This window comes from Manihot esculenta, chromosome 17, assembly GCF_001659605.2.
Source record: "Manihot esculenta cultivar AM560-2 chromosome 17, M.esculenta_v8, whole genome shotgun sequence".
Classification (NCBI taxonomy): Eukaryota; Viridiplantae; Streptophyta; class Magnoliopsida; order Malpighiales; family Euphorbiaceae; genus Manihot; species Manihot esculenta.
The window spans coordinates 13,219,181-13,291,269 of NC_035177.2; the positions used below are offsets into that span (position 1 = coordinate 13,219,181).

At 37.5% G+C, this 72,089-nt stretch overlaps 1 protein-coding gene across 1 annotated transcript; it reads right to left on the minus strand.

Moving 5' to 3' along the window:
* Nucleotides 1-10,779: 10,779 nt before the first annotated feature.
* On the minus strand, nucleotides 10,780-41,182 carry LOC110604641 (novel plant SNARE 11). Its single transcript, XM_043952564.1, has 10 exons — nucleotides 40,662-41,182; nucleotides 40,212-40,304; nucleotides 38,742-38,835; nucleotides 38,585-38,622; nucleotides 29,339-29,430; nucleotides 25,746-25,825; nucleotides 25,453-25,509; nucleotides 25,200-25,292; nucleotides 25,036-25,110; nucleotides 10,780-11,099 (listed from the first exon to the last, which is right to left on the minus strand). The coding sequence occupies exons 1-10, from the start codon at nucleotides 40,736-40,738 to the stop codon at nucleotides 11,010-11,012; spliced, it is 789 nt and encodes a 262-aa protein (XP_043808499.1). The 5' UTR covers nucleotides 40,739-41,182; the 3' UTR covers nucleotides 10,780-11,009.
* Nucleotides 41,183-72,089: the final 30,907 nt, after the last annotated feature.

Sequence of the window (72,089 nt, forward strand, 5' to 3'; positions counted from 1 at the left end):
TCATTTGACACTTGATTAGCGACCAAGCTTTGGTCACCGTTTGGTCGCTAAATTAGCGACTAAATACAAGTTGGTTGCTATTTATTTAGTGACTGGCCAAACACCAATCATTTATTTTGATCGCTAAATGGTTGTTATTTTCAAATAACGATCAATTTCTCTCAATTAGTGATCAAAATTTTGGTCGATATTTCAATGTTTTTTTTTTTTTTGCAGTGCAAGTGATATACAATAGGAGGATGTTGGTGATGAAGTTGCCAACATTTGCTTCATGGTCTTAAAGGAAACCTATGATGAGGTAATTACACTTGATGATATTACTATAAGTGATGATGTTGTTGAATTTTCATATGATAAACTTGTTAATACTTTAAAAATGATAAATGATGAACTAGAAAAGAGTTGTAAGAAAAACAAAGTTTTGAAAAATGAATTAGTTAACTTAAAAAAGGATCTCACCTAAAGAATCTCCACCCTCAAATGATGACTTATAAAAATCCTTAAATGAGTTCTCACTAGAAAATAAAAATTTAAAAGATGAAATCATTGAATTGAAAAATTTTCTTTCAAAATTTTTAAAAGATAAAGACAAACCTAATGAAATATTAGACTCTCAAAGGTTTCCTAGCATTAAATATGGTCTTGGCTATGATAAATCAGCTCAAGTAAATCCTTCCAAAACTATTTTTTGTTAAAGCTACTAACTTGAATGAACCTAAGGTGTTTAGCTCTAATGGACATGAATCTAAAGCTCCTAGTGGTAATGCACCTAGAAAGAATGTGCAAGTACACCAATCCACTAGACACAATATTCTCATACTCATGACCAATTTACGTATAAAAGAAATGATCATTATAGAGCACATATTTCTAGTTCACATAATTATCACATTAACCATACCTCTTGCTCATATGCTCATAATGGATAAAGGAGAAATGACTATATGAGAACACAAGCACACTCATTCACCTATGGACTTAGAATAAGAAGGTTCAATGGTCATTCTCACTATTGTAGCAAGTTTGGTCACACCAACTATAGGTGTATTATTAGAAAAGTCTATTTTGGATATGGAAGTATTTAGAAATTGAAAAATGAAATGACTAACCCCAAGGACCCAAGTACATTTGGGTGCCAAAAGTTGTTTGGAATCTCTTTTTGTAGGTGTGCTTGAAATCCTCAAATCTTGAAATCAAATGGTATTTGGATAGTGGATATTCAAGGCACATGACCAAAAATTCTAGTCACTTCATCTCTCTTGAAAAGAAGGATGGTAGTGGATAATTAACCTTTAGAGATAATAGTAAAGGTAGAATTATGGGAATAGGCAAGATTGATAAGGAAAATTCTCCTATTCTTGATAAAGTTCTTTTAGTTGATGGTTTAAAGCATAATTTATTAATTGCAAGTCAATTATATGATAAAGGTTCTAGAGTAATCTTTTAACCAAAATCATGCATTGTCTTTATAATGTCAGATAACAAAATTTTGTTTATTAGTCAAAGAGTTGATAATATTTATGTTATTGATTTACAAGTTGTCTAACAAAGATATAAAGTGTTTTGTTTCTATTATTGATAATTATTGGATTTCACATAGAAGGCTTTCTAATGCTAGCATGGATCTTCTTAAGAATTTGAGTAAGGATGAGCTAGTTGATAGCCTTTCAAAGATCAAATTTGAAAAGAATAAAGTGTGTGATACTTGTCAAATGGGTAAGCAAGTTAAATGCTCTTTTAAATCTATTAACAATGTAACCACTTCTACACTTCTATAACTTTGCATGTGGATTTGTTTGGTCCAACTAGAATAGCTAGTCTTGGTGGCATGCATTTTGATTTTGTCATAGTAGATTACTACTTTAGGTATACTTGAGTTGTGTTCCTTACTCGTAAGGATGATTGTTTTGATACTTTTAAAAGTTTTACAAAGAAAGTTCAAAATGAAAAAAAAATTCTCAAATCTCTTCAATAAGGAGTGATCATGGTAAAGAATTTGAAAATGAGAAGTTTAAAGTTTTTTTTGTAATAAGTTGAGAATCATTCATAATTTTTCATCTCATATGACTCCCTAAAATAATAATATTGTTAAAAGAAAAAATAGGACTCATTTATATATGAAGAGGGCTATGTAAAGATGATATAATCTACTTACCTATTTTTGGACAGAAGCTATTGATATGACTTATTATGTTTCAAATCGAGCTTTAATTAGACCTCTTTTAAATAAAATACCTTATGAGCTTTGGAATGGAAGAAAGCCTAGAGTTAGTTATTTTAGAGTTTTTAGTTGTAAATATTTTATCTTAAACAATAAGGATAATTTGAGTAAATTTGACTATAAAACCAATGAAGTTATCTTCTTAGGATATTATACATCTAGTAAATCATATAGAATATTCAATAAGAAAACCTTGATAGTTGATGAGTCAATGCATATTTTTTATGAATATAATCTTTTTGCTCCTACAAAGGAGATGGTTTGTGATGATGATCTTGTAGGTAACCTTGATGAGTTGATCATTGAATATCCTCAACTCTATAGAGATCTTAACTACCATAGCTAGTATTGGTTTTCCTTAAGAGAGAGATTATACATGCACATATTCTTGTTTAGTTAAGACTTTTCCTAGCTCTCGGAGTGATTTGCCCTTACTTGAAGCACTTTATTCAGCTTTTTGCACTTTATTCTTGCTTGAAAAAGTCATCAACCTTTTGACATTGAGGTACATATTTGTGATACCCACCCCCAGTTACTCAGTTGGTCACCTGTCCAAGTGGCTACTAGCTCTGTTCATAGTCTTTTGACCATTGGAACAGTTTTTAGTTTGTGTTTTAGATCGACTTAAGGTCGTCGGAACCCGTAACAAGCCTACTATACATCCTATGTACCTGATAGAATCCCATACATGATCAAACATTATAACAAAAACTTAAACATTTACATGAAACCAAGCTCAACCTGTATATGCATCATACTGATAACATAAAACTCATACTAGAGCCCTCATCAAATGCTCTAGTATGGTTAACATCACATGCCTCAAGCTTGATTTAAACATAACTCATAATTAAAACTTTTACATAAAGATCATGTTAACAGGGATTACAAATATAAAAACTAGGGCGAAGCACAATTCTAATCCATTAAACAATACATGTCCACCACTATTCTATTACATTAAACTATACCAGCTACTACGCCGGCTTCCCGAGCTATCTTCAAACCCTACAAACCTGAGGTTAGGGAAAAGGGATAAGCTACAAGAGCCTAGTGAGCATAACATAAAAACAGTTTAATAAACAAATGCTCGTATGAAATGCGTCACAACACAAACAATTCACATCAAGATGGACTTGTCACCAGTAAACCTCTACATAATCCAATGTGCCCGGCCCTCGACGGAGCTCCTCAGGACTTTTGCTTAAACATAACATAGCATATCCATCATGCCAGAGGTGTAGAATGGGCAGCCCTGGTCTTTCTCTTACATCGTGCCAGGGGCATAGAATGGGCAGCCCTGGTCCTTTTGTATCTTTCCGTATCATATCATATCATATCATATCATAACATCTCGAGGGCTAGTGGGTCATCCAATATCCATCCACATCAACAGTAAATTATACAATGCATCATATTCGTGAATTCTAATGTAACATCCTAATACATAAACATGGCATTCGTGATGCATGAACATGCTTAAAATTTTAGTTACTTTGAAAAAATAGTTCAGTTCTACTCACCTCTGGCTGACGCTTGCCTAACACTGTAGCAGCTGACTCACTGCTGGCCTCTACGGTCTCCCAGGTCTGATCCTACACAGATGGACTCTAATGAGGGACCAAACATAGCTATTATAATACTCTAAACAACTCTCCAAAAACCCCCTAAAACATACCAAAACATGCATAGGAATCAAGTAAAGGAAGGCTGGGCAGGGGACTTTCGACGGCAAGTTCGGCGGCCGAAGGTCCCTCACAGATCCGAAAGTTAGGGACTTTCAAGGGCAGGTTTGGCGGCCGAAACCCCTTCACAGATCTGAAAGTCATGCTTTCGGGGGTAGGTTAGGCAGCCAAAAGGCTGCCTCCACAAGCAGGTTCGGCAGCCGAACCTGAGTTCTCCAACAAGGCAGAATCCGATTCTGCCATATGCATACAGCCACCAAAACTCTCAAATCCTCACACCCAACTCCTCAAAACATGCATACGCCCTCAAACATGCATAAGGGACTTAGAAACTAGTCTATTTCCCAACAAGCAACAATAAAAACACATAAGAGCAAACATTCATCATCAAAGCTAACATAACCCTAGAACTTTAGATCTAACCATTTCATACATTTTTAACCCTTTGCCTCTTCTTAAAACTTATTTAAAACATAAGAAAAGCAAGGATCTAGGCTTACCTTTTGGAGATCTAAAGGTGACAGCAACCCCAACGTGGAGATGAGGTGAAACGGTCTCCGGAGGTCTTCAAGGTTTCAAAACTTGGATTCAAGCTCAAATCTTCAAAAACACGGCAAAACTCATGAATTTCTTTAAGGGATTTGAAGGAAAAAACAACAAAATCACCAAAGGAAGGGCAAGGACTCACCTTTGTCCGAAAATGGGGAGAAAACTCCCCCATCTTCGGGCTTAGGGCATCTTATAGGTGGCTGGACAAAACCACCTTCGGGGGCTGAAAGAAGAGGTCCCGTGGTAGCACCATGTTCAGCGGCCGAACCTGGTTTTTCCCCTCAAAAATATTTTCTTCAAAACTCTTTTCTTTCTTTCTTAAAACCTTAAAATTTTCAAATTCATTTTATAAAAACTTTATTTTACCCTTCCTAAGGAGATTCCAGCTTCGAGATTCCGGGTTCCAATGGAGATTCCGTCGGAAGATTGAAATTTTGACGTCGGAGTCTAGCCGGGTATTACACTCAATGCCTTTCAATGCAATCCTGCAGGCATCTCTTCAGGGAACACATCTTTGAATTCATGCAAAAGTGAAACAAACACATTAGGCAAATTTGGATCAATGTCAACATTAGAAAACAATTTTCTTTATGCCTAATTAACACTAATGATTTACGACCAACATAAGCTCTTTTTAACTCTCTTTCTTTTGCAAAGAAACTCGCCTTAATTTCACTCCCCAGAGTACTCTCTTTTGTGCTCAATTCTTTTTTTGCACAATTAATCACTTTTGGGCCTTTTTGTTTATTCTTTTCGATCACGACCTCTTTACTCTCTTTTCTTTTCTCCTCACATCTCGAAGCCCCATATTGAGATTTTATCATCTTGAGTTGGTCTTTATAGACTTCAGTAGGAGTTAAGGGTGCAAAAGTGTAGTTTTTCCCATTTAAGAGGAAAGAATACCGATTACGATATCCATTATGTGACACTTTTTGATCAAAATGCCATGGTCTCCTAAGGAAAAGATGACCAACTTCAATTGGAACTATGTCGCATTTTACCTCATCAACATATCGACCTATGGAGAAAGACACAATAACTTGCTTTGTGATTTTAACTTTCCTACTTTCTTTATCCATTATAGTCCATATGGCTTGGGATACTTTTCATACTTTAAGCCTAGTTTTTCCACCAAGCAATCTAGCAACATTAGTACAACTCCCATTATCAATAATCATTACACATACCTTCCCACCTATGAGGCATAGCATGTGGAAGATATTTTCTCATTGCTCTAAACCTTCTTCTTTTACTTGCATGTTCAATGCACGCCTAGCAACAAGTGACTCACCTTGCACAGCATACTCAATGTTTTCTTCCTCAAAATAATCTTTTATAGAAAACATATTGTCACTATCAGATTCTGACTCAAAGATCATTTTACCATTGTCTAGTAAAAGTATAGTCTTGCTATGGGGACATTGAGATGCAATGTCTCCCATTCCCAAGCACTTGAAACACTTAATGTTGTGATGCTTGCTAGAAGAAGATGGTGTTTTAATTGTAGCTTTGGAAGTAGTGCTTTGCGACCTACTATTGAAATTATGTCTTTGCTTTTAGAAACTTTCTCCTTGCCATTTTTCTCTTTCTTGGACCATTTTGAAGTCCAAGTGTTATTTTGAAATGTTTTGGCACCACCCTTCCCTTTCAGCTGCTTCTTCATCGCCACACTCATCATATCATCAAGTTTTACATAATGGTGTAATTCAATGATGTTGGTGATCTTTTTATTAAGCCCATTTAAAAATCTAACCATGGTTGCTTCTCAGTCCACTTCCACATTAGCCCTCATCATTGCAATTTCCATCTCCTTATGGTAATCTTCAACAAATATGGAACCTTATGTCAACCTTTATAACTTTTGGTATAACTCGCGATAGTAATAGGATGGAAAAAACCACTTTCGCATGACGTGCTTCATCTCTTCCCAAGTTACTATTGGCCCTTCTTGATTTCTACGCCTAACTAAAAGTAATTGATCCCACTAAACCAATGCATAGTCAGTAAATTTAACAACAGCTAATTTTACCTTTTTCTCTTCAGAATAGTTGTGGCATTTAAAAATTAGCTCCACCTCCCTTTCCCATTTAAGATAAGCTTCAGCATCATTTCGTCCCTTGAATTGAGGAATCTTCATCTTGATGGAATTGATGTTGCTATATTTCCTTTCAATTCTCTCCTGCTTCCTTTTGCCTCCTTCTCATGGACTGTGCGTCCTCTTTATGTTCAGAAGTTGAATTACCTACTTCAAAAGAGGGTCTTTTTTGTCTATTTCCTCTATTACCAGTGTTCCTAGTGTTGTTGACACTAGCTTGTCACAACTCTTCAATTTGCCTCGCTTGCCTTCCATGTTGTTGTGATACTCATTTAGCACCACATAGAGGTGTTCAAATTGATTGGCGACCACTTTGTTGTAGAAATTTTCAATTTGCTCAACGTCTTTATCTTTTCTTGCCATCCTATAATTTAATTTTAAACAAACAAGAAAATAAAAAGAAATTAGACCTCATATGCTCCCTCACGTGTTTCCCTTGAAAAGTTATTTCACTCTCGTGTTTCGCTCACAAGTTGGTTTTTACTCTCTTAGAAATTCATCACTCAAGCCTTTTATCTCTCTATGTTCAACTTAAGAGCGTTGCACCTTGGAACCAACACAATACGAGATTAATAATAGAGAAATTAAACAACGATATCCTAAACAATAAAGGAACGAAAAAGCAAAATCTAGAGGTAAAAACACATACAATAAAAATATTAGCACAAGATGGCAATAAATATGCTAATCATGCAATTTAATGAATAACATGCAGCAACTATGTCGTCTATGTATATAGGATGCCAGGAAACAAAATGAAATAAAGATGACAACGATTAAAAGAAAACGCTAATACGAAAATAAAACCAATTTTGCACTCCCCTAATAGAAGCCGAAACTGAATTTAAAGTAATATTCAATGTTCAAAAGCTCTAAACTAGCAAAAACCATACAAAAATAAAAACTTTAGGCGTATAATAATTCTAGAACCTCAAACCAAAAGTTTCAATCAATGTATATATCAAACAGATTGTAAAATTGCTCTTTTTCTTGCTTTCAACCTCCAAAACCAAATTTCAAGAAGTAATTATTTTTTGTGAATTTTTCAGATTTGAATTCTTTTTTTTACTAAAACTTGTAATAACATAAAATTGAGAAGCAAACATAGCAAAACGAAACGATAACAAGCTACCAAAATAAGAAAAAGAATTAACAACAACTATAACTATGTAATTAAAATTGAACAAGATAACTATAAGGATAGATAAATTTGAATTTATCCATGACCTATGCTCTGATACCGATTGATGTGGAACTTTATATTAATAATGCAATCTAAAACCCCAATACACAATAATATCAAGTCACACGCCAAGATTAATTTCTAAGCATTCTATTACACCCTTGAATAATGAATAAACAATAACGTAGATAATCAAACAAGGAAACAAAAATAGAATCGCCATGAAATTACTAACCTTGATAAGATGCCAATTCTTAATCCAACACAAAGTTAAACTAAATTCTTTCTAAAATTTTATTAACTAAAGAAAATAATATTGTTCATAAAATAAGATTTGAAATTCATGACTACCACTTAGAGGGATTTTTATAACCTTCTAAAACCGTAATCCTAGTGGTAAAAGGATTATTTTTAATGTAGGAAGGATTCTTAGTTAAACAATCAAACCTTTCTCAACAAAGATTTCAATAAAAATTATTTTCATAGTTGGACTGAGAGAACTTTTTTTTCCTTATGGGTTGTACGAAATTAGCCACCTAAGTTGGGCCTATTTAACTTGAAATAAGTCTACTAAAATATTAAAATAATAAAATAACAAAATAGACTTAAGTACAATTAGGACCCAACACGCTATATGGCCATAAGTGTGTTGCAACTAGCCCATGTGGCTTCTTTTTCTAGCTCCATTACTCCTTTGCTTTAATCATATTCATGAACACTTTATCTCGTGGATTTTCATATGTTGCGAACTTGGACTTTTCATCGCATGCATTCATTCCTTCACGAACAACTTGTTGTGGTAAGTGTTGAAACGATACTTTGATTTTCTTTGTTGTGGTAAGTGTTGAAGCGATACTTTAATTTTCTTTGTGCGTGCTCTTGTTATTGGTCTAAGAGATAATGTAATATTTACGCCCATTCCATTGTTCACGTACTTATCTCCCATGTTCGCATCATAATCTGTAAAAGGGTGAACATAAGTTATTTTTTCTATCTTATAAGTAATTATAATTTATTTATATTAGGTGATTAAATGTTATATAATAGAGTAAAAATATTAAATCTCATTTAATTTACTGATATTTAACTTGAAATTAATAGTCTTACATTGATATTAGAACCGGTGAGTGAACCTAACATAATCTATAGTACTATATTTTTAGTTTGTTATGATAAAAATAATACACTACTAAAAGGAGACAAATAATAAATCTATAATTATATTATGATAATTCAATTAGAGACACTGATTTTCCATTTATATCCAAAGAATACAACTCTATTAATTTTTAAATCTAGTTAATAATTAAATTAATCAATACATGCTATAGATAATATTCAAGTTAAAAATAATATGAATCTCTTTTATCGTTACCATTATTGTCAATTACTACAAAACGTAATTTAAAAACTAAGCACACACTAAATGGATAGAAATGCTTCGAGAACTTTAGTTACTAAGTGACTAAATGCTTCATTAAGTTTAGAAAGACTTATTACTTTAAGATTGATTAATTTATTAGTATGGGAACTTTTTAAAAGTTATACATGAAAATTAATTTATAAATATTGTTATTGAGCGTAGATAATACATAAGTTATATTCAACAATAATTTTAAGGGCTATTTACATGAAAAATTAAAAATTAAAAATTAAAAATTTTTGCTATTTTATACTTTCATCCAAAACTTCAAAAAATTAATAAAATTATCTAAAATTAAAAACTTTATTATAAGTATATCTAAATTTAAGTATATCAATTAATACAAATTGATGTGATTCAACTCAAAATTCCTAATTTATCATTTTTTATTGCTAAATTTATAGGATCTTATTATTATATTTCATTCTATCTTTCTATTTTTTAATTATGATTCTCTTTAATTCTTTTGGATTTTAATCATATCTACTCTTAATATAATATCTCTGTTTATACCTTTAAGTGCTAATTTATACTATTAAATTATAAGAGAATATTAATAACACAACAGTAAATATTAAAACTATAACTTCTATTTTTTATTATATTAACATGATTTTTTATAATAAATAAGTGAAATTTATTATGATGGACAAACATAATATATTTAAAAAATAAAAAATAAATAAATATACGATATGTTGCAATTTTTATTAGAACTAGTGATAAATAGAAAAAAATTAAGGTTATCATTTTTTGTATCAAGCCAAACAGAGAAAAACAAATAAATTTAAAAATTTTAAGTCGAATTATATCAATTTTTAAAATTTTGAATTAAATTATAAAATACCTAAAAATTTTAAATTTTTTTATCAATAGCATTTATATACCTAGCATGTAAATATAATTACAAGTTAGAACCATTATGTTGAATACTATGTCAAGCAAGTTAAAACCATGTTTAATTAAAAATTTGCATCAACTAGTCTATGACAAGCAAGTTAAAACCATTATAATCACCCGTTTTATATTTTATACTTGTCATATAATATACCATGTCATGCAAAATCATTATAAGGACTATGTTTTATACTTGTCATACTATGTCAACAAGACACGCGCTCATCAATTTATGTTTATATAGTTACAATAAAGTTAGCGATTTTAAATAATTTTATCAACTTTTAAAATTTTTCATGCAATTAGGCCTAATTTGAATTTTAAAATTAATGTTTAATATTTAAGAGTTGACTAACTATTACACTTATTACTAAAGCAACTAATATACCGAAGCTGCAATTCATTTAAAAATAATATAAAAACGGAACAAACTGCTGTCAATTTTATAACAGATAACAAAATATAATTTGAGACAAACCTCTGGAGTTCTATTATTTATTTTTCATAATCAATTGAAGTCACACCTGGACATGTTTCAAGGCCTTCCCAAATTTATTTCTTGTGTTTCCCAAGTGTATAATCTTTCAGAAGAATTGTTTGGAAAAGAAAAGCATCCCCGCTGATTTTAGCAAACAAAAATTCTGCATTTTTCGGAAGTTTATAATTCCACTTAAGATTAAACTCGTCAGTTCAAATGAATCAATGAAAATATTATGAAGCTCGAAAAAAAAAAAAAAAAAACATAAAAGGGCATACATAGTATGAACCAAAACACTCAAAATAAATATATTTTTTTGTTAGGTTTCCCTCAATTGGAGATCATTTCTTTTACAGAAAAAACACACCAGTTACTCCACCAAGGTTTTCGTGCAATGCTGGATCCATCCTCCGTTTCCGTCATATTGTATGAATTATCCCAAGTAGCTCATGAGGTGATCCTTTGGCAACTTTGCTTCTTAATTAGGAAACCAAAGTAATCTGCGACTCTGAGCAGGAGGGGCTAATCCTGGAATGTCTTGAATGTCCTTGTTGTTTGGATTTACAAGCTGAAAAATCAAGTAAAAAAGAATCATGATCAAGTAAAATTACTAGAATATCAACAAACAATTTTGCTGCGCAGCATTGAATGGCTTCCACATGAAACCACCTGAACATCAACAAAATAATAATAAAAAATATATACATGTCCATGGAAAGCATATTTTACAGCCAAACAGCTGAGCAAGGTAATTCAATCCAAGAAATAACGCAGCCAGCAGAGTCTTTTGAAAGGATGGCCTCTGAAAACTCCAATAGTAAGAGTTCAACATGAAAATCATTTTGCGAGCAAATTATCTGGACGTCCAATATATTTCACCAAGCTATTCTCGAATGAACAAGAAATGTAAAAGGACTCCACATGTAAAACTCGAGATCATAAGAAGATAATTGGTAGGTGAAAAGATGGAGATTGTATATAGAATGACTTCGGTCAGGAATTGACAAACTACCAGTTTAAAAGAAAAAGGCAATCGATTGCAGTTGCAGATGATCATCAGCAGCTCAAACTAAGACCATGCTCCTCCATTTCATTCACATTACTTTTCTAATTTTGGTACGCTGGACTTTCTATCACGGTGGGACTTTCTATCATGGTGCATCAACTACTCTATGACAAGCAAGTTAAAACCATTATAATCACCCATTTCATAGTATTGTTTGTGGATGCCACTTTCATGTTTTCAGAGATGCACTCATTCTCTCATTCCTTGTCCAATCAATCAGAGGTTTTCTTCTCTCACTTTGTGGGTAGAGAGAGATTTTTCTCTCTATTAGTGTCCTTCTAGGGTTCCAAAACCCTCTTTTTCCGCTGCTTTACATGGCCTCTACTGCCCCAATAGGGAGGAGAGGCTCCTAACCTAGTCTAGCTATGGGTTCCCCTCCCCACCGCCGGGTTGGGTTGTGAATATCCTTTTATCTTGTTGTTTTGGCAGCCAGCGCTTTACCTGTGAGGGTGTTTCTCTTGGAGTTGCCCGTGTCTTTTCAGTTTTCTAGTTTAGTTAGCTTTTGTGTTTTTAGGGTTCTTGTGGTTGTTTCTTCCTTTTCTTCCGAGCCTTGAAGTGCATGGATGATCTTTTGGACAGGCACCGGTGATCGTCATTTTTCTAGGTGCTTGTTTTGTAGATCTGTAATGTCAAAGGTTCTTTTGACAGTGGAATATGTGTGGAATCTCACTGGAGAGAGCCGAAGATTGCCACCCATAAGGCGCGAGAGAGTCATCGATGAGCCCCTCCACCTACGACTTTTGCCGCTTCTCCTCTCTGGCTGGATGATGCATGCATAAGGGGCAATACTTTTCAACAACTTGAAGCGCAAAACTATTGTGATATTCGTCGAGCATTCAACTAGGAAGTAATAAATCATCAGGACTCAAGGAGAATTCAAATTATTCATGTTGAATACCACATTTGGAAGACGAAAAATAAATTGGCTTATTTTTTAAAAATTTATAGATCCAATTTCAGTCATAATTAATTCAATTTTGGGAGCTCATATATGAAATATTTTAGTGTGTTTTGGTGTCTTTTATAATCCTGTATAGATTAAGAGTTAAATTAGTAGAATTAGATATAATTTTTCTTATTCAAATAGAATTATCTTATATTTTTCTATTTTAATGAGAATTTGTCTTATTTTCCTATTTCAATTAGAATTTGTTTTGTTTTCCTATTTCAACTAGGATTAAGAGATATTTGGCTATAAATAGCTTTTATTTTGTATGTAGAAAGTTAAGCAAGGATTTGATATTTATCTCCATAACGAGAATTTATGTTTTCCATTGCAAAATGGTTAATACTTTGTGCCTCCATGTATAACAACTTATCAAAGTTCAATGTTATGGCATTTTATATGAATTTTCTCCATGCTTAGTTAACTCATGAAGAATTTCTTGTAGCGGTCTCTAGCTGGGAATCGCTTGATTATCTTCGTTTTTAATTACATTGGTTGATTAGGAGTGTGGTAGAGCAATCTTATGGAAGATATTTTTAGCTCATTCTTTGTCAAGTTTTGTGATGGAATTTTGAATCACGAGTTGATCCTAGGTTTCGCATTAATTGGTATCAAAGCCTAGATCATAGATAAATTCCAACTTATCTATCCTTAATTCCTTATATTTATCCTTTTTTTTTTAATTACATAGTTATAGTTACTGTTAATTTGTTTTCTTATTTTGATAGCTTGTTATCGATTCATTTTGCTATGTTTGCTTCTCAATTTTGTCCTATCACAAGTTTTAGTAAATAAAATAAAATAAAATAAAAAAATCATATCTAGAAAATTCGCCAAAAAAAAATTACTTCTTGAAATTTCATTTTTGAGGTTGAAAGAAAAAAAAAAAAGCAACTTTGTAACATGTTTGACATATACCTTGATTGAAACTTTTGGTTTGAGGTTCTAGAATTATTACATGCCTGAAGTTTTTATTTTTGTGTGTTTTTGCTAGTTTAGAGCTTTCAAACATTGAATATTAGTTTTGTTGAATCCCACATCGATTGTGGAAAGGGGTAATATGCCCCCTTATATGGATCATAGATAAACCTCCCCCTTGAGCTAACTTTTGGGGTGAGTTAGGCCTGGCCCAAATTAACATGGTATCAGAGCCTTCCCACCGATGTTGGGCCTCCCATAAATATGTCACGCACCAGTAAAAAATTATGGGCGTGAAGGGGTGTGTTGAATATAGCTTTTGGGGTGAGTTAGGCCTGGCCCAAATTAACATGGTATCAGAGCCTTCCCACCGATGTTGGGCCTCCCATAAATATATCATGCACCAGTAAAAAATTCTGGGCGTGAAGGGGTGTGTTGAATCCCATATCGGTTGTGGAAAGGGATAATGTGCCCCTTATATGGGTCATAGATAAACCTCACCTTGAGCTAGCTTTTGGGGTGAGTTAGGCCTGACCCAAATTAACAAGTTTAAGTTCAATTCGGCTTCTATTAGGGAAGTGTGTTTTTGTATTAGCATTTTCTCTTAATATGTCATCTTTGTTTTATTTTGTTTCCTTTGTTGGCATTCTATGCACAAAGGGTAACATAATTGCTGCATATTACTCATTAAATTGCATCATTAACATATTCATTGCTATCTTGTACTAATATTTTATTGTGTGTTTTTGCCTCTAGATTTTGCTTTTATACTTTTTTTATTGTTCAAAATATCATTGTTTAATTTCTATTATTGCAATCTTATTAATCTTGTGTTATGTGTTGGTTCTAAGGTGCAACACTCTTAAGTTGAACATAGAGAGGTAACAGACTTGAGTGATGAGTTTTTAAGAGAGTAAAAGCCAACTTGTGAGCGAAACATGAGTAAAACAATTTTTCAAGAGAAACACGCAAGGGAGCGCGTGAGGTCCAATTTCTTTTTATTTTCTTGTTTGTTTAAAATCAAATTCCATGATGATAAAAAAAATATAAAGACGTTGAGCAAGCTGAAAATTTCTATAACAAGGCAGTCGCCGATCAATTCCAATGCCTCTATATAGTGCTAAATGAGTACCACGACAACATTAAAAGACAAACGATGAAGATTAAAGAGTTGCGGCAAACTACCGTCAACAACACCAGGAACACAGGTAATAGAGGAAATAGACAAAACAAACCCCTTCTTGAAGAAGTAGGTGATTTAACTTTCGAACATGAAGAGGACGCACAGTCCATGAGGAGGCAAAGGAGGGAGGAGAGAACTAAAAGGAAAGATAGCAACATCAATTGCATCAAGATGAACGAAATGATGTTGAACCTTATCTTAAATAGAAAAGGTGAAGCTAATTTTTGAGTGCTACAACTACTCTGAAGAGAAAAAGGTAAAATTAGCTACTGTTGAATTTACTGACTATGCATTAGTTTGGTGGCATCAATTACTTTTAGCCAGGTGTAGAAATCAAGAAGGGTCAATAGCAACTTGGAAAGAGATGAAGTATATCATGCGAAAGTGGTTTATTCTATCCTATTACTATCGCAAGCTACACCAAAAGTTGCAAAGGTTGACACAAGGTTCCATGTTTGTTGAATAATCCATAGGAAATAGAAATTGCAATAATGAGGGCTAGAGTGGAAGAGGACTAAAAAGCAATCATGGTTAGATTTTTGAATGGGCTTAACAAAGAGATCGCCAACATCATCAAACTATACTATTATGTAGAACTTGATGATATGGTGAGTATGGCGATGAAGATAGAGAAGCAGCTGAAAGAGAAGGGTGGTGCCAAAACATTCCAAAACAACACTTGAACTTCAAAATGGTCCAAGAAAGATGAAACGGGCAAGGAGAGTTTCTGAAAGCAAAGACAAGAATTTCAATAGTAAGTCGCAAAACACTACTTCCAAAGCTACAACTGAAATACCATCTTCTCCTAGCAAGAATCGCAACATCAAGTGCTTAAAAATGGGACATATTGCATCTCAATGTCCCAATAGCAAGACTAGATTTTTGCTAGACAATAGTGAAATTATCTCTGAATTAGAATTTGACAGTGACAACATGTCTTCTTTAGAAGATTGGTCTGATGAAGAAAACATTGAGTATATTGTGCAAGGTGAGTCACTTGTTGTCGGGCGTGCATTGAACATGCAAGTAAAAGAAGATGGTTTGGAGCAACGAAAAAATATCTTCCACATGCCATGCCTTATAGGTGGGAAGGTATGTGTAATGATTATTGATAGTGAGAGTTGTACTAATATTGCTAGTATGACCTTGGTGGAAAAACTGGAAAGGTATGGGACTTCGATAATTGTCTTGTTATCACATGGTTACTTAACTCTATGCAACCTCATATCTCTAAGTCTTATTTATTAATTGATACTGCTGCACAAATATAGAAGCCTTGTCCTTAACTTATTCCAAGATTAGAATTGATGCCAAAATTTATGATATTTGGAATAAGATCCATGGTACTAAGCAAAGAGAAATGACTATCTCTCAATTTTATTCTGAGTTATGTGGCTAATGACAGGAACTTGATTACTATCAAGACTTCCAAGCAGACTGCACTAGAGATGCAGTCAAATTTAGGAGAATGATTGAAAATGAGCACGTCTATGATTTTCTTGCAGGATTGAATAAAGAATATGATTCAATTCCAGTCTAAGTGTTGGGAAAAAATCATTTTCCTTCTCTAGAAGAGGCCCACGCCCATGTTCAATAAGAAGAAAGTCGTCGACATGCTATGCTCTATACTACAACAGTTGAAAAGGCTGGGTTGACTACTAGTTTAAGCACACTGCAACTCCTAATTCTGAGAAAGATCACCTATACTGTGACTATTGTGAAAAACCGAGGCATACCAAGGAGACTTATTGGAAGTTACATGGTCGTCCCACTAGAGGCCGTAGGGGAAAACACAGTACCTTCATAACTCACGCTAATTTAGCAGATACTATGGAAGAGTCCCTTAAGTAGACAACAGTAACTGAGTTCCTTTCCCTTAATGAAATTCAGAGTCTCAAGCGCCTCTTGTCTCATATTGACACCTCTTTATCCTCCGGTGCCACATCTATTTTTTTAAAATCTGGTAATGTTTCCTCTCTTGATAATGTTCTATGATCCAATTCGGGTCCAAGTGTTGAAAAAACATCTTTTTCCTTCTCTAGAAGAGGCCCACGCCCATGTTCAACAAGAGGAAAGTCGTCGACATGCTATGCTCTATACTACACCAGTTGAAAAGGCTGGGTTGAGTACTAGTTTGAGCACACTGCAACCTCCTAATTCTAAGAAAGATCACTTACACTGTGACTATTGTGGAAAATCGAGACATACCAAGGAGACTTATCGGAAGTTACATGACCGTCCCACAAAAGGCCGTGGGGGAAACAATGTACCTCCACAACTCACGCTAATTTAGCAAATACTATGGAAGAGCCCCCTTAAGGAGACAACATTGACTGAGTTCCTATCCCTTAATGAAATTCAGAGTCTCAAGCGCCTCTTGTCTCATAGTGACACCTCTTTATCCTCCAATGCCACATCTAGTTTTTTAAAATCTAGTAATGCTTCCTCTCTTGATAATGTTCTATGATCCAATTCGGGTCTAAGTGTTGGAAAAAAAAATCTTTTTTCTTCTCTAGAAAAGACCCACGCCTATGTTCAACAAGAGGAAAGTCATCGATATGCTATGCTCTATACTACACCAGTTGAAAAGGCTGAGTTGACTACTAGTTTGAGCACACTGCAACCTCCTAATTCTAAGAAAGATCACCTACACTGTGACTATTGTGGGAAACCGATGCATACCAAGGAGACTTATTGGAAGTTATATAGTCGTCCCACTAGAGGCCGTGGGGGGAAACGAGGTACCTCCAAAACTCACGCTAATTTAGCAGATACTATGGAGGAGCCCCTTAAGGAGACAACAGTGACTGAGTTCCTTTCTCTTAATGAAATTCAGAGTCTCAAGCGCCTCTTGTCTCATATTGACACCTCTTTATCCTCCGGTGCCACATCTAATTTTTTTAAATCTAGTAATGCTTCCTCTCTTGATAATGTTCTATGGATGGATTATTGATTCTGATGCGAATAGATACATGGCAGACTCTTCTAAAAGATTTCTCAATTATTTTCCTTTTCTAACCAAAGATAGTGTCATAATTGCTGATGGCTCTTTTACTTCCATATCCAGAATATGTTCTGTTATTTGTATATCCAATATTAAATTATCATCTGTCCTTCATGTTCCCTGCTTTCCTGTCAACCTTTTATTTGTCAATGCTATCACCAATACTCTTAACTGTAAAATTGAATTCTTTCCTAATCATCAGGATCTTTGTACAGGGATGAGGATTGGCAATGGTAGGCTAATGGCTTATACATAATCCAAGTTCTCCGATATCTCTAAGTCTGTTTTGAAGAAAATAAGGATGTCAATCAGGAAAGAATACAGTGTCACAGGCAGTTAGGGCATCCATCATTTTTTGTCTTAGAAAAATTTATCCTAATTTATTTGCTAGAACTCAGTTTGGTTCCCTATTTTGTGATGCGTACGAGTATTCTAAGCACACTAGAACCTCATATTCTTTGAGTCATAATAAAAGCTAAATTCCTTTTGTGACTATTTATTCTAATGTTTGAAGGCCTACTCAAACTGACTTCTTATCTGGTAATCGATGATTTGTCGCCTTTATTGATTGTTGTACTCGAATGACTTGGGTCTATTTGATTAAAGCTAAAAGTGATGTCTTTTTTTGTTTTCAATTTTTTCATAAGATGATTTGTACTCAATTTGATACTAAGGTGAAAATTTTAAGAACTGACAGTGGAAGATAATACATGGATAGTAGTTTTTTTTATTATTTGGAGAATAATAGGATAGTACACCGACTAGTTGTCCTTATACTAGTGCTCAAAATGGCGTTGCTGAAAGGAAAAACAGGCATCTATTAGAGGTAGCTTGATCTCTTATGTTTACCATCAATCTACCCAAAATATATTGGGGGGATGCAGTCTCAAGGCCCTTGACTTTATGAGTCCTTTGGAGATTCTACTAGGGAAGAATTTATACATTGTTCCACCTGTAGAAAGATAATATTTGTTGTATATCACAATAGAGATTACAATCTATTATACATGAGAGACAGTAACTAAACAGGAAGGAAAATCAAGCCTATGATTATACAATCCCTAAGATTAAGCAACTGACCCATCTATCAATATTTACTTCCTATATTAACATATTTACTTTCTATAACTTATAACACTCCCCCTCAAGTTGGATCATAAATGTTAATCATGCCCAACTTGTTACATATATAATCAACTCGAGTCCCATTTAGAGCTTTAATGAAAATATCTCCTAATTGTTCTCCAGTTCGGATATGTCATGTTGATATTATCTTTTGTTGGACCTTTTCACGAACAAAATGACAATCAATCTCGATGTGTTTAGTCCTCTTATGAAATACTGGATTGGAGGCAATGTGGATAGCTGCTTGATTATCACACCACAACTTAGCAGGCACCGAATTTGTGAACCCAACTTCTTCCAACAGTTGACGTACCCACAAGATTTCACACACGGCTTGTGCCATAGCTCGGTATTCAGATTCAGCACTAGAACAGAAGACCACATTTTGCTTCTTACTTTTCCATGAGACCAAGTTACTTCCCACAAAAACACAATACCTAGTAATTGACCTCCTATCAACTTTCGAGCCTGCCCAATCAGCATCACAAAAGCATTCAATATTTGAGTGCCCATGGTTACCATAGAATAGGCCTCGCCCTGGGGCCCCTTTAAAGTAACAAAGAATCTGTCCCAGAGCATCCCACTGGGCAACAGTAGGAGAAGACATAAACTGACTTACCACACTCACTGAATATGCAATATCAGGACAAGTCACCGTCAAATAATTCAGCTTGCCAACTAATCTTCTATACCTTCCAGGATTTGCAAATGGCTCACTGTCTTCTGTGGTAAGAGAAGGGGTTAAGTTGACATGACCAGAATCCATGACAGACGATTTAGTGCCATCAGCAAGAGTAACATAAGAAGGCGATGTATGAGACTCAAGATTGGACAAAAGGGTAGAATTACCTGACATATGATCGGTAGCACCAGAATCAATAACCCATTTGAAGGATGAAGACACAAGACATGCAGTAGAGTTACCTGACTTGGCAATTGCAGTGATAGAGGATGAATTAGAGGATTTTATAGATGCCTGGTATTGGATGAATTGTGCATACTCATCTGCAGATATCAAAATTCCTTGATCAGAAGATCCATTCAATTTGTGTTCCGTGATTTTAGTCATCATAGGAATCACATCAGTTACGGTGGTGGTTTTAACTTCAGCCATAAGGACAACCAACCCAAAACGATAGCAACAAAAGAAACACAGAATCAGAAAACAGTACCCGGCATGAACAGTACCACATGAACAGTGCCGATGAACAGTATCAGTGAACAGTGCCCGTGAACAGTACCGATAAACAGTACCAAATAAAATACCTCCACCCAACACCCGAACACCCGAACGGCAAACAAACCTCAAATCTGACAAGGGGTCGGTGTGGCGACTCCAGTGATGGTGAGATCCAAATGTTACACTTTATAGATGACCCAAATGAACGGAGCCCTAAGTCTCCAAAAAAATTTTAAAACTTTACGAGAGAGAAAAGAGAAAAAAAATCTCTACGAGAAAGGCTCTGATACCATGTAGAAAGATAATATTTGTTGTATATCACAATAGAGATTACAACCTATTTATACATGAGAGACAGTAACTAAACAGGAAGGAAAATCAAGCCTATGATTATACAATCCCTAAGATTAAGCAACTGACCCATCTATCAATATTTACTTCCTATATTAACATATTTACTTTCTATTACTTATAACACCACCAAAAGTATTTGGATGTGTTTGCTTTGTCCATGCTAAGACGGTAAGGAAGTTGGACCCCAAGACCCTTAAATGTGTGTTTGTTGGTTATTTTCCGAGACAGAAGGGATATAGGTGTTATTATCCTCCATTTAGGAAATACTTTGTCAGTATGGATGTTACCTTCCGAGAAACTGAACACTACTTCAGTACCACCCACTCACCTCTTCAGGGGGATAATAATAAGCAAGAAGAGGTGATCCCAAATTCTGATTCTGAATGATATGGTTCAGCTAGAGAGTTTGAGTTCTAGTAGACAAGGAGAGATGTCCAATCAGGGGGAGTGAATTGGATGTTTGGACAAGCCAGATTTGAGGAGGTATTCAAGGAGAGACAAGGCAGAAGAAGCCATTATGCAGTCTACTCAGAGTCAATAATCTTCTTCTAGTAAGTTACCCACAACTCTTTAATGCTCCAATGACCTAGATAAACCTATTACACAGAGAAAATGGGTCAGATCTTGTACTAAACATCATATTTCTAACTTTGTTTCTTATGAATCCTTGTCTCCCTCCTATAGACCCTTTACCTTGCCTATTTCCTCTGTGTCTATTCCACATGATTGAAAGAAAACTCTTGCAGATCCTAAATAGAAGGTAATTGAAGAGATAAAAGCATCGGCTGAAAATGAGACTCGGGAGCTTGTCACTCTCCCACTTAGAAAGAAACTCATTGGATGTAAGTGGGTGTTCACAGTGAAATACAAAACTGATGGTACAATTGAACGGTTTAAGTTCAGATTCATTGCTAAAAGATTCACCCAAACCTATGGAGTGGATTATCAAGAGACATTTGCCCCAGTTGCAAAAATGAACTCAATCAGAGTCCTATTATCTTGCGCAACCAACTTGGACTCGGACTTGCAACAGTTTGATGTGAAGAATGCTTTCCTCTATGGAGATTTAGAGAAATAAGTATTCATGGAAATCACTCCTGGGTTCGTTAATGAGAAGACACAAAGAAAGGTGTGCAGGTTAAAAAAGGCTTTATATGGGCTAAAACATTCTCCCAGAGCTTGGTTTAACAAGTTTAGTAGAGCCATGATGTCCTTTGGTTACCAACAGAGCAATCCTGATCACACTCTATATATCAAACATCACAAGGGTAAGATCACCTTTCTTATTGTGTATGTTGATGATATAGTAGTAACAGGTGATGACAAAGAGGAAACGGCTCAACTAAAAAGGTTGTTGGTCAAGAATTTGAAATCAAAAATCGAGAAAAACTACAATATTTTCTAGGTATTGAGGTGGCTAGATCAGAAAAAAGAATATTCATCTCACAAAGAAAGTACATTATGGATCTTTTGAAAGAAACTGATATGTTGGGATGTAAACCAGCAGAATCTCCCATTGAAAGTAATCACAAACTGGAAGCAGGAACTGGTGAGTCCATGGATATTGGAAGATATTAGAGATTGGTAGGAAGGTTAATTTATCTCTCACGCACTCGACCGGATATAGCCTATGCTGTTAGCTTAGTCAACTAATTCATACATGACCCTCACGAGACTCATATGCAGGCTGTACTTCACATCTTGAGATACCTAAAGTCTGCGCCAGGGAAAGGGCTTCTTTATTCCAAACATGGTCACCTCCGAGTTGAAACTTTTACAGATGCAGATTGAGCAGGATCTCTTGATGACAGGAGATCTATCTCTAGCTATTGCACAGTTGTAGGAAGGAACCTTGTCAACTGGAGGAGTAAAAAACAAAGTGTTGTTGCTCGGTCAAGTGCTAAAGCAGAATACAGAACAATGGCCCAAAGTGTGTGTGAACTCTTATGGTTGTAGAAGTTATTGGAGGAGTTGAGGTTGCCAAGAGAGATAAGATAACTTTGTATTGTGACAATAAAGCCGCTATCAATATAGCACAAAATCCAGTCCAACATGACCAGACGAAATACATTGAGATTGATCGGCACTTCATCAAATAAAAATTAACAAACAGTATCTTGGACTTAGTTCATGTGACTTCTACTAGGCAACTTGCGGATGTGTTTACTACCATAATCTGATTTGCAAGTTGGGCATGTGCGACATCTTTGCACCAACTTGAGGGAGAGTGTTGACTTATTTGCTGATTCTAGCTGATTCTAGGGATATGATTTGAATTGATTAGGATCCTTAATTATCTTTGTAATTATTATTTGATTATTTACTTCCTGTTTAGATATAATTCTTTGTGTATAAATAGTTATGTAAAACAATTGTAAAGATCAAGAGTGAAATACAAGAATACTCTAAACTTCTCCAAAATTTTTCACTTAGTTTATCAAGAATTTCTTATGGCGTTCTCTAGTTAGAATCGCTTGATTATCTTTGTTTCTAATCACATTGGTTATTTATGTATAAATAGTCATGCAAAACAATTGTAAAGATCAAGAGTGAAATACAAAAATACTCTAAACTTCCCAAAAATTCTTCACTTAATTAACTTATCAAGAATTTCTTATAGCGTTCTTTAGCTGGAATCTCTTGATTATCTTCGTTTCTAATCACATTAGTTGATTAAGGGTGTAGTAGAGCAAATTTATGCAAGATATCTTTACCTCATTATTTGTCAAATTGTGTGAGAGAATTTTTTATTACAAGTTAATTCTGGATTCCGCATCGCCGAAGGCTTAGTTACAATGAGGATGTTTGTTTTTGTCGGGGAAGTGGAATTTAGGCAGTGTTTGGATCCATGCAAGACCTCAATTGCTTCTATCTCTGTGTAAGGGCGAGCAGTATTCGGTTCAAACCGAAAAAACCGACCAAACCGAATTAATTTAAAAATTCAGTTCGATTTTTTATTCATTGCGGTTCGATTCAGTTCTTAATTTCAAAAATTTCAATTATTTCGGTTCGGTTTGGTTTTGATCAGAAAAAATCAAAAAAATCAAACCAAACCGATTAGTGATAATAATATGTTATTTTTAATAATATAGAGAAACTAAATCATATTAAGATTAAAATATTTTAATTAAATTTTAAAATATTAAAAATAAAATATAAAAAATAAAAAATGTATTAAAAATTGGAATCAATCAAACCGAACCGAATCATACCGGTCCGGTTTGATTCGGTTTCTGAGCAAAATCGATTCGATTCGATTTTCATAAATATTAAAATTTTGATTTTCGGTTTATTCGGTCCGGTTTTAAACCGAACAGACCGAATGATCACCCCTACCTCTGTGTTTCAATAGCTGAATAGACATCTTCCGGTGGTTGTTTCTCGGTGCATGGGCGTTGCTCCATTGTCCTTTGTCAACCGGGTCTTGTTCCATGTGATATCCGTAAATTCCATCTCATCATCCTCATCAATTTAAAACTCATTTTGTGGACATGTTTCTTCACCGTGCAATACTCATCCTATGTTAGAGCCTATCAATTTTAGTTATGTAGAACTTTGCCTTCAACTTAGTTGGAGTTCTAAAATGGCACAAGACCCCATATCATCTACATTTCTAGCATTCTATTTTAATCCTATGATCTATACATTATTCCCAATAGACTTGTTCAAAAGGTGGCATTTCGATTTGATTTTATAGGGAGATATAAAAAGATATGGAATATATTCCATGGATCTCAACAAAATCTGGAACAAAGCTCTTAATTTAATTTTTAGATAAATGAAGAAAGAATTTTTGGTATCATTGGCTCATAATTGCATATGCAGGGTCATCTTCATTTTCATGTGCATGATAATTTGTGTTCCTAAGGTGATGGCTGAAAAAGAATTCTGATGTCGAGAATATTCTTCACTGACTTGAAGCAACAGGTCTGGCATTCGTAATAAAAAGAAGGGTTGCAGCTTACACTTAGTACATTCGAGCAAGCCTCAGCTGCTCATGCCTACATAGGTCAACCCTAGTTTTAAAAAAATGCAAAACATCCACAACAAAATTGCAACAAAATAATATTTTCCCTATTATTTTACCTTTTTTACTTTGTAAGCGTCAAGAAAAACGTGGCTGTCAAAGTTCTTATCATAAAAGTTTATTTCACATTGTTGAGATTATTTCTGTAAATTGCCTAGATTTGTAGTGGTAATTAGGGATATGATTGTGTGATATGATTAAGATATGATTAGACTATAATTAGGAAATTAATTTATTTTCTTACTTAGTGTGTACTCTTGTAAGTAGTATATATAACCCAATTGGCTTAAGGGAAATAATCAAGTATTTTCTCTCAAATCTTCTGCTCTCTTTTTCTTCCTTTCATCAAAGTTTCATGGTATCAGAGCCTCTCCATCCGATGTTGGGCGCCCCATAAATGTGCCACGCACCAGTAAAAAATTCTGGGCGTGAAGGGGTGTGTTGAATCTCACATCGGTTGTGGAAAGGGGTAATGTGCCCGTTATATGAGCCATAGGCACTCCTCCCCCTTGAGCTAGCTTTTGGGGTGAGTTAGGTCTGACCCAAATTTAACACACATTTATCTATGAAACTATCTCTAGATTAAAATGGAACATCATGAAATCAACAAATTTTAGTAACAAACTGACAATAGGTGGCAAGCAAATCTCAAACTTTAATGCTATCATTTCTTGACTGAAGAAAGCACAAGGATGATTTACCTTCACAATAATAATTGCTACGATTCCAATGACAATAAGGAAAAGCATTGCCATAATGCACTTGTCAGTTGCAACCTGAAGGTAGAATCAAGTTAGCATGAACTACAACAAATGAAAGGAAAGGAAATATGTATGAAAAGGAAGTGGATATTCTAGAAATTGACCTGCCTACCAATTTCCTTGACCAATTGAGAAGCTTTCTTGATTGAGAAATGGATAGAGTCAAGCTCATTAACAATCCTACTCATTTGTTCAGTCTGCACACGAAAATGCTCTTAGTTCCCAGGCCATTGCATAAGGCATTGAATTCTACCTTTTTTTTCTTTTAGCTTCTGGACAAAATCTAATAAAGCAAGTCAAAGTTCTTAGATGCTACAAAGTATCACTAGCCAACTTTTTAGATGCTGAATTGTGTACCTGAGCCTTAAGAGCTGCTGCTGTTTCTGTTCCGACATTTATGGTCTCTTGAACAATCTAGGATAACGGCAAACAAACAGGGAACAGTAAAGAGTAACATCAAAGCTTTAAAACAAGAAACAGCATTCTACAGTTTCCTCTTTGATTTTTCTTATTTCATTATCTCTATTTTTTCATTCAGTTAGGAGTTGTGGAGTTTAAGCTGAGAGTATGAAGGTTTGTCCTTTGTATCTGCAGAAGCTTCACACATGTAAATAAGTAAATGTATGTATAGGCCTTTTACAAAGACACACCTTTTTACCCCTCTCAATTGCATGGTCAGTCTCATCCATCATTTGGTTTCCATGATCCATTAACTGCTGATTTGTCATAGCTGCAAAAGATTTTGGCCTGTCTTAGAAATGCTCCAAATAAAGGTAAGACATATGTTATGGATATGCATTATCCTTCTATATGGTAAATTCTTATCAAAGTGGTTGCAATAAATAAGATCAGTATCTTAGCTTGTTATCTCTAATTTAATTATATAGTTGCTATCTTTAGTTAAATTTTTAAATTTTAAATTTTAATAGAAGTTAGGAAGTAATTTTGAATTCACATGTTGATTCAATCTAAATGTAGCCTTCATTATAAAAAGGCACTTGAGATCATTGAATAAAACATTCAGAAATATTATTCATCAGTTTATGAGATTCGAATTCTCTCAAACGAGTTCTCAATTTATTTCACAATAGGTTTCTCAAAGAAAACTAGAAACATTAATAAGAGAAAATCAGTATGGCGAGAGGAGGATTTTCCAATTAATCGACCTATAATGAGATCCTATTCAAGGGCACATAATAATTTGGTATCATAGTCGATCATTATGGACGATTCAGCAAATCTGGAAAAGAAGCTGAACTCTTTCAAACAACAAAACAATGCTCGATTCAACGACTTCTCTCATCAAGTTTCGGAGCTCATTTGCACCTTCAGTAAAGAAGCAAACCAAAACCAAGATGGAACAATTAGCAGTCAACAAAATTTTTTCCAACCAAATAATGATCATTCTAAAGGGCGCGTAGTGCCTAGATATACGAAACTTAGCTTTCCCTCATTTGATGGCTCCAACGACCCGCTTGGATGGCTTAATCACTATGAATAACTTTTTCAAAATCAACTAACGATGAAAGTAGATAAAGTCAGTCTAACTATCTTTCATATTAATGTTGAGGCTCAATTTTGGTTTTATTGACATGAATAAGAACCTAGAATGACATGGCAAGCGTTCAAAGAGAACTGCAACTTGCAATTTAGTCCTCCTTTGCATGGCAATCCCTTGGGGGAGTTAGTGAATTTAAAGCAAGTTAAATCAATAGAAGATTATCACTGCCAATTTCAATCCTTATCGGCTAGAGCGATAACTATTTGAACCAACTAATAAATTGACTTTTTTACTATAGGATTGTCTAAGACTATTCGACTTGAAGTGGAACGAAAACACCCTACCAATTTAGTTACAACAACGAATTTTGCTTGAACATTCAAGAAGAAACAATAATTGCGTCGAATGATGGCAGCTTATGGGTCATTTTCAAGGGTCTCCACCATCTATTGGTAGTTTAGGTCTGCACCATCTATTGGTAGTTTAACTCAAAAGTCTAAGGGAAATAATAATGCAACGTCTTCAAATATCAGAAACACCTCAACTCCATTTGTCAAAAAAGACTTAGAAAGATAGAACTGGCTTAACGTCAAGCTAAAGGCCTTTCCTACAATTGTGATGAGACATTTATTAACCATCAATGCAAAAATTTACTTTGAGTGGAGTTGAAGGATCCAGGGTCTCCTATTATTGAACCAAACAAGCCTAGGGACAAGTTTGAGGACAAGCTTTTTCTCCAAGGAGGTATCGTCATGAATATGTATTATCTTTCTATTTGATAGATTCTGATTAGAGTGGTTGCAACAAATAAGATTAGTATCTTAACTTGTTATCTCTAATTTGATTTTTTAGTTGCTATCTTTGGTTGAACTTTTAAATTTTAAATTTTAATAGAAGATAAAAAGTATTATGAATTCAAATGTTGATACAATTTGAATGTAGCCTTCACTATAAAGAGGCACTTGAGATCATTGAACAAAACATTCAGAAAATATTATTCATCAGTTTATGAAATTCGAGAATTCTCCCAAACGAGTTCTCAATTTATCTCACAATAGATTCCTCAAAAAAGAGCAGAAACATTAAAAAGAGAAAATCAATCTGGCGGGAGGAGGATTTTCCAGCTAATCGACCTGTGATAAGATCCTATTCAAGGGCACATAACAACATAATACATAGTTTTACTCCCATGCCTAATTGCATCAAATGCAAAACAAAATCCTGAACCAACCAACTGAGAATGTAATGGTTTTTGTTGGGACATAAAAGAGAAACCAGAATGCTACCTTATATAACTTGTTGAGTCATGAAGCAAAAAAATTTTAGAATAATGTTTCCACTATGGCAGAACTGCAATCAAGTGGTAAAAGATACCATGGTTTATAGAAATATTGCATCATGCACCCATCATAAAGCAAGGAGATGTCAATAAGTCACAAGAACACATCTACCTCGTGAATGTATAATGATGTGGTTTTGGATGAATATCATTCGAAATAAAGTTCCAGCATAACTTGGTGCAGTAGGAAATAACACCACCCCATCCTAATCATGCATCACATGTACGGATACATACATGGAAAAGTCAATTATACCCTTTTCACATAGAAAATCAAGCAATGCAGCCAAAAAGTGTTGCTATAAGCCAATCTGGCTTTGAAAAAGAGTTCAAAGTCAAAACTCCACCAGAATTTCAAATTCAAAAAATACTCTTCAACCACTCTGAATAATTATCAACATCCTAAAAGATCATTTTCCTAACTCTGGTCATAATACCAATTTGCATTCAATAATATGCAACCTATAACCCCGTGAGTTAATTGTTAGGACAGAAATCCTAACAAAGAAATTAAGAAATATAGAAGGAGAGGGAGAGAAAGAAGTAAGAGAGAGATCTGAGAGACAGTATGGAGAATGGAAGGAGAATGGAAGGAGTATAGAGAGAGAATTTAGAGAAAGAAGGAAGATTATATTGATTCTTGAATGATGAATGGATATACAATCCGTAGAAGGGCTATATTATCCTTCTCTTTCCTGCCAGGAGTTAGTTATTCAACAGAATAATTACTCTTAAGAATTTCCCTCCAGAACTCAGCCAACCTTTGTTGAGTTTTCAACAACCTTTCACACCTCTTTACATTTTTCTGCAATACGTAAAATTAACAAACTCACAAATACTAACACTGAAATTAATAATGAAATTAGATTATCAGCATGCAATTATGAGTTAGCTTTGTAGGACAAGTGACTTGATATGAAGCAAGTAGATAGAAAAGATGACAAAGAGAAGAGAAACAAGGACAGAAAAATAGAGATAAGCAATTAGTAAAAAGATCAAATTTGCTCCTAAACTATATAGCAGAAGTCAAAATGCTAAATTTCATCTTTCGGTATAAATTTACCCCTATACTATCATTAAAAGGCCAAATAAACTCAAATAAAGCTAAATAGATTGAAAAGAGCATAGCTCACTCTTAATCCTTACAATAGATTGAAAAGAGCATCGCTCACACTCTTAAATCTTTACAAGTGATGGTTTTATTTGGCCTTTTAATGATAGTTCAGGGGCAAATTTGACTAAAAAATAAAATTTAATACTTTTAGCTCTCCTTGTATAATTCATGGGCAAATTTGACCTTTTAACTATAGGAAATTCTACTAGTATTCTCAATCAACTCAAAACTCCCATCTGCTCCCAAAATGAGAAAAATAGAAAAGTCAACAAAAAATACTGTGACTTACATGAAGCTAGCAATACATTTTCTTCATTTAATTCTTCACCAGGCCCATCAAAAAGATCAACTCTCTTGTTGCTTTCAAGACTGGCTGCATGTCTATATGCCATCATACCAGGGCTGAATTAGTTATTATAAGCAAAGTACGCAATATTAAGCTATATTCGTGAATAAAAGATCTGACATTTAACTCCAAAAAGTTATTCTAATCATTTAGGGGAAATCAACTATTTTGCAATTTTGATAGCAACTTCAAACTTCAATCCCAAGACAAAATAGTTTCTCACTTGACAATCAAATCACTCCGGAAAAAAATAATTAAGCAAAAGTATGTTTAGACTTTGGATATTCATACATCATTCCATGCAGAACTGGGTAAATGTTACATTTAGATCAACATGAGTCGAAGAGACCAATAGTCAATACCAAATGGAGGAGTCAAATACTTAGATGATTGAGGATAAAAAATTTATGTATATTGTGATAAAAACTACTTAATGATCAATTCTCAATAGATGTGTTAATGTAAGAATAACAAAATAGAGAATTTTTTAAGGAATATTCAAAATTTTGGATAAGTGGTTAGAAACAAGTTTTTAGCATGTCGGGTTTTTGCTATGCATGGTGAGCTAGCAGCTGCTTTTCAAAAGTTTACAATGGTTTAAAGTATAATTCTAACTAGCTCTGTTCGGATCCGGTTCTGTTACGGGCCTGGCTAAAAATCAGAACCGGAACTAAACCTCCGATTCTTTGATTTTAAGAAACCATACTTAGAACCAAATTTCAATACGGTTCTAAGCAATTTCAGTACGGTTTTGGTTCGGTTCTGATTCTTATTTTGATTTTTTTTAACTTCAATTTTAATTTTAATTTTAGTTCAAATCTTGATTTTTTACAAATAAAATTATAATATTCTTATGTTTTATTTTAAATAGTAAATAACAAATATCAAAAAAAAAAAAATACTAACATTTAAACAATAATAATATCAATATTAATATATATTCTATACAATTCTCAGTAAAAATATTATATTATTTTATATATAATTATTAATTATATTTTTTTAATGCAAAAATATATGTGTAATTAATATATAAAGACTTATTATATTACTAATTTGTGGTTCACTCATATAATATAATTAAAAACTATAAAGTGATTAATATATTTATAGTTGAAATAATAAATATATATATATATAACCTATTTAGATAGAATAAACTATGATTAACTAATTAAATTATTTAAATCATATTGTTAGAAATTTTTAATAACTAATTAGATTATATGGTTATTTTATAATATTTTTAGTAACTATTTAATAGTTAAGCGAGAGAGTCATTTTTAAATTATATGAATAATTTAATTTATAAAAGCAATAGGTAGTATTAAATATAAAAATAATCAAAGAGAGTGTATATACATACGCAAGGAACTAAACTTTTATTAAGTTTGGAATAACTCTCAAATAACTATTTTGTTTATACCTTTACTTATTTACAATTTTCTATCATATATTATTTAACAATTTATAAAATTAAGATTTTAATTCATTAAATAGAATCTTATAATTTTAGTAATATAAATTATAAGATTCTATTGAAACTATATAAGATATAAAATATATTATGGAAATTATATAATATAACTATAATATCACTAAAATTATTTAAAAATAATATATATAAAATCGGTTTTTCATACGCTTCTGGTACGGTTCTCTACAAGAAACCAGAACCAAATAGCTAAATAAGTTCAGTTCGGTACAGTTCAGGTTATATGATATCAATTCTTTAGTTCTTTTTTGGTTCCGATACGGTTCTTCTGTTCAGTTCGAAACCTCCAAGAACTGTGCACAGCCCTAATTCTAACACTAAAAGTTACACCTCTAGTTATTAGATTTTAACCATGGTTTTAAATCGCGATCACAGCCACATTTGCGATCGCAGCCACGGATAACAGAAACATGCCTGAAACGCTGTAATGTAATGGTAATGGCCTGACGCTACGCAAATTTTTCAAAAAAATTTGCAAAGTTCATAAATGAATGATATTGATTACATTTAATTCAGAACAATGAATACAAATGCATAATAAACATAAATACATAAAATATAGATTATTTAAATTAAGTTAAACATCATATAGTTTAAAATAAGAAAAATCAACATAATCTTTATAGATAAACTAACAGCTCAAAGTGCAATTTTAACTTAAAACTAACACTTTAATCAGCAAAAACGTTTTTAAAAAATGGAAAAACAACAATTAAAAAAGCAAAAACATTTTTAAAAAATGGAAAAACAACAATTAAAAACTGAAGATTTTTGGAAGAATATTGAGTATTCTTGTATTTCACTCTTGATTTGTACAATATGTCTACATGGCTATTTATACACAAAGAATCATATCTAAACAGGAAGCAAATAATCAAATAATAATTACAGAGATAATTAAGGATCCTAATCAAATCAAATCAAATCCCTAGAATCAATTAGGATTAGCAAATAAGTCAACACTCCCCCTCAAGTTGGTGCAAAGATGTCACACATGCCCAACTTGCAAATCAGATTATGATAGATCTTGTTGTTAAGCCCTTTAGTAAACACATCCGCAAGTTGCTCAGTAGAAGTCACATGAACTAGGCTCAAGACACCGTCTGTTAATTTTTCTTTAATGAAGTGCCGATCAATTTCAATGTGCTTCGTTCGGTCATGTTGGACTGGGTTTTGTGCTATACTTATAGCAGCTTTATTGTCACAATACAAGGTTATCTTGTCTCTCTCGGACAATCTCAACTCTTCCAATAACTTCTGCAACCATAAGAGTTCACACACTCCTTGGGCCATTGCTCTGTATTCTGCTTCCGCACTTGACCGAGCAACAACACTTTGTTTTTTGCTCCTCCAAGTGACAAGGTTTCCCCCCACAACTGTGCAGTAGCCAGATGTGGATCTCCTGTCATCGAGAGATCCTGCCCAATCTGCATCTGTAAAACTTTCAATTCGGAGATGACCATGTTTGGAATAAAGAAGCTCTTTCCCTGGCGCAGACTTTAGGTATCTCAAGATGCGAAGTACAGCTTGCATATGAGTCTCGCGAGGGTCATGCATGAATTGGCTGACTAAGCTAACAGCATAGGCTATATCCGGTCGAGTGTGTGAGAGATAAATCAACCTTCCTACCAATCTCTGATATCTTCCAATATCTACGGACTCACCAGTTCCTGCTTTCAGCTTGTGGTTACTTTCAATGGGAGATTCTGCTGGCTTACACCCCATCATACCAGTTTCTTTCAAAAGATCCAGAATGTACTTTCTTTGAGAGATGAAAATTCCTTTTTCTGATCTGGCCACCTCGATACCTAGAAAATATTGCAGTTTTCCCAGATCTTTGATTTCAAATTCCTGAGCTAACAACCTCTTTAGTTGAGCCATTTCCTCTTTGTCATCACCTGTCACCACTATATCATCAACATACACAATAAGAAGGGTGATCTTACCCTTATGATGTTTGATAAACAGAGTGTGATCAGCATTGCTTTGTTGGTAACCAAAGGACATCATGGCTCTGCTAAACCTGTCAAACCAAGCTCTGGGAGATTGTTTTAGCCCATACAAAGCCTTTTTTAACTTGCACACCTTTCCTTGTGTCTTCTCATCAGCGAACCCAGGAGGAATTTCCATGAATACTTCTTCCTCTAAATCTCCATGGAGGAAAGCATTCTTCACATCAAACTGTTGCAAGTCCCAGTCCAAGTTGGCCGCGCAAGATAACAGAACTCTGATTGAATTCATTTTTGCAACTGGGGCAAATGTCTCTTGATAATCCACTCCATAGGTTTGGGTGAAACCTTTAGCAACCAATCTGGCCTTAAATCGTTCAATTGTGCCATCAGCTTTATGTTTCACTGTGAATACCCATTTACAGCCAACGAGTTTCTTCTCAGGTGGAAGAGTGACAAGCTCCCAAGTTTCATTTTTAGCCAATGCTTTCATCTCTTCAATCATTGCTTTCTTCCATTTAGGATCTGCAAGAGCTTTCTTCCAATCCTGTGGAATAGACACAGAGGAAATAGACAAGGCAAAGGCTCTATAGGAAGGTGATAAAGATTCATAAGAAACAAAGTTAGAAATAGGGTGTTTAGTGCAAGATCTGACCCCTTTTCTTTGTGCAATAGGTTTATCTAAGTCATTGAAACATTCAAGAGTTGTGGGTAACTCACCAGAAGAAAGAGTTGTGGGTAACTCACCAGAAGAAAGAGTTGTGGGTAACTCACCAGAAGAAGATTCATGACTAGGTAACTCACCAGGAGAAGATTCTTGACTCTGAGTAGACTGCATAATGGCTTCTTCTGCCTTGTCTCTCCTTGAATACCTTCTCAAATCTGGCTTGTCCAAACGACCAGTTCTCTCTCCCTGATTGGACATCTCCCCCTGTCTACTAGAACTCAAACTTTCTGGTTGAACCATATCACTCAAAATCACGGAATTCGGGATCACCTCTTCTTGCTCATTATTCTCCCCCTGAAGAGGTGAGGGGTTGGTACTGAAGTAGGGTTCAGTTTCTCGGAAGGTAACATCCATACTAACGAAGTATTTCCTAGAGGGAGGATGATAACACTTGTATCCTTTCTGTGTTGGAGAATATCCAACAAACACACATTTAAGGGCCTTGGGATCCAGTTTTCCTGCCGTCCTAGTATGGACAAAGCAAACACACCCAAATACTTTTGGTGGAACAACGTATGAATTCTTCCCTTGTAAAACCGCCAAAGGACTCATAAAGTCAAGGTTCTTGAGAGGCATTCTATTGATAAGATAAGCAGATGCAAGAATTGCATCTCCCCAATATGCTTTGGGTAGATTCATGGTGAACATAAGAGATCGAGCTACCTCCAATAGATGCCTATTTTTCCTCTCAGCAACGCCATTTTGAGCACTAGTATAAGGACAACTAGTCTGGTGTATTATCCCATTATTCTCCAAATAAGCAGAAAAGCTACTATCCATGTATTCTCTTCCATTGTCAGTTCTCAAAATTTTCACCTTAGTATTAAATTGAGTACAAACCATCTTATGAAAGGATTGAAAACAAGAAAAGACATCACTTTTAGCTTTAATCAAATAGACCCAAGTCATTCGAGTACAACAATCAATAAAGGTGACAAACCATCGATTACCAGACAATGAGACAGTTTGAGTAGGCCCCCAAACATCAGAATAAATAGTCGCAAAAGGAATTTGACTTTTATTATGACTCAAAGGATAGGATGTTCTAGTGTGTTTAGCATACTCACAAGCATCACAAAATAGAGAATCAAACTGAGTTCTAGCAAACAAATTAGGATAAAGTTTTTCTAAGGCAAAGAATGATGGATGTCCTAACCGTCTGTGCCACTGTATTATTTCCTGATTGACATCTTTATTTTCTCCAAAACAGGCTTGAGATATCGAAGAACCTGGATCACCCTCCAACATATATAAGCCATCATGCAGTCTACCATTGCCAATCCTCTTTCCTGTGTGAAGATCCTGAATAACACAATGATCAGGAAAGAATTCAATTTTACAATTAAGGGCATTGGTGATAGCACTAACAGATAAAAGGTTGACAGGAAAGTGGGGAACATGGAGGACAGATGATAATTTAATATTCGATGTGCAAATAACAGAACCTGTTCCGGATATGGGAGTAAAAGAGCCATCAGCAATTTTGACACTATCTTTGGTTAGGGAAGGAAAATAATTGAGAAGGCCTTTAGACGAACCTGTCATGTGTCTATTCGCACCAGAATCGATAATCCATGGAATATTATGGAGAGATGAAGTATTACCTGACTTTACAACGTCAGATGTGGCACTAAAGAATGAGGAATCAGAGTTAGGAATCGAGATTCTTGTACCTTCTGCTATCGACACCCTTTTACCTTCTGCCATTGACACCCTTTTACCTTCTGTCATGGTAAAGGTTTATAAACGGTGACAGAATAGGAGGTATTCAAGGGTGTACACACAAGAGAGCCCAATCGATTCACCAAAAGGACCGGGTAGCAGCACGGGAAGGCCGGAAAGATGATCGGAATCGTCGCCGGAGTGATCGGAGTAGCAAAGCAGTGGCAGATGATGGGTCACGCGCCGGGAAGCGCCGGGTCACGCGCCGGGAAGAGGTGGCGCGTGAGCCTCACGCGCAAGCTTTTCCGGCGTCGGGGCTGGTCGATCGGCCGGCGGCAGTCCGGCGGTTCTTCTGGTGCCGGCGGTGAGAGAGTGAAGGGCTCCTAAATGGGTTAGTACCAAAAAAGTAAATTTAGGGTTTTGAAACCCTGAAGAGGAAAAATTGAATTTGACCCCAAAAAATCAGGAAAAAGGCTTTGATACCATGAAGATTTTTGGAAGAATATTGAGTATTCTTGTATTTCACTCTTGATTTGTACAATATGTCTACATGGCTATTTATACACAAAGAATCATATCTAAACAGGAAGCAAATAATCAAATAATAATTACAGAGATAATTAAGGATCCTAATCAAATCAAATCAAATCCCTAGAATCAATTAGGATTAGCAAATAAGTCAACAAAAACTAACATAGATAAAATTTAACTAAATTTTTAGAAGAAATAAGCTTGAAAATAGAGTAGTTTATGATGGATCTAAGCTTATATGAGAAATATGCAGGGAAGATTGAAATTTGAAAAAGAAGGGAAGAGAACTTAAAAAATATAGCCTTTGAAGCTGCTGAAAAGTATAGAAACTAATGAAAATGAGAATAGGGAGCAAAAGAGAAAGGATATAAAATAATTTTAATCATTGGTAACTGTCGTTACCATTACGCAACGGCAGACGGTAATGGCAACGACTGTAACGGCCATTACCGTTACGTAATGGCGGGCGATAATGGCCATTACTGTTATTCAATGGCAACCGTTAATGGCGGTAACAGCCGTTATGCCGGTAACAGCCGTTATGCCGGTAACAGCCATTATGCCGGTAACAGCCGTTATGCCGGTAAATCAAGGGGGGGGGGGCGTTGTATAAGGAGGTAACAGCCCAAAAACCCGTTACATAACAACCGTTACGTCACGTAATAGTCTTATTTAAAACCATGATTTTACCCCTAAAATGCTAGCCATCAATCGCTAACATTTAACAACTAATTGCCAACTTCCCAATATTTAACCACAATTGCCAAACCAAAGTACTCTTTTTAAGTTTTACTTTTTTTCTCCACCTTTTCTCTTCAAATTCACCCGCTAATAATCTAAGAGAAAAGTACAAAAAAGTGTTCTATAATTTTATCGATTTTCCATTTTAAGGTTTGTATTTCAATTTGTATCAAAATAGTAGCTAGTAGTATTGTGTTGTTAGCAAACAACGATAATTTCCAAAATCCAAACGTCGTCAAAAAATATTAACATGAAAATCATATCACGAGATACTTCTTTAATATAAATTGAATCACATGTCTTGAAGTAAAAATGAGTGAAAGCACAAAGTACTTTTTTCCACTTTCTCCATTAAAAATATTAAGAAAAAAATTAACAATTATATTTTGCTTGCTATTTCGATATTTCCTGACAGTATCTAGAAATTACCACTGTTTGTTAATAGTGTGATACTAAAATATACTACTTTAATACAAATCATACCATAGACTTGAAGTGAAAATGTGTGAACCCACAAAATACTTTTATATACTTTGCCCATAATTTAAATGCATATCTTTTCTATTTGTCTTACTATATCAATCACTACATCACAATATTTCTTTTAACTTTTTTATCACTACCTCACAATATTTTTTTAGGAGAATTTACTATTTAACCCCTGGATATTGCCATTATTAACAAGTCAGTCCCTTGATTTTGAAAAATCTATTAAAACTTCCTTATCTTTTCTCTCCGTCAATAAAATAGTCTTTCCATCCAATTCCGTCTATTTCTGCCATTAAAAATAAGCAAAAGGCCAAATTAGCCCCATCTTATTCTCCTTCTTCTTTTTGCTTCTTCTTCTTTTTATTTAAGAAGGAAGAGGAGAAGGAATGAATACTTTATGGACGGAGAGAAAAAATAAGAACGTTTTAATAGGTTTCTAAAAATATAGGAAATGACTCGTTAATAATGGCAATAGTCAGGGACTAATGGCCTTTTCTTTTCCCTAACTATTATTATTTGAACATTTATTGGATATTTAATGTTATATAAACTTTTTATTTGTAACATATTAATTTATAATTTTATACAATATAGACATAATAACATAATTTCATTTTTTTAGAATAGAATGAAAAGTTATCTCCATTTGTTTTTAAATATGAAAATAATCAAAATAAGTTTTATTGCAAAATAGATGAATTTTTATCTACTTAGTTAATAAATATTATATATTTAAAAATAAATTGCTAAAAAATTAGCATAGATTTTTTTATAGATAATATTCATAACTTAAAAGAGCAATGATTTTTAATTTTACCCATTATGTATAAATGCATTTGATATATATTTTTGATGATAAACATTCATATATTACATAATATAAATGTAACATATACATTTTTATCAACCATCATAAGCATTTGAATATTTAACCTTGCCCTTCTGGAAATATCATGTTGCACCTTGATGAAAAACTCAATTCATTAAAATTCAAGCCAATATGACTTTTTAATCACATAAAAATTAAAATGCATTATGCATGGGAAAAAAACATGACCTTTATTATTCCTACATACTAAAATTGTACATGATAACTGATGAGGAAGGAAGATATCATTTTACCACAAATATGTATCATTTTTATAATCATCATTCCTTTATTTTTTGAACAAGTACCAAATAAAAAAATTAAATTGTAAAATAGGTAAGTACTGCCAAATGTAATGGACTTTTCAAATATTTTACCAATAGAGAACAATAAAGTGATAGCTATAAAGAAAGAAAGAAATCAAGATATTCAATTCAAAACACAAGAAGTAGCAAGCAAAGTCGTTAAGCCAACCATCATAAATTGTTCCTTGCCTAGTTCGGCAAAAGTTAACAATAAAAAAAATTCAATTTTGATGAAATTTTAAATTATATGTCATCATAATGAGTGAAACAGAAAAAAAAAAAAAAAAAAAAAAAAAAAAAAGAATTAAAAGTAAAAGCAAGACAAATAACAAAATAAAACAATCAGATTGTAATACGTTTGCAAGCCTATATCTGGTGCCACACTGAATTAAAATATTATATCATGAAAGAATTCAACTTACTGCTTTTTTAGAGCCACATAAGAATTCAACTCTTTGATCTACATTAAAAGACCAATGACAGTTAGAAAATTTAGACATATAAAAGAACAACATAGATAATTAGGAAGCAAATTAGCAAATTGACTTCTATTTTTTTTAAAAAAAAAAAAAGGCCCACCATTGATTGCTTTTTCTCATTCAGCATTTTATTAGTGTTTGGGTCATTTCTACTCTCCATATCTTTCACTTCCCTATCAAAATCTTTGATAAGCCTGGAAAACAAGAAAACTCAGACTAATGAGCAAAGAATAAATAGTAAAAACACAAATAACAATACTAGAAGGATTTACTTTCCTTTTGGAATATGGCAATTTTTTTATGGGATGTTCACAACAATTCCAACAATACAAGGAAAAAAAAATTGATAGTAAACCTAAAGAACTAGACATTTTAATACAATAGTCTTAGAAGATAAAAGCATACTAGTAGTCATTCAAACGTTGGAATTCCATTCCATAAAAATTCAACAGTGCATGCACCAAGTTCTTAAGGTCTATTATGGCCTCATAATATCATAAGTGAACCCCAAGATATGAAATAAGGAGGACTATGAAAGAATATTATATACTATTGTTAACAAATTGATTTGTACTTGGTTCAAATGCCAAATCCCTTTCTCTATTCAATCAATTTCTCTGTTCAATCAATTTCTATATTTGTGTTCCTTATATACTACTGTCATTATATTAACGGAGATTGTAGTCTATGGTTTACCGAAATACCAAATCCCTTTCTCTGTTCAGTCAATTCCTATTTTTGTGTTCCTTATTCTCTATCACAATCTGATCATGCAACCTAAATGAAGGAATACGGGCTGAGCCTAGGTCCACCCATGATGGGCAAGGAACAAGGACTGAAGCACATGTATACACTTGCAAGAGCTCTCATTAAAGAAGCTCTTTATGTTGGAAATTTGAAGCAATCTCCAACTAAGGTAATGCTAGGAATTTGTTTAAATTCCTTGTATGTTACAAGGCAAGATTTGCTTAAATTCCTTGGCGTGTGATAAGCACAATCCTGAAGGAATTCATTAAAAAAAAGAAAAAAATTAAATACAATGTTTATCTCATGCCATTGAAGGAATAGATCATATTCATCACTTCTGGAGCTATGATTTATGAAATCTCTGGTCAAGATAATTGGTAACTGTCAAAGGTTCATTTGCCAAATTACCAATGCATTGAAACTTCTCGTCAAGTAATTATTTTGGTATAGATCACGAGCATCCCAGTCCTACAGGGGATGGAGATAAACATTATTCTTGGACTGGGCCTCCCATAATTACTTTGCAAGCAAACACTTGGGTCAAACTTCCCTGCGTTCTAAAAGTTTCTAAAAGTTTTGATCAAAAAAGGTTTACAAGAACCTTTTTTTGTTAATTTTGTCACTCTTTGTCTAGAATGCTTTATCAATAATGCTAAGCACATAACTAAGACATTCAAGTCAGCAAAACAATTGCCAGTGATTCAAATTAAATCACAAACATTATCTTACTAGGGCACTATGCTATTAGGCAACTGTATATGCATGCATTCAAAGTTGAACCGTGGACAGCAAGCTAAGGATAGACAAGGCAGTATCGCCAAACCTTTTACACTCCCGCATCTTCTCAGTAAGCTCTTCCAACTGCCTACTCTGCCTATTAACATCCTTGATCTTCTCCAATTTCTGAAACCCATTTCTGCAAGCATAACACAAGTTACACTTCACAATCACAAGCACCAATAACTAGCAAATTATTAAGTGCCAAATTTGATGATTCTCCAGCTTCAAATGCGTTATTCAACATCTTATTATGTTCCAATTTCCAAAAGACAAAATCAGCAGTATTATATTTATCAAGGCTTACTTACATAAGCTTGCACAAAAAAGATGCGGTTCGATGAAGATAAATTAACAAATCCACTTAATTTGTTCTACAGCTTAAAGTGCCATACCATCAACGGAAAATGAGTAATGCAACAAAAACAATAAAAAACTGACCAAAATAAAAAATGCATCAATGATCTAAGTAGCAGGAAATTCGAAACATCCTTACGATAAGACTCGAAAAATATCAGCTATCTGCCCGTCGATCTGCCCAAGCTCTTCGCTAACTGCCGATATCGGATCCATCTATGTATTAAAGTATCCAACTGCAACACTAAATTTCTCAAATCCTAAACAAAATCTGATTCCCTTTGACTAAATGCAGGTCAAAAAAACCAGCTAACACTTATGTGAAAGATTTCTCGATCCGATCCGTGCGAAAAGTAAATCCATTTGCATTTCCCAGATTTGATCCAAACAAATGCAGAGGATTCAAATCCCTACATATTGATTCACATTCTCGTTTACATCCATTGCCAAGGAATTGCAGGTTCCAGAACCCGAAATTCAAATCCAGGAAATTTCAAGGAAACAAAATCAAAAAAGAAAATCCAGAATTTGAAATGCCGATAGGATCCGTACAATGCAGGTTCATGAATTGATCGAGGAGACCAGGAATCGAAGGATTTACAGCGTCTCCCGATTGCCAAGAAACAAATGTGAATTACAGGAAACAAGTTTCCTTGTGATGTACTTACAAGTTTAAAATTTATTTATTTATTTTTAACTAGCGTAATTCACGGTAATAATATATGTTTTAAAAAATGATATTTTATTTTTTATTTAATTTGCTTGACTTTATCAATTGTTATTATTAAATTATTTTTATTCAAAATTTTCTCTTAATTTTTTTAATTTAAATAATCCTTTTTTATTTTAGTTACACTTTCTAATTAGTTTATAGTGCAATCAATTAAATTCTTTTTATTTAAAATTAATGTAATTTTTATAGATATTGCTGTGTTATTTTTAATATACGAAAATTACTTTATTTCTCAAAATAATTATAAATTTACAGATGTAATAGGCTGAACCTCCTTTCATTCCTTTAAAACCCTAAGACCTGAAGATACAACTTCTTCTGCAGTAGAAGGTGTATTGTCCTAAAGAAGCGGTCCAGATACTCCAAGCCACAGCACACATATTCTCTTTATCCTCTTGAGTCAAAGTTTGCTAAATTGGTAGCTTCAAGTGACTCAAGATTCAATCCTAAAATCTACCAACGTTGTTTGGCATACAGGCAAAGTAGAAATACATGATCAATAGTTTCAAATTTTGGACAATACAGGCAACAAGAATCGATGTTTATTGATTTAAACTTTAGGTTAACTTTGCTGGTAAGATACCTCTTAAAACTCTACATAAAATTCTTGAATTTTGGAGGGACATGGGGCTTCTAGATCTGCTTCCACTTACTTGGGATAGCATAACTATTGATAGTATTGTCATTGTGAGCAACAACATGATACCCTAACTCAGAGTTAGTAAAGTGCCAAATTAATTTGTTATCACTATTAGGTACACTTTTGTAGTATATAGTGCACATCATTAGGGAGAAAAAGCTCTGATAGAAAGTTGAAATTTCAAGTTCATCCATCCAAGTTAATTAAACCTAATACCGTAAAATCCTCTAGACCATCAACTATGGGGTCTTAGGAAAAAAATTCCTATCATTGATAAGCTATGGGTGATCCCAAATTTTCACACTCTTTCCATTCACAACCCTATAACTTAAACCTTTAATCGGTAATGATTAAGTCTGCAATAAGCTTTTCCAAATAAAACTAGGAGTATATCCTTCTTCTGCCTGCAAAAAGTTCATATGCGGAAAGTATTTAACTTTGAAAATTCTACAAAGAAAAGCATCAGGGTCAGAAAAATTCTCCATCCTTACCGACTAAGCATTGCCATACTAAAATATTAATAAAGAATTTGAAAACTCATTCCACCATATTCTTTCGCCAAGTATATTTTATTCTAAGATAGCCAATGTATCCACTTATGTCCGTTATCTTTAGAACCTTACCAGAAAGAATTCATCATTCACTGAAGCTCTTCACAAAGAGTGATAGGGACAGCAAATACAGATGCAATAAGATGGTATGGTATGTGCTATTGATTTCAATAGAATTTCCTTACTTGCACTGGAAAGAAATCTACCATGCCAACTATTTATTCGCCTGCATAATCTTTCTTTTAGATAAGAAAAGTCTTGTTCCTTATTATGATCTATTAAAGAAGGGAAGCCAAGATACCTATCATGGTTGAGTGGAGAATTGACTCCTAGCTCCCTATAAGCCACAATCCTTGCATCACTTTTCACATTAGATGTAACAATACGGAAATCGGACCACTACCGGTGCTAGGATTCAGATCGACTTAAGGTCGTCGGAACCCGTAGCAAGCCTACTATACATCATGGGTACCTGATAAAATCCCATACATGATCTTACATTACAATAAAAACTTAAACATTTCCATGAAACCAAGCTCAACCTGTACATGAATCATACTGAAAATATAAAACCCATACTAGAGCCCTTATCAAATGCTCTAGCATGGTTAACATCACATGCCTCAAGCTTGGTTCAACATAACTCATAATTTAAAACTTTTACATAAGGATCATGTTAACAGGGATTACAAAGATAAAAACTAGGGCAAAACACAATTCTAATCCATTATACAATAAATGTCCACAACTATTCTATTACATCAAACTATACCAGCTACTATGCCGACTTCCCGAGCTATCTTTGACCCTGCAAACCTAGGGTTAGGGGAGAGGGATAAGCTACAAGAGCCTAGTGAACAGAACAGAAAAACAGTTTAATAACATTACATCAAGATGGACTTGTTACTAGTAACCCTCTATATATTCCAATGTGCCCGGCCCCCGACGAACCTCCTCAGGATTTTCGCTTAAACACAACATAACATATCCAAAATGCCAGGGGCATAGAATGGGCCTCACCTGGACTTCTGTATCGTATCATATCATATCATCTCGAGGGCTAATGGGTCATCCAATATCCATCCACATCAACAGTAAATTATGCAATGCATCATATTCGTGAATTCTAATGCAAACATCCTAATATATAAACATGGCAATCGTGATGCATTGACCCGAAGCGGACAATATTCACTAGTGTGGGCCCAGAGGATGTTACAATTGGTATTAGAGCCTGGGCCTCATGAGTACGGTGTGCTGAGCAAGGACGCTCAGGCCTGTATGGGGAGAAGGAACCCTATGTAGGTGGATCAAAGGTATCCCACATCGGAAAGAGGTTAGAAGGGGCAAGGCCTTATAAGGGCATGCCCTGGATACCCCAGTGGACGCGTTTTGGGAAGAAAAGGTAACCAATCCCTTAACCCGGAAATAAAACCGTGAGAGAAGAAAGGGTGTCAATCCCTTGACCCGAAGTGAACAATATTCACTGGTGTGGGCTCAAAGGATGTTACATTAGAACTGAAGAAAATACCAGATTTTTGAACGTTGATTGCTTGATCTGAAGCACCCTCATAAGTTTGGAGAATAGCCTTTACAGCCCGACATAACAGTAAATGAGAAATACTCGAGGCTTGTGTACATATTTTTGCACCATGCACATCCCCACTGAGTTCTGATTTCCTAAATAAAGTTGAAAGCCCCTCCGCACAAAAAATAAATAAGGGGACAAAGGATCTCCCTACCTTAGAATGCGATAGGGTGTAAGAGGTCCAAAATCCAACCCATTAAGGGATGTATTGTATTTGACGGTGGTAACACACAACATGATGCAATCCACAAACCTTTAAGCAAATCACATCTTGAGCTTTAACAATTGCAAAAAAGACCAATATAATGAAAGCTTTCTATGACCTTGTCCAACACACACAGTGGAAGCAAAAATAGATTTAAGCAAAATTATACAATTTTAAAATTTTTCTTAATTACTATAATTTCATACTCAATGCTCTAATTTTTACTTAATTAATTCAAGTATCAACATAAAAATTATCGCACAACATTTGTATCAAAGGAAATCAACCCATTAGCCAATATAGAGAAAATAAGAGATTAACTATTCTAAAGAAAATTTAGAATCCTAACTCTTGTAGTGCAACATATTTATTTGGTGGAATTTAGACCTCCAAAAGTCAACCCTTTGATCCTTCGATACAAGCCAATCTCGGCATGATCCATCACCCACGATCGAAATCTTTTATCTCTAAATTTTTCTTAAAAGCCGAAAACAGAAGATCAAAGTTTTCCTCACAGGCTAGGTAGGATGAGTTGGAGAGTTAACATTTAACTCTCTTAACAATGGAGATAATATAAGTTTCTCTCACTAAGAATAAGAAGAAAAGGAAGAAGAACATGAGAGGAGCTCTCAAATTTGACTAAGGGAAAAGAATGAGGCTTCTTCATATCCATCCCCTCACCTCTCTCCTTTATATAGAGTTGGAAGGGATGGGGTAGTGGTTAGGAATTTAATTCTCTAACCCCTAAACTCTCTTTAAATAACTTCTAAACCATGTGATATTATTTTAGGTTAGAGTGAATTTTTTATGCATCACATATATGTATTAATTCTCTAATTTAATTAATTAAATTAATCTTCATTAATTTAATTAATCAATTAATCACTTAATCATAATTAGTTAAATTAATTTTCATTAATTTAATTAACAATTAATTTAATTAATCAATCTCATAATTATAATTAATTAAATTAATTTACATTAATTTATAATCAAATTCATTAATCACTATTAATGAATTATTAGACTTAGACAACATTTGACCTTAGGTCTAATATCAGATTTAACTATTAAATAACTCAAATCCACATGAAATGAGAGTTTGTTCCATATATTAATATGTGGTCTTAAGAATAATTTTACATGTGTCATGCACATGTTTATTATTAAATCTAAATTAATTAAATTAATCATATTAATTTAATTAATTATATTAATTGAATATGGGCTAGACCAACATTTGGTCTTACACCCCTTAAGAGAATAAGATTAATGTCTTAATTTCATCAAAATATATTTAAGGCTCATATAACAATAAATTAAAGTCCATATCAAATATGGCCCAATGAAACATTTTTACTTTCTTCCAAGCTCAGGTCCTATATGTTTTTAATTCATCAAATGAATTAATTTTCTTCTTTAATATCCATGTCCTACTGGATAAAATTTATTACATGAATTTATTTTTTTCTTATTTAAGATCCATCTCTTATATAAATAGAATTCATCACATGAATTCATTTTTCTTATTTAAAATCCATATCCTACATAGATAGAATTCATTACATGAATTCATTATCTCCATTAAATTAATTTTAACTTATTAAGATTGAATTTAATTCAAGTCATACTAGAAACTTGCAACTTGTATTGTTAACTAAATTCAATTAATTAATACAATTAATTAAACACATTTAATTAATTAATTAATCATATCAAAATTGATCCTTATGTGTGTGACTTTCCAGGTTCATAGTCAATTGGCAATAAAAATAGAAACGACCTTTCTATATACCTCGAATGACATTCTATGTATTTTCGATTCCCATAAATCATGGTTAGTGTCTAGCATAATCCGCCATTGCTACTCAATTAACAATGCATGTATTATTCCATTTAATCTGAACTATCATCATAAATTATTATGCACTAGAATCTTTTCATTAGAGATCCCAGTCTAAACTAGGGTCACGGTAAATGTCAAATCCCAATACTTTGGACCATATGACCATTGCTTAATTCTAATTGTTGATTAACAAGACTTACATTAGAAACCTTTTCTAATTAAGTCATACTGCCTTAGCTAAGAACTTGTTATTAAGAATAATTAACTCGGTTATAGGACACCGCCTATTTACTTGGGATAATGAATTTTGTCTTGACTGATTCCTTATCTTATGCAAGACTCAATCAATAAACTTAGCTCCCAATGCTCAAGACCTCAGGTACATCCATTATTGGCCTGCTTGTATCAGTTGAATCAAGCACACTGAGCCACCGAATGTGTCAAGTTACTTAATGAACTCAGTTACATCCAATATTGCCCATTAAGCCCCTTACATACCCACAACAGTATATGCTTAACCATTATCTTAAGAGGACACTAAGTCAATTATGTCACCCCATGTAACCATAGCCAACAACATAAATACCTAAGCCTCTTAATCAATTGTCTTAGTGGAGAGCCATAGATTCAATCATTTAGTTGGAAGATTTTCTTGATCGGCCTAATTACTATTAAGGTCTCACTTTGCACATTAGCCGATTTAAACTATGCATATCAACTATATACATTCATTCATGCATATGAACATACACATCATATATGTATAAACATTCATAAATTCGGCTAATAAAAATAAAAGATGTGATCATGGACTATGCTAAGGGATGCCCACTTCGAGCCATAAGTATTTGTGTTAAAAGGTCATTCCTAGGTTTGCATCCATCTAGCACAACATTTACAACCTAAACTATTTGTACATTACAAATGTAATACCCGGCTAGATCCTGGCATCGGAATCCTGACTTTTCGGTGGAATCTCAGTCGGAATCTGGAATTCAAAGATGCTGGAGCCTTCTAGAAGGGTAAAATGTGTTTTCTAAAATGTTTTCACATGATTTTATGGTTTTAATGCAAAAGAAATTGAGTTTTGAAAAGAAAAGACCAAGGAGAGCATTTCCAGGTTCGGCCGCCAAACATGGGGCTGTTTAGGAGGCACGTTAGGCTTCCAAAAGTGGCTTTCTTTCGGCCGCCGAACCTCAAGTTCAGCCGCCGAACATGGGATAGTTTAGGGGGCACGTTAGGCTGCCGAAGGTGGCGAAGTTGTGGAAGCAGCTTAGGCCGCCGAAGGTGGTTGACCGACCACCTATAAAAGGCCCTCAGATCGAAAATGGGCGAGTTTTCTCCCCATTCTCGAGCTAGGGTGAGTTCATGTCCTCCTTTGGTTGTTTTCATGCTTTCTCTTCAAATCCCTCAAGTTTTCATGAGTTTTATCTTTGTTTTGAAGAGTTTTGAGCTTAAGATCAATTTTTGGGAGCTTGGAGACCCAAGGAGTTGTTTTCTCCTATCTCCGAGTTAGGGATCACACCAACCCTTGATCTTCAAGAGGTAAGTGTGGATCTTTGCTTTCCTTTATGTTTAATGAAGTTTTAAGAAGTTTTGATGCTTGGGATAGAGTAGATGTGCATGTTAAGGTTGATGTGGGTTTTATGCTCAATGTATGTTTATGTGATATTATGTTGGAGGTTTAGGCTAGTTTATGCATGTGGGAGTGTGTATGCATGCTTGGGAGAGAGCATGTGAGGTTTTGGGTTGTTTTGGAAGGTTTGGAGGCTATTTGTGCATGAGGAGGCTGAGTTCTGCCTTTCTGGAAGAACTCAAGTTCGGCCGCCGAAGGGACTTTCGGCCGCCGAACCTGCCTGTGGTGGCTTGTTTTGGCTGCCGAACCCTACCCCCGAAAGTTGGACTTTCGGCTCTGAAAGGGAGTTTCGGCCACCGAAGGTACCGCCGAACATGCATGAGTTTAGTCTCTGGAAGAACTTTCGGCCGCCGAAGGTGCCGTCGAAAGTGTCTGAGTTTCGGCTCTGGAGGGACTTTCGGCCGCCGAACCTGCCGCCGAAAGTGCCCTGTCTAGCCTTCCTTTGCATGATTTTTATGGTTATTCTATGATGTTTTAGGGGGTTTTTGGGGAGTTGTTTAGAGTCCTATTAGAGTGTATTTGGTCCCTCATTTGAGTCCACCTGTATAGGATCGGACCCGAGGAACCGAGGAGGCCAGCAGTGTTAGCTGTTGCAGCGTTAGTCCAGCATCTGCCAGAGGTGAGTAGAACTAACTCAAATGTTTTAAGCATGTTCATGCATCATGAATACCATGTATATGTATTAGGTTGCTTGCATTAGATTTCACGAAGATGTTGCATTGCATAATTTGCTGTTGATGTGGATGGACCAAGGCGACCCCAATAGCCCTAGATATGATATGTTAATGAAGTCCTGAGGAGCCCTTCGAGGGCCGGGCATAATGAAGTCCTGAGGAGCCCCACCGAGGGCCGGGCACCATAATATGTTACAGAAGTCCTGAGGAGCTCCTTCGAGGGCCGGGCATAGACAGAGGGAGTTTTGGAGATCATGTCCATCCATTATGTGAAATGTTTGTGCTGTGACGCATTCCATGAAAGCATGTTTTATTATTATTGTTTTCTCTATTCTGCTTACTGGGCTTTTTAGCTCACCCCTTTCCCCTAACCCCCAGGTTTGCAGGTCAGAGGTAGATTAGGAAGTCTCAGAAGTTAATGTTATGTTTATGTAATAGAATAGCGTGGACATGTAATGTAAATTGATATAATGCATTGTAAGATAATGTAATGAAATGTAAAGTAGAGTTATGTTTATGGTTTAGTATTGTGCTTGGCTTTAAGGTCTGATTAATCCCTTTTTGTACATGATGTATGTTATGTTTTTATTGTTGAGATATGAACCAGGCTTGATGTATGTAATGTTGACTCAGCTAGAGCATTTGATGAGGGCTCTAGCATGGGGGTTTTTATGTTTACAGTTATGTAGCATACGAATCAAGCTTGGTGTATGAAAGTTTTTTTAAGGTTTTTATGTTTATGTTTGATCATGTATGGGATTTTACCAGGTAATAGGATGTATGTTAGGCTTGCTACGGGTCCCGGCGGCCTTAAGCCGATCTGGATCCTAGCGCCGGTAGCGGTCCGATTTCCGGGTCGTTACAACAAATCTTGAGTCTTCTTGTTGTGCTCCCACTCAACTCTATCAATGAGTTGAGCCTCCTCCCACTTTTCGTCTTTTAATCTCCATTAATATTTTACATTGATATCATTGACATACCAAGGCGAGAAAAACAAAAAAAAAAAGAGCTCTTAGGCTCTTAAAAAAATACAAACCATAAAATACAAACTATCAAAAGAAAAATGAGCTCGTAGGCTAAAAATGAGCTCGTAGGCTCCAAATGTCAACCCTTTGATCCGTCTACATGAACTGATCTCGGTACGATCCATTACTCACGATCAAAATTTTTCGTGTCTAAATTTCCTTTAAAAGCTGAAAATAAGAGACTGAGATTTTCTTCAAAGGTTAGGTGGAATGAGTTGGAGAGTTAATATTTAACTCTTACAATAATGAAGATAATATAAGTTTCTCTTACTAAGAACAAGAAGAAGAGGAAGTAGAACATGAGAGGAAGAGAATGAGACTTCCTCATATCCATACCCCTTCAACTCTCTCCTTTATATGGAGTTGGGGTGAACGGAGTTGTAGTTAAGGATTTAATTCTTTAACCTCTAAACTCTACCAAAATAACCTCTAAACCATATTTAATATTATTTTAGACTAGAATGAATTTTTTATGTATCACATATATGTATTAATTCTTTAATATAATTAATTAAATTAATTTCTATTAATTTAATTAATCACTTATTCATATTAATTAATTTAGTATTCATTAATCTAATTATAGTTAATTAAATTAATTTTAATTTAATTAACCAAATTCATTAATCATTATTAATGAATTATTGGCTTGATTAATATTTGGTTTGGGTCCAATATGAGATTTAACTATTAAATAACTCAAGCCCACATGAGATGAGAGTTTGCCCCATAATTTAATTACTTATTCTTTTATCAATTAATCATATTAATTGAATATGGGCTAGACTAACATTTGGTCTAAGGCCCATTAATAGAATAAAATATAATATCTTAATTTTATCAAAATATATTTAAGGCCGATATCACATTAAATCAAAGTTCATATCAAATATAACCCAATAAAATATTTTTACCTTCTTCCAACCCTACTTTCTACATGATTTTTAATTCAACAAATGAATTAATCTTTTTCTTTAATATCCATGTCCTACATGGATAAAATTCATCATATGAATTTATTTTTTCTTATTTAAGATCCATATCTTACATGGATAGAATTCATTACATGAATTCATTTTTCTTATTTAAAATCCATGTCCTACATGGATAAAATTCATTACATGAATTCATTATCTCCATTAAATTAATTTTAAATCGTTATGGTTGCAATTTAATTCAGGTCATACTGGAAATTTGCAACTTGCATTGCTAACTAAATTCATTAATTAGTATAATTAATTAAATATATTTAATTTAATTTAATTAATTAATTATGCCAAAATTGATTCTTATGTGTGTAACTTCCCATGTTTATAGTCAATTGGCAATGGAAATTAAAACAACTTTTCTATATACCTCGAATGATATCCTATGCATTCTCGATTCTCATAAACCATGGTTAGTATCGAGCACAACGCGTCATGGCTATCAAATTAACAATGAATGTATTCACTACAAAAAAACGGACTATCAGCGACGGATTTAACGACAGAAGCTATTTTCGTCGGAAAAAAAAGTTAGCGATGGAATTAGCGACGAATCAGCGATGAATATTTTATTTTGGTATTTCTGACAGATTTCCGACAGATTAGCGACGGATTATAAAAATATTAGCGACGAAATTTTTTCTGTCGCTAATCCGTCAGAAAATGCAAATAATATATAAAAAAAAACCCTAATCATCTCTTTCATCCTCACTTCTGATTTTAGCCGCCCACTTCCTCTCCTCTCCTCTCCTCTCCTCGATGCCACATCTTTCTCCTTGCCGCAATCGCCGCCGCCGCCGCGCCGCTGATCCCGTTACTGTCGCCGCTGCTGGACGCTCGCCACTGCTGGACGCTCCTCTCGCCACCACAGCGTTGCCGCTCGCCACTGCCGCCACTGCCTATCAAGTAAGTGTCTACTTTGATTTTTAGTTTCTTTTCTATTATATTATTGAAATTTTGAGTTTTAGTTTTTGAATATGTTATGATATAGTGAAAATATTATTCATTTAATTATAAATTTGTATTAATCAAAATATATCTTTAATTTTAGTAATTATATTTCAAAAAAATATAATTGTGCGCAGCTGCAAGCACAGCAGCAGCAGCAAGCATGCTGCTGCAAAGCAGCATCGCACAGCAGCATGCTTACTGCTGTTGTAGTTAACGTGGATTTAAAATATATATAATTTTAATTGAGAAAAGAGATCAAACAAATTTGATGGATTCATGCATTTTCATTGTATGAAAATTGTGGGCTAATAAATCAAATAATAATTTATTTTATCTAATTGTGTCATCATTTAAACTGCATTTCTTTTCCTTTTTGTCTAATAAAGCAATATTGGATTTAGCAAAGACTCTTGTGATTAAGGAATTAGAGAAAAAGAATAAAAAAATTAATTTCAGAAATTAATTTGATTTGATTAGTATATTAATGAATGGATTAACAAACTAATCTATTAATTTAACTTTTTTTAAAAAATAATAATATTTAAAAGTAATTAGTTAATTAAAGACATGAATTAAAATATTATTTGTGGGTTTGCTTTACATGACTTCCTTTCAACTCTACTTTGACATGTTACTTATGGACAATTATTTTTTCAGATGTCTCGAAGAGCAGTATCATCTAGAGGTAGAGGACATAGCCAGCATCTCTTTATGAATGAAATAGATGAGGCAGTACAAGTGCAGGAGGAAATACTGGAGCACACTCCACAAGCATTAGGGGGCCAAGCAAACGCATTCTCATCATCATCAGTTAGAACTAGAGGTCCGAATTTGGGACATCCTATCCCATCAAACCCGTCTGATCGACAATTGATTAGATTGAAAGGAACTGTGTAAGTCATATACAACTTTTTGCTATTGATTTAATATATATTATTACTTACAACTACTCATTATATATAAAAATATTGCAGTTTTTTAGATTCCACAGTTACTAGATCAATCACTAATGACATTAAGATGCGCTATACTGCTCCATGGAAAACTTGGCCAGAAATACCTTTAAAGACAAAAGACGAGCTCTTCGGACTTTTTTGGGTAAATACAACTTATATTCTAAAATTTATAATATGCATTTTAAGTTTTTTAAATTTACATAACACTGATTGTTATTTGTAGAGTCGATATGCATGGGATGAGAGTGACGAAGGTATGATTCGAATTGCTTAGGAAAAGGTAGGTAAAGAAAGATTGCGAGACATTCTTAATAGAGTTAGGAGCGAATTGTTGTGTAAGCACAAGAAGACAGATGTTGCTTATCTATACAATTTAGGACCAGATTGGATGGAGGCAGAGATATGGAATGAACTTATTGTATATTGGAGTACACCAGAGTGGAGAAAGAAATTAGAAGCTAGTAAAGCAAATAGAAACGTAGAAAAAGATGGGACTATTACGAAACACTCTGGTGGTTCAATAAAATTGGAGGTTCATGAGAATAGATTAGTGTAACGACCCAGAAACTGGACAGCTATCGGCGCTAGGATCCAGATCAGCTTAAGGCCGCCGGGACCCATAGCAAGCCAAACATTCATCCTGTAAACCTATTTAATCCCATACATGATCAACACATGCATAAAAATTTTGAACTTTTCTTTTCATTCAATCACTAAACTCAACCTGTGTATGCACTATTCATATACATAATCATCAACCCCATACTGGAGTCCTCAACAAAGCTCCAATGGGGTAACATAACATATAGTGAGTTTGGCTTACTTAAAACATCATTAAACCATTACAGTTGAAAGATCATGTAAACAAAGGGATTAACATCCAACTAGGGTCAAGCACAACTATAATCCTCAATAACATCATTACATTACATAACTAATTAATATTATTAATTACATTTCAATACTTATCATGTCCACCACTAGCTATTACATGACCATGACTTTACTCTTCTTGACCTCCTGGTCTAACCCGTACCTGCCAACCTGGGGTTAAGGGAGTGGGGTGAGCTACTAGAGTCCAGTGAGCAAAATAATAAAACATTTAAATCATATGCTATAATGGAATGCATCACATCATAGACAAGTCACATCAAGGATGGTTTTGTCACCAATAGTCCTCACCATACCCAATAGTGCCAGGGGCGTAGAATGGGCCTCGACCTGGTCTTTCTCTTAGCATAACATACATAACATAACATTCCTATAATGCCAGGAGCGTAGAATGGGCCTCGACCTGGTCTTTCTCTTAACATATTGCCAGGGGCGTAGAATGGGCCTCGACCTAGACTTCCATACCATACCATATCACATCATATCATACGAGGACTAAAGGATAATCCAACACCCATCCACATCATCATCATATTATGTAATGCAACATACTCGTGAATTCTAATGCAAGCACCCTAATATATCTCATGGCATTCATGATGCGTGAATCATGCTAAGAACTGATTTATTTACTTTGAAACATGAAGAGTTATTCTACTCACCTTAGGCTAGCTCTGACAAGACTCTGAAGCAGCTGACTCACTGCTGAGGTCCTCGGTTCCTCGGGTCCGAACCTACACAGGTGGACTCAAATGAGGGACCAAACAAACAAGAACATGACTCTAAAATACTCCCCAAAAACCCCCTAAAACACCATAAAACAATCACATAAATCATGCAAAAGAAGGCTGAACAAGGCACTTTTGGCGGCAGGTTCGGCGGTCGAAAGTCCCTCCAGAGCCGAAAGTCATGCACCTTCGGCGGCCGAAGGTTCCCTCCAGAGACGAAACTCATGCATGTTCGGCGGCACCTTCGGCGGCCGAAAGTCCACTTTCGGGGGCAGGGTTCGGCAGCCAAAGGCTAGCCTCCACAGGCAGGTTCGGCGGCCGAAAGAGCCTTCGGCTGCCGAACCTGAGTTCTTCCCAAGGGCAGAACTCAGCCTCTTTCATGCATAAAACCTCCCAATCCATTCACACATGCATTTACCTATTCTACAACATGCAAACTCAAGCCATCAAGCACATAGGGGTCTCAAACTAACTTAAACCCCAACCAAAACACATCAAACAACCCACATTGCTTATAAACTTAACATAAACCCATAAACTCAACAATAACCTAAACATGCATTTCTACCCCATCAAACTTCATAAAACTCGTTTAAAACATAAAAAGAAGTATGGATCTACTCTTACCTCTTGAAGATCGAGAGGAGAGACGATCTAACTCGGAGATGGGGGAGATCTTGCTCCTTGGGTCTCCAAGTTCCAAAACTTGCTCTTTTATTCAAATCTCTTCAAAATAAGGGTGAAAACTCATAAAAATCATGAAAGATTTGAAGAAAGAACTCAAGATCGGCGTGAGGGAGGCGGAGACTCACCTTGGCCGAAAATGGGGAGAAAAGCTCGCCCGTTCGGACATGGGGACCCCTTTATAGGTGGCTGGCTAGGCCACTTTCGGGGGCCTAACGTGCCTCCGCATGCATGCCATGTTCGGAGGTCGAACCTGGACTTCCCTCACTTATGCCTTCGGGGGCCTAAAGCACTCCCGAAGCGCATGCATGTTCGGCGGCCGAACTTGAGGTTTGGCGACCGAACCTGAATCTTTCTCCAAGGTTATTTTCATGCAAAAATTCATTTCCTTTCTTACTTAAAATCATAAAATACATTAAAACATTTCATGAAAACATGGTTTTACCCTTCTAGAGGTTTCCGACATCCGAGATTCCACCGGACGGCAGGAATTCTGATACCGGAGTCTAGCCGGATATTACATTCTTCCCTCCTTAAGAACATTCATCCCCGAATGTTCACCAAACAAACATAGCATGGCATAAAACATAAACATTCACATAAAACACATAACACTTACTTTAAAAGAGATGAGGATATTGCTGGAGCATGGACTCCCGTGTCTCCCAGGTACACTCCTCAATGTTGTGGTGATTCCAAAGGACTTTCACCATCGGGATTTCCTTGTTTCTCAACTTTCTAATCTGGGTGTCTATGATCCGCTCTGGCTGCTCAACATAGGTGAGATCTTCTTGGATCTCCACATCATGTTCACTAAGAACCTTGCCCGGATCTGACACGAACTTTCTTAACATGGAAACATGGAAAACCGGATGGATTCTTTCCATAGAAGCAGGCAAGTCCAGCTTGTACGATACATTCCCATCTTTTGCAAGATTTCAAAGGGTCCGATGTACCGCGGAGCTAGTTTACCTTTCTTCCCAAACCGAATCACCCATTTCATTGGAGACACTCTGAGCAATACCAAATCCTCCTCCTGAAACTCTACTTGCCTTCTGCGGATATCTGCATAACTCTTTTGCCTGCTTACAGCAGTCTTGATCCTTTCTCTGATTATGGGCACCACTCTGCTGGGGATCTCTACTAGCTCAGGACCTGCCAAGGCCCTTTCTCCTACTTCTTCCCAATAGACAGGCGACCTGCACTTCCTTCCATACAAAGCTTCATATGGAGCCATCCCTATGCTAGCATGATGGCTGTTATTGTAGGCAAACTCCACCAAGGGTAGATGCTGCCTCTAAGAACCGCTAAAATCCAGCACACACATTCTGAGCATATCCTCAATTGTCTGGATGGTCCTCTCTGACTGTCCGTCCGTCTGTGGATGATAAGCAGTGCTAAAATCCAACCTGATACCCATGGCATTCTGCAGACTCCGCCAAAACCTGGAGGTGAACTGGGGTCCTCTATCAGACACTATTGAAACAGGAACCCCATGCAGCCTGACAACCTCATTTACATACACCTGCGCTAACTTGTCCACGGAATAGCCACTCTTGACAGGGATAAAGTGAGCAGATTTGGTCAGTCTGTCCACAATCACCCATATGGAGTCTAGTCTGTTGGACGATGCCGGTAACCCCACCACGAAGTCCATAGCTATATTCTCCCATTTCCACTCTAGAATAGGTAGTGGGTTAAGCATTCCAGCCGGCTTCTGATGTTCCAGCTTCACCCTTTGACATATTTCATAGGCTGACACAAACTGTGCCACTTCTCTTTTCATAGCTGGCCACCAATACACTCTCTTCAAATCTTGATACATTTTGGTGGCTCCAAGGTGAACACTGTATCTGGCATTATGAGCCTCTCTCATAATGTCTCCCTTCAGTCCCACGTCATCTGGTACACACAATCTATTCCCATAGCGGAGGATCCCCTTGCTGTCAAATCTGAACTCTTCATTTTTGCCTGACTGAACAGTCCTGGCAATCTTCACTAACTTTGGGTCCTCGTGTTGTTTCTGAGCCACCTGCTCTAGAAACACGGGTGCTACTCTCATCTGGGCAATCAAAGCACCTGTACCAGACAACTCCAACTGTAAACCTTTATTAATGAGCTCGAAGAACTGCCTCACCACTGGTCTTCTCTCTGCTGAAATATGGGACAAACTGCCAAGTGATTTCCGGCTTAAGGCGTCTGCCACAACATTCGCCTTACCCGGATGGTACTGAATCTTGCAATCGTAGTCACTGAGCAGTTCTACCCATCTTCTCTGCCTCATATTCAATTCCCTCTGACTCAAGATGTACTGCAGACTCTTATGATCTGTGAAGATCTCACATTTTACCCCATAAAGGTAGTGCCTCCACATCTTGAGTGCAAAAACCACCGCTGCCATTTCTAGGTCATGTGTAGGGTAATTCAACTCGTGCTTCTTCAGCTGTCTAGAAGCATAAGCAATCACCCTTTCATTCTGCATTAGCACACAACCCAGTCCCACTCGGGACGCATCATAATACACTGAGAAGTCTTCATTACTAGATGACAGAGCTAATACCGGTGCTGAAGTCAACCTCTTCTTTAGCTCTTCAAAGCTCTCTTCACACTGGTCGGTCCACACAAACCTCTGGTTCTTCTTAGTCTGTCTGGTCATAGGAGTTGCAACCTTAGAGAAGTCCTGAACGAACCTCCTGTAGTAACCTGCCAAACCCAAGAAGCTCTTAATCTCTGTCACTATAGTGGGTCTAGGCCAGTTAGCTACAGCTTCCACTTTCTTGGGGTCTACCTCGATTCCATTTTTTGACACAACGTGCCCCAAGAATGAAATGCTCCTCAACCAAAACTCACACTTAGAGAACTTGGCATACAAGCCGTGTTCCCTCAGGGTTTGCAGAACTAACCTCAAATGATGGGCATGCTCCTCTGCATTCCTGAAATACACTAAGATATCATCTATGAAGACAATAACAAAGTGATCCAGGTATTGGCTAAACACTCTGTTCATGAGATCCATGAATGCTGCAGGGGCAATGATTAACCCGAACGGCATCACAAGGAACTCATAGTGCCCATATCTGGCTCTGAATGCCGTCTTCGGCACATCCTCTTCTCTTATCCTCAGCTGATGATACCTCGATCTCAGATCTATCTTGGAGAAACAACCTGCTCCGGCTAGCTGGTCAAATAGATCGTCGATCCTTGTCAACGGGTACTTATTCTTGGTAGTGACCTTATTCAACTGCCTGTAGTTGATACAAAGTCTGAGAGATCCATGCTTCTTTTTCACAAATAGCACTGGAGCACCCCAAGGTGAGGTACTCGGTCGGATGAAGCCTCTATCTACCAATTCTTGCAACTGCTCCTTAAGCTCCTTCAATTCTGCTGGTGCCATCCTGTAGGGAGGGATAGAGATCGGTCTGGTTCTAGGCATCAACTCAATTTCGAACTCTATCTCCCTAGCAAGTGGTAAACCTAGCAGCTCGTCTGGGAAAACATCTAAGAACTCACTGACCACGGGCACTGAGGCGGGCTCTCTGACATGACTATCCAGCTCTCTCACATGAGCCAGAAAACCCTGACAACCCCTCTTGAGTAGCCTACGAGCCTGAAGGGCTGATATCAAACCTCTAGGTGTACTCTCCCTGTCTCCTCTGAAGGCAACCTCTGACCCATCCTGACATCTGAACTTGACTACCTTGTCTCTGCAGTCCAAGGTAGCACCATGGGTAGATAGCCAATCCATCCCTAGAATGACGTCAAAATCTGTCAAATCTAGAACCACAAGGTCGGCAGAAAGGCATCTTCCCTCCACAAAGACTGGACTACACTGGCAGACTGACTCTGCCACTGACGGGTCACACTTGGGTCTACTGACCTATAGGGGACACTCTAACCCAAAGACCATCAAACCCAACCTCTCGACGGCCCTCGGGGCAATGAAAGAATGAGATGCACCAGGGTCCATTAAGGCATAAACATCTGAGCAACCAATGATGAGATTACCTGCCACCACGGTGTTCGATGCATTTGCCTCCTGCTGTGTCATGGTGAAGATCCGTGCTGGAGCTGATGGACCTTCACCCCTGAAACCCGCTGAAGAAGAGGCTGCCCCTCTCCCTCTGCCTCTGCCACTGGCCTGAGTCGCGGCTGGAGCTACTGGTTGAGCCACACTACCAGAGGCTGTCTGCTGAGACTGTGCCATAAAAGCTGCTCTAGGACACTCCCGAGCCATGTGTCCCTCCTGCCCACATCTGAAGCAGGCTGTCGTCCCAACCAGACATACACCCTTGTGCGGCTTCCCACACTTCCTACATACTGCATTATCTGCACCTGAGCTCGAGCCACTTCCCAATCCCAGACCTGACTTGATCTTGCTCCAGAACTTGTTCTTCTTAGACTTGGCCTTACCCCACTTTTTACTGCCTGAAGCTGCTGCACTCAGAGAAAAAGGGTCTAACCTTCCCCCACCTGGGGTCTTGGAACCAGAAGGCTGTGCTACTGACTGCTTAACTTTCCCTTCGATGATTGCACTAGCCTCCATCCTCCGAGCCATATCCACAATGGCATGGAAACTCTCCCTCTCTGCTGACTGAATCAAGGAGGAATACCTGGAATGGAGCCTCATGATATACCTCCTTGACTTCTTCTGATCTGTATCCAGATTCTGCCCAGCAAACGGCAACAGCTTTAAGAATCTGTCTGTATACTCATCCTATAACGACCCGAAAAATCGGCCCGCTACCGGCGCTAGGATCCAGATCGGCATAAGGCCGCCGGGACCTGTAGCAAGCCTGACATGCATCCTGTAAACCTGATTAATCCCATACATGATCAACAATATACATAAAAATTTGAACTTTTCTTTTACCAAGCTCAACCTGTGCATGCCCATAAACATATACATATACATAAACATAAACATAAACATAAACATAAACATAAACCCCACATTGGAGCTCTCAACAAATACTCCAATGGGGCATCTCATCATACACAAGCTTGGTGGAACATAAACGTCATGAAATATAGATCATGTATACAAAAGGGATCACCATACACATAGGGTCAAGCACAACCTCTAATCCTCAATATCATTTTTACATAACATAACTATTCATAACTTTACATCATTTTACAATTCATCATGTCCACATTCTAGCTATTTCATACAAATAACTTCATCCATCTTGACTTCTCTGTCTAGCCCGTACCTGCAACCCTGGGGGATTAGGGAAAGGGGTGAGCTACTAGAGCCCAGTGAGCAGAATAGTAAAACATTTAAAACACATGCTATCATGGAATGCAACACAACACAAACATTTCACATCAAGGATGGACATGACCACCAAAAATTCCTCCAGAGTCAGTATGCCTGGCCCGGCCAGGTCTTACAACCTTCGTATGCCTGGCCCGGCCAGGTCTTACAACCTCTGGATGCCTGGCCCGGCCAGGTCTTACATCATCTGTATGCCTGGCCCGGCCGGGTCTTACAACAGCTCTAGGACTATTGGGGTCGCCTTGGTCCATCCACATCATCATAGTCATCATATTATGCAATGCGTCATATTCGTGGAACTAGTGCAATCAACCTACTACATATCATCATGATGCATGAACATGCTTTAGGCGTTTGATTTCATAAAATAAAGATTTAGTTTAATTCTACTCACCTCTGACTAGCTCTGACAATGACTGAAGCAGCTGACTCACTGCTGGGGTCCTCGGTTCCTCTGGTCCGAACCTACACAGGTGGACTCAAATGAGGGACCAAACAAACTACAACAAGACTCTAAAACATTCCCCAAAAACCCCTAAAAACACCTCAAAACAATCATGCAAATCATACAAAGGAAGGCTGAACAGGGCACTTTCGGCGGCAGGTTCGGCGGCAGAAAGTCCCTCCAGAGCCGAAAGTCAGGCAGGTTCGGCGGCACCTTTGGCGGCCGAAACTCCCAGACAGAGACGAAACTCATGCATGTTCGGCGGCACTTTCGGTGGCCGAAACTGCCCTCCAGAGACAAAAGTCCTCTTTCGGTGGCAGGCTTCGGCAGCCAAAGGCTGCTTCCACAAGCGGGTTCGGCGGCCGAAAGTTCCTTCGGCGGCTGAACCTGAGTTTCTCCAAAGTGGCAGAAACTCAGCTCCAACATGCACATTTGCCTCCCAAAACCTTTAATCATGCATATAGCTCAACAAAACATGCTTAAACACATACATAAGCTCCTAGGGGCTTCAAAATATCCTAAATCCCATCTACAACACATCAACATATCCTCATTGTTCAAAAACACACATTAAACCCATAAACTCAAAATAACCTAAACATGCATTCCTACTTCATGAAACAACTTAAAACTTGTTTAAAACATATAGTGAGCTCAAGATCGGCCCTTACCTCTTGAAGATCGAGAGGAAAATGACCCTAGCTCAGAGATGGGAGAGATTGAGTTCCTTGAACTTCAAAACTCCAAAACTTGCTTTATACTCGAAAATCTTCAAAACAAAGTTGCAAACTCATAAAAATCATGAAGAATGGAAGGAAGAAACTCAAGATCGGTGAGGGACGGCGGAGAGCTCACCTTGGCCGAAAATGGGGAGAAAAGCTCACCCGTTTTGGCTAAGGGACCCTTTTATAGGTGGCTGGCCAGGCCACATTCGGCGGCCGAACGTGCCTCCGCATGCATGCCATGTTAGGCGGCCGAACCTGGACTTCCCTCACTTATGCTTTCGGGAGCCTAAAGCACTCCCGAAGCGCATGCATGTTCGGCGGCCGAACTTGAGGTTCGGCGGCCGAACTTGAGGTTCGGCGGCCGAACTTGAGGTTCGGCGGCGGAATCTGGGTCTTCCTCCAAGATCATTTTCATGCAAAAACTCATTTTCTTTCTTGATTAAAAACATAAAATACATTAAAACATTTTATAAAAACATGATTTTACCCTTCTAGAGGTCCCCGACACTCGGGATTCCACCGGACGGTCGGAATTCCGATACCAGAGTCTAGCCGGGTATTACATTCTCCCCCCTTAAGAACATTCGTCCTCGAATGTTCCTCACCTAGCACATACAAAGCATAAAACATATCATACTCATAAAGCACACAAGAACTAACCTTAGAAAAGATAAGGGTATTGCTGGAGCATGGACTCCCGTGTCTCCCACGTGCATTCTTCCATATTGTGGTGGTTCAAAAGGACTTTCACCATCGGGATTTCCTTGTTTCTCAGTTTCCTGATCTGGGTGTCAAGAATCTGCACTGGCTGTTCAACATAGGTGAGATCTTCTTGGATCTCCACATCAGGCTCACTAAGAACCTTGCCCGGATCTGACACAAACTTTCTTAACATTGAAACATGGAAAACCGGATGGATTCTTTCCATTGAAGCAGGTAAATCCAGCTTGTACGACATATTCCCAATCTTATGCAAGATTTCAAAGGGTCCGATGTATCGTGGGGCTAATTTACCTTTCTTTCCAAAGCGAACCACTCCTTTTAGAGGAGACACCTTAAGCAATACCAGATCCCCCTCCTGAAACTCTACTTGTCTTCTGCGGATGTCTGCATAACTCTTCTGCCTGCTTGCAGCAGTCTTGATTCTTTCTCTGATTATGGGTACCACCCTGCTGGTGATCTCTACAAGCTCAGGCCCTACCAAGGCCTTTTCTCCAACCTCTTCCCAGCAAACAGGTGATCTGCACTTCCTCCCATACAAAGCTTCATATGGAGCCATCCCGATGCTAGCATGATGGCTGTTATTGTAGGCAAACTCCACCAAAGGTAGATGCTACCTCCAAGAACCGCCAAAATCCAGCACACACATTCTAAGCATATCCTTTATTGTTTGGATGGTCCTTTCTGATTGTCCGTCCGTCTGTGGATGGAAGGCAGTACTGAAATCCAACCTGGTACCCATGGCATTCTGCAGACTCCGCCAAAACCTGGAGGTGAACTGGGGTCCTCTATCGGACACTATTGAAACGGGAACCCCATGCAGCCTGACGATCTCATCAACATACACCTGCGCCAACTTGTCCATAGAATAGCCACTCCTGACAGGGATGAAGTGAGCAGATTTGGTGAGTCTGTCCACAATCACACATATGGAGTCCAATCTGTTGGATGTCGCCGGTAACCCCACTAAGAAGTCCATAGCTATATTCTCCCATTTCCACTCTGGAATAGGTAGCGGGTTAAGCATTCCAGCCGGCTTCTGATGTTCCAGCTTCACCTTCTGATACACTTCGCAGGCTGACACAAACTGTGCCACTTCTCTCTTCATAGCTGGCCACCAATAAACTTTCTTCAAATCTTGGTACATTTTGGTGGCTCCAGGGTGAACGTTGTACCTTGCATTATGAGCCTCTCTCATAATGTCTCCCTTTAGCCCTATGTCATCTGGTATACACAAACGACTCCCATAGCAGAGGATCCCCTTGTTGTCGAATCTGAACTCACTATCTTTGCCTGACTGAGCAGTCCTGGCAATCTTCACTAACTATGGGTCCTCATGCTGTTTCTGAGCCACCTGCTTCAGAAACACGGGTGCCACTCTCATCTGAGCAATCAATGCACCTGTACCAGACAATTCCAACTGTAGACCTTCATCAATGAGTTTGTAAAACTTCTTCACCACTGGTCTCCTCTCCGCCGTGACGTGTGATAGACTGCCTAGTGATTTCTGGCTTAGAGCGTCTGCCACAACATTCGCCTTACCCGGATGGTACTGAATCTTGCAATCATAATCACTTAGCAGTTCTACCCATCTTCTCTGTCTCTGAAGTGGGTCTAGGCCAGTTAACCACAGCTTCTACCTTCTTGGGGTCCATCTCTATTCCATTTTCCGACACCACATGCCCCAAGAATGAAATGCTCCTCAGCCAGAACTCACACTTGAAGAACTTGGCATACAAGCCATATTCCCTCAAGGTCTGCAGAACCAACCTCAGATGATGGGCATGCTCCTCTGCATTCCTGGAATACACTAAGATATCATCTATGAAGACAATAACAAAGTGATCCAGGTACTGGCTAAACACTCTGTTCATGAGATCCATGAATGTTGCAGGGGCGTTGGTTAACCCGAACGGCATTACAAGGAACTCAAAATGCCCATATCTGGTCCTGAAAGCCGTCTTTGGCACATCTTCTTCTCTGATCCTCAGCTGATGATACCCGGACCTCAGATCTATTTTGGAGAAACAACCCGCTCCTGCTAGCTGGTTGAATAGATCATCGATCCTTGGCAAAGGGTACCTGTTCTTGGTAGTGACTTTGTTCAACTGCCTGTAGTCGATACAAAGTCTAAGGGATCCATCCTTCTTTTTCACAAACAAGACTGGAGCACCCCAAGGTGAGGTACTCGGTCGGATGAAGCCCTTTTCTACCAGCTCTTGTAACTGCTCTTTCAATTCCTTCAACTCAGCTGGAGCCATCCTGTAGGGAGGGATAGAGATCGGTCTAGTTCCAGGCATCAATTCTATCTCGAACTCTATCTCCCTAGCAGGTGGTAAACCTGGCAGCTCGTCTGGGAAGACATCTAAGAACTCTCTGACCACTGGCACCGAGGCGGGCTCTCTAACCTGACTGCTAAGCTCTCTCACATGAGCCAAATACCCCTGACACCCCTTTCTAAGCAACCTACGAGCCTGAAGAGCTGATATCAGACCTCTAGGTGTACCCCTCATGTCTCCCCTGAAGACAACCTCTGCCCCATCTTGACCTCTGAACCTGACTACCTTGTCCCTGCAGTCCAAGGTAGCACCATGGGTAGATAACCAGTCCATCCCTAGAATGACGTCAAAATCTATCAAGTCTAGAACCACAAGGTCGGCGGAAAGGCATCTTCCCTCAACAAAGACTGGACTGCACTGGCAGACTGACTCTGCCACTAATGGATCACACTTGGGTCCACTGACCCAGAGAGGACACTCTAACCCAGAGATCATCAGACCCAACCTCTCTACGGCTCTCGGAGCAATAAAAGAATGAGATGCACCAGGGTCCATCAAGGCAAACACATCTGAACAACCAATGACTAAGTTACCTGCCACCACGGTGTTAGATGCATCTGCCTCCTGCTGAGTCATCGTGAAGATCCGTGCTGGAGCTGATGGACCTTCACCTCTGAAACCCGCTGAAGAAGAGGTTGACCCTCTCCCTCTGCCTCTGCCTCTGCCACTGGCCTGAGTCATGGCTGGAGCTGCTGGCTGCGCTACACTACCTGAAGCTGTCTGCCGGGACTGAGCCATAGGTACTGTCCTAGGACACTCCCGAGCTATGTGTCCCTCTTGCCCGCATCTGAAGCAGGCTGCTGTCCCAGCCCGGCAAACTCCCTTGTGTGGCTTACCACACCTTGCACAAACTGCATTATCCGCACCAGAGCTTGAGCCACTTCCTAGTCCCAGACTGGACTTGATCTTGTTCCAGAACTTGTTCTTCTTGGGCTTCTTAGTGGGATTACCCCACCTTTTGCTACCTGAAGCTGCTGCACTCAGAGAAGAAGAGCCTGGGGTCTTAGAACCAGAAGGTTGTGCCACTAACTGCTTAACTATCCCCTGAATGATGGCACTAGCCTCCATTTTCCGGGCCATATCCACTATGGCATGGAAGCTCTCCCTATCTGCTGACTGGATCAAGGAGGAATATCTGGAGTGGAGTTTCATGATATACCTCCTTGACTTCTTCTGGTCTGAGTCAAGATTTTGCCCTGCAAATGGCAATAGCTCCAAGAATCTGTCTGTGAACTCATCCACACTCATATCATCAGTCTGCCTCAACTGTTCAAACTCTATCATCTTCAATTCCCTTGAGCTATCAGGGAAAGCCCATCCTGCAAACTCGTTTGCAAACTCTTCCCAAGACATACTATCCACCCTCGGGTTCACATAATTCTTAAACCACTCACGGGCCTTCTTGCATTATAGTGTGAACCCAGCCATTTGAATGGCTCTACTGTCATCCGCCCCAATCTCATCTGTGATCACCTTGACCCTTTCAAGATACACAAACGGGTCATCCCCTTTTTCATATTGAGGAGCACCCAACTTCATGTAGTCAGTCATCTTGACCTTGCTCCCACCAGATGAGCTAGGCTTAGGTACTGGGGTTTCTGGAACTGTGGTTTCTGCTGGTGGAGGAGGAGGTGCAGCATCCCCTGGAGTAGGGTTTGCTGGATTTGGATAGTAGGGTAGAGGTGGATACATTGGGTACTGTGGGTATGGTGGATAGTAAGGTGAGTATGGCATCTGTGTGGGATAAGGGTTAAAGCTATGGTAATCCGATGTGCCTCCCATCGAATACCCGGGGTTTTGTAAGAAGGGTGGGTAGTAAGGTGGCTGAACAAATCCCGAGGCCTGAGTACCTCTTTGGGACTCTCCCATTCCTTCTTCTGACATGCTAACTCCCAGGCTGCCATACCTCCTCTGTTCTACATCCATCTCATCCTCCATATTCTCTGACATTCCTCCCTGAACTGTTCCCCTCACTGATCTGCTTCTACCCAGATCCAAAGACCTTCTAGGGTCTCTTACTGCTCTTTCTCTGCTGGACCTACTAGACATTGCCCTAGGCAATGCTGGAGGACGGGTGCTCGTGCCCTCATCCTCAGGTGGTACTCCAGTCAATCGTGCAGATCGACGAGTTCCTCTCATCCTGTTTTCTGAAAAATAGCACACATTGCACATAAACATTAGCATCATATGGTTCATGTGGAAACATATGAACCCGCATCACATACATCACATATCATAACATATCATTAATGCACATGCATATAATCGTGGCATTTCACATCAGCATTCAAGACAGGACTCTTTATCCTATCCTAGTGGACATGATTTTCCTATTGTGCTTGACCTTCTATAACATCTATGAGCCCGACACTCTAGGTCCGACCATATGAACCTAGGGCTCTGATACCATTCTGTAACGACCCGAAAAATCGGCCCGCTACCGGCGCTAGGATCCAGATCGGCATAAGGCCGCCGGGACCCGTAGCAAGCCTGACATGCATCCTGTAAACCTGATTAATCCCATACATGATCAACAACATACATAAAAATTTGAACTTTTCTTTTACCAAGCTCAACCTGTGCATGCCCATAAACATATACATATACATAAACATAAACATAAACATAAACCCCACATTGGAGCTCTCAAAAAATACTCCAATGGGGCATCTCATCATACACAAGCTTGGTGGAACATAAACGTCATGAAACATAGATCTTGTATACAAAAGGGATCACCATACACATAGGGTCAAGCACAACATCTAATCCTCAATATCATTTTTACATAACATAACTATTCATAACTTTACATCATTTTACAATTCATCATGTCCACATTCTAGCTATTTCATACACATAACTTCATCCATCTTGACTTCTCTGTCTAGCCCGTACCTGCAACCCTGGGGGATTAGGGAAAGGGGTGAGCTACTAGAGCCCAGTGAGCAGAATAGTAAAACATTTAAAATACATGCTATCATGGAATGCAACACGACACAAACATTTCACATCAAGGATGGACATGACCACCAAAAATTCCTCCAGAGTCAGTATGCCTGGCCCGGCCAGGTCTTACAACCTTCGTATGCCTGGCCCGGCCAGGTCTTACATCATCTGTATGCCCGGCCCGGCCGGGTCTTACAACAACTCTAGGACTATTGGGGTCGCCTTGGTCCATCCACATCATCATAGTCATCATATTATGCAATGCGTTATATTCGTGGAACTAGTGCAATCAACCTACTACATATCATCATGATGCATGAACATGCTTTAGGCGTTTGATTTCATAAAATAAAGATTTAGTTTAATTCTACTCACCTCTGACTAGCTCTGACAATGACTGAAGCAGCTGACTCACTACTGGGGTCCTCGGTTCCTCTGGTCCGAACCTACACAGGTGGACTCAAATGAGGGACCAAACAAACTACAACAAGACTCTAAAACATTCCCCAAAAACCCCTAAAAACACCTCAAAATAATCATGCAAATCATACAAAGGAAGGCTGAACAGGGCACTTTCGGTGGCAGGTTCGGCGGCCGAAAGTCCCTCCAGAGCCGAAAGTCAGGCAGGTTCGGCGGCACCTTCGGCGGCCGAAACTCCCAGACAGAGACGAAACTCATGCATGTTCGGCGGCACTTTCGGCGGCCGAAACTGCCCTCCAGAGACGAAAGTTCTCTTTCGAGGGCAGGCTTCGGCAGCCGAAGGCTGCTTCCACAAGCGGGTTCGGCGGCCGAAAGTTCCTTCGGCGGTCGAACCTGAGTTTCTCCAAAGTGGCAGAAACTCAGCTCCAACATGCACATTTGCCTCCCAAAACCTTTAATCATGCATATAGCTCAACAAAACATGCTTAAACACATACATAAGCTCCTAGAGGCTTCAAAATATCCTAAATCCCATCTACAACACATCAACATATCCACATTGTTCAAAAACACACATTAAACCCATAAACTCAAAATAACCTAAACATGCATTCCTACTTCATGAAACAACTTAAAACTTGTTTAAAACATATAGTGAGCTCAAGATCGGCCCTTACCTCTTGAAGATCGAGAGAAAAACGACCCTAGCTCAGAGATGGGAGAGATTGAGTTCCTTGAACTTCAAAACTCCAAAACTTGCTTTATACTCGAAAATCTTCAAAACAAAGTTGCAAACTCATAAAAATCATGAAGAATGGAAGGAAGAAACTCAAGATCGGTGAGGGACGGCGGAGAGCTCACCTTGGCCAAAAATGGAGAGAAAAGCTCACCCGTTTCGGCTAAGGGACCCTTTTATAGGTGGCTGGCCAGGCCACATTCGGCGGCCGAACGTGCCTCCGCATGCATGCCATGTTAGGCGGTCGAACCTGGACTTCCCTCACTTATGCTTTCGAGAGCCTAAAGCACTCTCGAAGCGCATGCATGTTCGGCGGCCGAACTTGAGGTTCGGCGGCCGAATCTGGGTCTTCCTCCAAGATCATTTTCATGCAAAAACTCATTTTCTTTCTTGATTAAAAACATAAAATACATTAAAATATTTTATAAAAACATGATTTTACCCTTCTAGAGGTCCCCGACACTCGGGATTCCACCGGACGGTTGGTATTCCGATACCAGAGTCTAGCCGGGTATTACATTTTCCCCCCTTAAGAACATTCATCCTCGAATGTTCCTCAACTAGCACATAAAAAGCATAAAACATATCATACTCATAAAGCACACAAGAACTAACCTTAGAAAAGATAAGGGTATTGCTGGAGCATGGACTCCCGTGTCTCCCACGTGCATTCTTCCATATTGTGGTGGTTCAAAAGGACTTTCACCATTGGGATTTCATTGTTTCTCAGCTTCTTGATCTGGGTGTCAAGAATCCGCACTGGCTGTTCAACATAGGTGAGATCTTCTTGGATCTCCACATCAGGCTCACTAAGAACCTTGCCCGGATCTGACACAAACTTTCTTAACATTGAAACATGGAAAACCGGATGGATTATTTCCATTGAAGCAGGTAAATCCAGCTTGTACGACACATTCCCAATCTTTTGCAAGATTTCAAAGGGTCCGATGTATCGTGGGGCTAATTTACCTTTCTTTCCAAAGCGAACCACTCCTTTCAGAGGAGACACCTTAAGCAATACCAGATCCCCCTCCTAAAACTCTACTTGCCTTCTGCGGATGTCTGCATAACTCTTCTGCCTGCTTGCAGCAGTCTTGATTCTTTCTCTGATTATGGGTACCACCTTGCTGGTGATCTCTACAAGCTCAGGCCCTACCAAGGCCTTTTCTCCAACCTCTTCCCAGCAAACAGGTGATCTGCACTTACTCCCATACAAAGCTTCATATGGAGCCATCCCGATGCTAGCATGATGGCTGTTATTGTAGGCAAACTCCACCAAAGGTAGATGCTGCCTCCAAGAACCGCCAAAATCCAGCACACACATTCTAAGCATATCCTCTATTGTCTGGATGGTCCTTTCTGATTGTCCGTCCGTCTGTGGATGGAAGGCAGTACTGAAATCCAACCTGGTACCTATGGCATTCTGCCGACTCCGCCAAAATCTGGAGGTGAACTGGGGTCCTCTATCGGACACTATTGAAACGGGAACCCCATGCAGCCTGACGATGTCATCAACATACACCTGCGCCAACTTGTCCATAGAATAGCCACTCCTGACAGGGATGAAGTGAGCAGATTTGGTGAGTCTGTCCACAATCACCCATATGGAGTCCAATCTGTTGGATGTCGCCGGTAACCCCACTAAGAAGTCCATAGCTATATTCTCCCATTTCCACTCTGGAATAGGTAGCGGGTTAAGCATTCCAGCCGGCTTCTGATGTTCCAGCTTCACCCTCTAACACACTTCGCAGGCTGACACAAACTGTGCCACTTCTCTCTTCATAGCTGGCCACCAATAAACTTTCTTCAAATCTTGGTACATTTTGGTGGCTCCAGGGTGAACGTTGTACCTTGCATTATGAGCCTCTCTCATAATGTCTCCCTTTAGCCCTATGTCATCTGGTATACACAAACGACTCCCATAGCGGAGGATCCCCTTGTTGTCGAATCTGAACTCACTATCTTTGCTTGACTGAACAACACAAACATTTCACATCAAGGATGGACATGACCATCAAAAATTCCTCCAGAGTCAGTATGCCTGGCCCAGCCAGGTCTTACAACCTCTGGATGCTTGGCCCGGCCAGGTCTTACATCATCTGTATGCCCGGCCCAGCCGAGTTTTACAACAGCTCTAGGACTATTGGGGTCGCCTTGGTCCATCCACATCATCATAGTCATCATATTATGCAATGCGTCATATTCGTGGAACTAGTGCAATCAACCTACTACATATCATCATGATGCATGAACATGCTTTAGGCGTTTGATTTCATAAAATAAAGATTCAGTTTAATTCTACTCACCTCTGACTAGCTCTGACAATGACTGAAGCAGCTGACTCACTGCTGGGGTCCTCGGTTCCTCTGGTCCGAACCTACACAGGTGGACTCAAATGAGGGACCAAACAAACTAGAACAACACTCTAAAACATTCCCCAAAAACCCCTAAAAATACATCAAAACAATCATGCAAATCATACAAAGGAAGGCTGAACAGGGCACTTTCGGCGGCAGGTTCGGCGGCCGAAAGTCCCTCCAGAGCCGAAAGTCAGGCAGGTTCGGCAGCACCTTCGGCGGTCGAAACTCCTAGACAGAGACGAAACTCATGCATGTTCGGCGGCACTTTCGGCGGCCGAAACTGCCCTCCAGAGATGAAAGTCCTCTTTCGGGGGCAGGCTTCGGCAGCCGAAGGCTGCTTCCACAAGCGGGTTCGGCGGCCGAACCTGAGTTTCTCCAAAGTGACAGAAACTCAGCTCCAACATGCACATTTGCCTCCCAAAACCTTTAATCATGCATATAGCTCAACAAAACATGCTTAAACACATACATAAGCTCCTAGGGGCTTCAAAATATCCTAAACCCCATCTACAACACATCAACATATCCACATTGTTCAAAAAAAAAACATTAAACCCATAAACTCAAAATAACCTAAACATGCATTCCTACTTCATGAAACAACTTAAAACTTGTTTAAAACATATAGTGAGCTCAAGATCGGCCCTTACCTCTTGAAGATCGAGAGGAAAACGACCCTAACTCGGAGACGGGAGAGATTGAGTTCCTTGAACTTCAAAGCTCCAAAACTTGCTTTATACTCGAAAATCTTCAAAACAAAGTTACAAACTCATAAAAATCATGAAGAATGGAAGGAAGAAACTCAAGATCGGTAAGGGACGGCGGAGAGCTCACCTTGGCCGAAAATGGGGAGAAAAACTCACCCGTTTCGGCTAAGGGACCCTTTTATAGGTGGCTGGCCAGGCCACATTCGGGGGCCGAACGTGCCTCCGCATGCATGCCATGTTCGGCGGCCGAACATAAGGTTCGGCGGCCGAACCTGGACTTCCCTCACTTATGCTTTCGGGAGCCTAAAGCACTCCCGAAGCGCATGCATGTTCGGCGGCCGAACTTGAGGTTCGGCGGTCGAACTTGAGGTTCGGCGGCCGAACCTGGGTCTTCCTCCAAGATCATTTTCATGCAAAAACTCATTTTCTTTCTTGATTAAAAACATAAAATACATTAAAACATTTTATAAAAACATGATTTTACCCTTCTAGAGGTCCCCGACACTCGGGATTCCACCGGACTGTCGGAATTCTGATACCGGAGTCTAGCCGGGTATTACACATCCACACTCATCTCATCTAACTGCCTTAACTGCTTAAATTCAATCATCTTCAATTCTCTTGAACTGTCAGGGAAAGCCCATCCTGCAAACTCCTCCCATGATAGGCTGTCCAATCTCGGGTTCACATAGTTCTTGAACCACTCTCGGGCCTTCTTGCATTTTAATGTGAACCCGGCCATCTGAATGGCTCTACTGTCATAAGCTCCTATCTCATCTGTAATCGTTCTGACC

Excerpts from the sequence above, each read along its gene's own strand:
- LOC110604641 (XM_043952564.1), bottom strand. The coding sequence starts at position 40,738 with ATGGATCCGATATCGGCAGTTAGCGAAGAGCTTGGGCAGATCGACGGG. Across the intron at positions 40,305-40,661 it reads GATATTTTTCGAGTCTTATC|AAATGGGTTTCAGAAATTGG; the intron begins GTAAGGATGTTT and ends TTATGCTTGCAG. Across the intron at positions 38,623-38,741 it reads ATGAGAAAAAGCAATCAATG|ATCAAAGAGTTGAATTCTTA; the intron begins GTGGGCCTTTTT and ends CTTTTAATGTAG.